The 72089-nt window shown below is 45.1% G+C and overlaps 2 protein-coding genes across 4 annotated transcripts; both read left to right on the forward strand.

Annotated features, from left to right (window-relative positions):
• The first annotated feature begins 3563 nt into the window (after positions 1–3563).
• On the forward strand, positions 3564–41443 carry znf532 (zinc finger protein 532). Of its 3 annotated transcripts, XM_090191669.1 has the most exons (15): positions 3564–4846; positions 5320–5640; positions 20216–21374; positions 21590–21985; positions 28118–28366; positions 28576–28805; positions 28949–29112; positions 29315–29643; positions 31011–31192; positions 33954–34130; positions 35213–35375; positions 35629–35892; positions 38064–38176; positions 38400–38541; positions 39410–41443. In XM_090191669.1, the coding sequence occupies exons 3-15, from the start codon at positions 20241–20243 to the stop codon at positions 39905–39907; spliced, it is 4041 nt and encodes a 1346-aa protein (XP_090047795.1). In that variant the 5' UTR covers positions 3564–4846; positions 5320–5640; positions 20216–20240; the 3' UTR covers positions 39908–41443. The 3 variants fall into 3 exon arrangements, with proteins under 3 accessions (XP_090047795.1, XP_090047794.1, XP_090047796.1); XM_090191668.1 differs by lacking the exon at positions 5320–5640 and having other exon boundaries at positions 4258–4846; XM_090191670.1 differs by lacking the exons at positions 3564–4846; positions 5320–5640 and adding an exon at positions 6675–7236.
• Positions 41444–43365: 1922 nt separating this feature from the next.
• On the forward strand, positions 43366–54737 carry oacyl (O-acyltransferase like). The gene is made up of 15 exons (XM_036936845.2): positions 43366–43635; positions 44588–44721; positions 44886–44964; positions 45089–45224; positions 47089–47370; positions 47585–47787; positions 48484–48586; positions 48914–49015; positions 49201–49366; positions 50942–51021; positions 51108–51218; positions 52800–52923; positions 53277–53463; positions 53921–54063; positions 54317–54737. The coding sequence occupies exons 1-15, from the start codon at positions 43479–43481 to the stop codon at positions 54419–54421; spliced, it is 2112 nt and encodes a 703-aa protein (XP_036792740.2). The 5' UTR covers positions 43366–43478; the 3' UTR covers positions 54422–54737.
• Positions 54738–72089: the final 17352 nt, after the last annotated feature.

Genomic DNA, 72089 nt, shown 5'->3' on the forward strand with positions numbered 1-72089 from the left:
GCAGAAATGATATTATGGAATCTGCATCAGTGAATAGGAAAGATCAACAACATGTACAAAAACATGTCCATGTTATTTAATTCAATTAAATGAGTCTATTACTGTAAGTACACATCCTTGTGAAACATTCATACTCGAATGATGACATTCATATCCTGTATTGACATACAGATCATTGCAGAGTTAAAGTAATAGAGGATTAGTGTTGACAGATCCGTTGTCCACCCGCCGGTCTTTTGAAGGTACATACAGATAACATTTGGTCTGATAAGGTTGAGTGGTGCCCAGGGGCATTGTACACATCTCAGGAAAGCCCCGCAGGAAGTTGGTGAGTTGGCCTGGTACTCAGCTCTTCCTCATTGGATGACATCAAGAGAATAACCTATAAGTGGAAACATTATGAGTCAGTTTGGGCCATAGGAAAAAGTCTGGCTCCAATGGAACTATTTTAGGTCACTATAAAGGCTCTGAATATTATGAATCAGTTTGGGCCGTATGACAAATTCAGGCACCAATGGAACTATACTGAACAAAAATATAAAAGCAACAATGCAGCAATTTTAACAATTTTACTGAGTTACAGTTCATATAGAAATCTGTCAATCTGTCAATTGAAATAAATTAATTAGGCCCTAATCTTTGGATTTCACATGATTGGGCAGGGGCACATCCATGGGTGGGGCTGGGAATGCATAGGCCCACCCACTGAGGAGCCAGGCAATCCGAATGAGTTTTTCCCCACATAAGGGCTTCATTACTGATAGAAATACTCCTCAGTTTTGTCAGCTGTCCAGGTGGCTGGTCTCAGACGATCCCGCAAGTGAAGAAGCCAGACGTGGAGGTCCTGGGCTGGCGTGGTTACACATGATCGGTGGTTGTGAGGCCAGTTAGACATACTGCCAAATTCTCTAAAACAACGTTGGTAGAGAAATTAACATGAAATTGTCTGGCAACAGCTCTGGTGGACATTCCTGCAGTCAGCATGCCAATTGCACGCTCCTTCAAAATTTAAGACATGTGTGGCAATGTGTTGTGTGACAAAACTGCACATTTTGTAGCGGCCTTTTATTGTCCCCAGCACAAGTTGCACCTGTGTAATGATCATGCTGTTTAATCAGCTTCTTTGATATGCCACACCTGTCAGGTGGATGGATTATCATGGCAAAGGAAAAATGCTCACTAACATGGATGTAAACAAATGCACAACATTTGAGAGAAATAAGGTTTTTGTGCACATAGAACGTTCCTGGGATCTTTTATATCAGTTCATGACACATGGAAACAACACTACATGTTGAGTTTAGATTTTAGTTGGGTGTATTTTAGATCACTATAAAGGCCCTGTCATTAGAAGATCATCAGTTAGTCAGATCTGAGCATATCACATCAAATCATCAAATCAAATGTTATTTGTCACATGCGCTGAAACAGGTGTAGGTTGACCTTACCGTGAAATGCTTACTTACAAGCCCTTAACCAACAATGCAGTTTGAAGATATATATATATATATATATATAAGAGTTATTTAAATAAAAAAAAACATAAAGAGCAACAATAAAATAACAATAACGAGGCTGTATATTCAGGGGGTACCGGTACCGAGTCAATGTGCGGGGTTACAGGTTAGTCGAGGTAATTGAGGTAATATGTACATGTAGGTAGTGGTAAAGTGACTATTCATAGATAATAAACAGCCAGTAGCAGCAGTGTTAAAAAAAGGAGGGGAGGGGTTGGGTGTCAATGCAAATAGTCCAGGTAGCCATTTGATTAGCTGTTCAGCAGTTTTATGGCTTGGGGGTAGAAGCTGTTAAGAAGCCTTTTGGACCAACACAGCTAGCAGAGAGAATAGTGTTTGACTTGGGTGGCTGGAGTCTTTGGCAATGTTTCACATATTGTCAGTTCTTTTTTAGTCAATTTAACAACTGTTTCCGAAGATGTTCTATGTGATGTTTTGTCTTCCTTCTCTTTTCACAATGTCCTAGAATATACCAATAGAAAAGTAGAAATATGAGTCATATTGATTATTTATTAGAACATATGTCTCACAATACAGTCAGATGTTTGTGACCAGATATTGGCATGAACACTTCTGCAGCTGTCAGCCATTCAATAGTCTGAATAATGATAAGATAATGATCACATAGAAAGTAAGACAGACAAGAGACCGGCTCATCTACTCATGCCATAGGCATCACAGTCAACTCAGGTCACACGTAATTATTAGCTGTCTTTTGAACGATCACTTGTTACGTCATCGGTATTTTATGCCGCCGTTCCAAAACAACTGGGAACTCGGATAACTCCGACTTCCGACATCAAGGCGTTCAAAGCAACTGGTAACTCGGAAAAAAACAAGCTCCGACTGAAAAAAAATCGATTTGACGGTCATCCAACTCCGGCCTCTTCCTAGAGATCCAACTTCCCGACCTGAAGATCACTTACGTCATGATTTGACCTCGTATTTTTCCGAGTCCCAGTTGTTGTGAATGCGGCATCAATGACAACCATCGATCACGACACATGTCACGACGAGTTGATTGATTTCCCACTAGCTGACCAACATATGAGATAAGTGACGTTGTAGAATGCTGTACGGACACTTTGTATCTGTTTAGCATGAACACTAGATGGCAGTGTTGAGTGAATTTAGGGGATATTAATTTCAACACACTTTAGAGGTTGAATGTAGCATTTGTGTTTTTGCAAGAGTCAAATATACTGTATTTTCACATTACATAGCGGCGCCCTCTAATCGCTTGGAGCAGGCTAGACGGGAGTCATATTACAGGATCCCATGTACATTGTTGAAAATAACTACAATTACTTGACATTTGCAAACATGACTAAAAAAGCCCCACATTTCATTCGTCCTCTTTTTGATACATGTCCACAGTGGCGTTTTAATGGGCAATACGGGTAATTTAAGGGGCAGCAAGTGTTAATTAAAACCTCTGTTGACTGTCACATCGCTGACTGGTAGGATGAGTCAAATATGAAATATGAGGTGTCCTTCCATTCAACTACCTGAAATGAAATCACACTTGTTGAAATAATGACAAAATGATAGCTACCTTGCACATGAAATAATTATATTGATACGTGTGTAAAACCTTCATTGAAGCAAGACAAGTGTTATATTCAAACACAGATATTGTTTGAATAACTTTACAAAGTAACTTTTTAAAATGGTTTACTTCCCATGTAGCCTATGTACAAGTAGTCAAAAAAAAAAAGGGAATACATTTTGTTACGTGAATTTAAATAAACTGCATTTCCTCAAAAATGAAGACCAAGATGAACAACAATAGCCAAAATGACCTGAGGAAAATATGATGAAAAGGTCACATGATGTCATAGGAAAGCCATATATCGGTTTTGACAAAATGATCTAGTGTAGTAGCCCATCAAGGAAAGACCTCCGGTTAACAAAGGTGTCACATAGGAACAGAGATCATTAAAGCCTTTTGCCACAACCATTTTTAGATTCCTTATTCCTGTAATAAAAAACACCACGTGTTTTTCCATTTGTAGCGCTTCTACAATGAAGTGCTTCAACATCTGCATCGCTTGCGGTTTGGGGTTTTAGGCTGGGTTTCTGTACACCACTTTGTGCTCTCTGCTGATATAAAAATGGCTTTCTAAATACATGTGATTGATTAATTGATCTATCAAGTCCAAAGGTGCAGCACAAAGGATGTCATTTAATTTAGAATTAAATTCTGCATTATTATGCTGCTGCATAACTCTGAAAATAAGCAAATGCTAAAAAATAATTGCCAAGCTGAAAATATGAACAATTGTAACGGTGATGATGGAGTGCTGAGATGATACATGACTGACACACATCAGGAACTGACACTCATGTCTACAGCTCTATCCAAAAATACATTTTGCCAAAAGATTCAAACAGAATACTTTCGAGTATTTACGTTTCTAATGTAGTTACACAAAGCCAGCATTCCTAATAATTCATGACCGTTTTAATCACGGAGGATGCGGGTAAGTATAGTATGACATTGAACTATGGACGAGATGATTTCTTTGCATGGATTTAGCTGATGATTAAGTGCAGCTCTTAGAAGAAACTAGCCAGTAGCTAGCGCAGTTCACTTATATCAAATATATCAGATTTTAAAAATAAAAACGAGACTCGTAACGAATGCTCCTTGAAATGTATCGGTGATGACACCGCCAACAAGACGATTAATATTTCCCCGAAGAAAGCGTTATTTATTTTTACACGTTTGAACGACCGCGAAATGCATTCTGGGTGTGAGAAAACTGTGTTCTGATTTTCAACGTCATCACATCTTGTCAAAACAAAGTATCCATAAAATAAACGTCTGATACCTACGACCTTACATACGTAACGTTCCAATATCGATTTGTCTACATTATAATAGGTACGACATGGCTGATCCGCTGACTTGAGATATCGTTATGATCAAGCGTCAAGGCAATATTTCTCATCACGTGACAATGGCAATCTTGGGGGTGGGCAGCACTGAGCAGCAACCTCTGCTCTGCTCAGCTCAGAAAAGAATAGACTTCACCGGAGAGCAGTGAGCAGGGGGGGGTATTTTATAGGCCTTTCTTCCTTATGAACATACATGTTCAACATCTGGAAACAACAGTCTGGAGCAGGGCAGTTTATATCCCCCTCTTAGATAAAATGCAGTCTGATGCCTTTGCATTTTGATGTGTTGCTGATGGAAAGGTGCTGAACCTATTACAGAAGGGGCTACCCATGACTTCATTGTCTGAGAGTGAGCTGCTGTCATATATACAAAAACATTCTGCAGAGAGACAGCTATGTGCTAATCTGTCACCATACCCACTACCCAGGTAGGTAATAATCTATTGTTCACGTGTTGGTTGATGAATTGTCTGAATCTGGGGTTTGGGTTGATGACTTTATAGGTACAGGCCCGGGCCTTGTGAGGATCTGTTATATAACATAAACAATAATGTGCTGTCTTTTTAAAGTAGTTAGCCTATAGTCTGCTATTTATCTTTGTAATTACTCAGAAAGAAAGAACATGGTTTTAAATAATTGCATTATGCAGTGCCATGTACAAAGTGAGCCTTTGTTAAATTATTAGAGTAAGTAGCTATCAGTATCAATTGATGACAATATCTCTACAATATGCAGACTGCACAGACCATACTAGGCCCTATTTTCTTCAAGTCAATATTTAGCCTGTATTTGTCATTGATCAAGAGAGACTTAGGAGATTTCTTGGTATCCTTTTCTTTGTGCCCTCTTCTCATATTTCTATATTTTCCTTTCCCCCTCTCTCCTCTCCTTCCTGCACCAGCTGCTGCTCCCTGCCGTAGCCGAGAGAGCCTGGAGAGTCCCCTCACCCCCTTACCCTGCACATACATGCATAGACAAAAGGCCTGATTCGCCTGTCGAACACTGCCCCCTTTTTCCATGCAGCGCTCGGCTTCGTCTGGAGGGAGCAGCCTGGACTGGCTGACCTACTGCAGCCACAGAGCAGAGGCACAGCACTGTTTATAGGGGGCTGCCTGGCAGGATGGGGGCTGCTAGTCTGGATTGACTCTGTGTGTATGAAGCAGGCCTCAACAGGAAGATTTCTCCTCTCTTAGTGGAAAATCAGAGTCAGGGGATCACGAGGGTATGGCACAATCTCATTTTCCTCCCCTAGTATTTGTGTGTATATATATATATATCTATCTATCTATATATAGATATATATAGAGAGATAGATCTATATATATATCTATATCTATCTATATCAGATACATATATATTATATATATATATATTGTGTGTGTCTGCATGTATTGTGCCTGTGACAGGGATAGGGTGTGTGCCATCATGATGGCCCTTTGTTTTCCTTGTCATTTATCACAGACAGACGGATGGGATGCTCAATTGCCTGAGGCTACAGGGATTATCATGACAAAGATCAGCCTCTCTAGGACAGAGATTAGGGAACCATGGGCATGGAATAGAGAGGATAGAGGTGGAGAGACCCTCACCAGCTCAGCCGAGGGCTGTACTAAAACACTGGGGCTCATGCAGACAAGCAGGCCACGTATAGACCAGGGTTTTACCACTACTGCTACTCTGTCATGGCTGCTTCAGCCTCCTCCCTCTCCATTTTCACCCAGCGTTGTGGCACGTCCTCATCCCAGACCAGGAATCGTAACTGTCATGACTCACATAATAAGCCATACGGATTCAGGCTGTATTATTGTCTGTGTTTTGAGCTGTGTCCTTTTTTTCCTGCCATCTCGTTTTGTATCTGTAACAGAGTTAGATTTTGTAACTGCGTGTGTATTTTGTCCCATTGCACAACCCAGAGGAGGATGTTATGGTTTGTACTCTCGAGGCCTAGCTGTTGTTTTGTTGCTGGGGTAATGACCTGGATTTCAGATTTGTTTTGGACAAAGATCTCTTCAAACCTTTTGTATTTTGAGCCCAGAGAACTATTACCTTTTTAGTCATCTGTTATCTTTTAACCGCATCCAGATGTTGTATTTCAGGTCAAAATGGTGCAGTATCAGTGCTCTGTGATCAGCCTGAGAAGTGGGCGCTCGCTGTGTCTCTTTCTGCCTGTCTCTGTGTGTGTGTAGCTGTACTGCAGCAGAGCAGGCTTTATGTGTGGTGACCGGAACCGGCTGAAACAGGTTTGAGCCAGCAGACAGAGGGCTGAGGAACAATGCCGGCTCTGTGCTACAGGGGGAGAGAGAGCTTCCCTGGCTGCTTAATAATGGCAGCCAAACTAGAAGGCTGTAGCCTAGCAGAGGAGGCTGCAGAAAGGCACTATCGATCCCCAGCAGTATGGTGGTGGTACAGTACACTGGGTGTGGGGTTTAGGCTATGGGATACAGGGTGTAGGCTGTGGGATGTGGGACAAGCAGGGCTGGCCACCTCGCTGAAGGCAGAGGCAGAGAGAGCAGTGCTCAGGCAGGGGAGAGGGGATGAGACTGCAACTCTGGAGGCCTGTCTCACAGCACAGGGTCATTGTCAGTCAGCTGGTGATGGTGCAGGACAGGAGGAAATGGATGACTGATCGGGATCACACCACCTCCATCTCTCTGCCTCTTTTTGGGCCCTGCCTGCTTTGGGAAATGGATTTTTTTTTCTGCAGGAAAAGGGGGGTGGTTGTTGTGCCTGACTGACTGTGTGGTAGCAGGAAGGAAGGAAGGTGGTTTTGTGACTACAGTAGTGGCTGGCTGGGGACAGGCTGGCTACAGATCACAGGGTGAGGACTGTTTCATGTTTCTTTCTACTGCTGTGTATCCTAATGCGAGTTACTCTGTAGGTAGATGTACTGTATGTGCACTTGAAAGGGGTGGTGGTGAGAACAGCATATACATGAAACTGGGGTTAATATAACTGGGCGTCAATATGTATACAGTACAGTATTCTTCATCTCTCTGCATAAAAATATCATTTTTTCTATGTCAGACAGCTTTGCTTTTATTGGCCGTATTCTTGCACTAGGCCCTGCGATTCTCTTTCCTCTGCTGCAGCTTTTCCTCAGCTCGGCAGCAGCCATTTCTCCTTTTTTTTCTGATGCAGCTTTTCCTCACCTCAGCTCGGCAGCAGCCATTCCCTTTCCCTCTTACCCCTTTTCTCCAATCTCCAAATCTGTTTCTGTCTCTCTCGCTCTCTCTCGTTCTCTACTTTTCTTGTTCTGTTCACTACTGCCTGGTTATCTCATTGTCTGCAGCTGAGGAGAGGAGGCCATTTCACTGGTGGTTTAGCAGGGAGGGAGACTGGGGAGTGCAGATGTTAATAGGTGAAATGGATGTGGCCGGGGCTGCAGTGCAGTGTGCAGACTGATCTGTCATCCATTTTAATGAAGAGGCAGCAAGCATTCAGGCAGCCCTCCTTGGCTACATGCTACGTGCAGACTGAAGAGGCAGCGCAAAGACGCACCACATGATATGATATCCGTAGCCCATTGTCTTCATCCATCACATTTCCTATGAGGATTCCTCTTGTGAAAATTCATTTCAGTACAACAACACAAAAAGCACTACTTGTTTCAGAAGCATTGTACATACATACATACAGTACATCCACCTCCGAACTGTGAAATAAACGTATTTATAATACTTCAGATACAGGCTAATGTACATGAAGCAATTTGGCTAGTTATTAGCTATTTAGAGGACAGGCATTATCTGTCTCCATCCCATTCATAAAGTAGGTCAGAATGATGAAGCTAGCTCATCTAGCGCTGAGTAGCCATGTTACTGTATACCACTCTCACGTTTCCTTCATAAACAAACCAGCATAATCACTGGAGATCACTTGGTCTGAAGTCATCTGACATACGTGAAAGGAAGAGAAAAATGCCAATTTGAATGAAGATCACCAAAAGTGTGGTCTGGTTTTTCCAACTGATGAGTATTCACAGAGTTTGATTTGGATGCTGGTTTTTATGAGGGTCCACTGCATTTTGTTAACGTTCAAATGGGCATTAGCTACTGCGATTTAGCCTAATTCCATGGATGAAGTGATTGCAGTAGGAAATGAGTGGCCGGATTTGAATGTCCTGGGTCTTAAGTGGGCCTAGTTGACTACCTACCTCTGCTTTCCTTTGTTCCTCTCTAGGAGAGCTTGATTAAAGGCAGTGGTTTTCATACCTCTCCTCAGGGACCCCCACACATTTCACAATTTTGATCTAGCCTTGAACTAGCTCACCTGATGCACCTATTCAAGGACTTGATAATTAGTTGACGAGTTAAATAAGGTGTGCCAGCTGTGGAATAGTTCAAATGCATGGAACGGCTAGGGATCCCAGAGGAGAGGTTTTTGAAAACCCCTGAATTGGGCAACTGAGAGTTGGGAGGGGAATTGGAGCAGAATGAGTTCCTACTTGTACATTAGTGGGCGATTTTTCTACAACAAAAAAGTAGTGAATTTGTGTCAATGACTGTATACATGAATGGACAAAGCCATCGATCACATGACACAATGCATTCCTAGGTGAAGACTCAATAGCGCATTGAAGCCAAATGAAGTCGGTTTAAGAGAGTGTCTCATTGGCTGCGTTTAGACAGGCAGCCCAATTCTGATTTTATGAGGATCCCCAATTACTCTTCCTGGGGTCCAAACAAAAATAAATGCATAAAATACATAGTATATATAACACTACGTAATGCAATACGTAATATAATACAAAATATATCAAAATGTTAGTCTCTTCACAGTGAAGGAGCTATTTTATCTGTTTTTAAATCTGTTTTTATTGCTAACTTGAGTTACCTGGGGTGACAGAGAGTTCCATGTACAGTACCTTCAAAAAGTATTCACACCTGTTGACTTTTTCCACATTTTGCTGTGTAACAGATTGAATTTAACATTTTATTAAATATAGATTTTTTATTTTTGTCACTGGCCTCAATGTCAAAGTGCAATTATGTTTTTCAAAAATGTTACAAATTTTACATCTGAAATGTCTTGAGTCAATAAGTATGTTATGGCAAGCCTAAATTAGTTCAGGTGTAATTATTTTTTTTTTTAAAGTCACATAATAAAATTGTATTGACAATAATAGCATTTTAACATGATTTTTGAATGACTACCTCATCTCTTGCACATTTTGGGGAATATTCATAGGTGGAAACTTTCCGTGGGAATTAACGGCAATATATGGGAATTAACGGGAATAAATGGGAATTAACGGCAATATATGGGAATTAACGGGAATATATGGGAATTAACGGCAATATATGGGAATTAACGGGAATATATGGGAATTAACGGGAATATATGGGAATTAACGGCAATAAATGGGAATTAACGGAAATATATGCAAATGAATATTAATTCCATTTAAATGTAGATGTTTTTTGCATTGGATATATTTACCATATCATATGGAGACAGAAACATAAACCTTTTACCTTAGTAGACATAATTCCAAATGATAAATCCTTCCAATAGAAATGTTTTAAAACAATTTAGTTACAAATATAACTTTAATTAAGTGAGTTGACTCTTTACATGGGATGATTTCACTGAACAACAAAAGGAAGGGAATATTGTATGATCCCCAATGATCCATCGCATCTCCCAAAAATGTTTTCAACATACATCCGTAAAATGATAGTCTAGAAACTAAAGCTTTGGTTGTCTTCCTCTCAGGCTTCCATGTCTTCTCCCTGGATCTCCTCTATGTCCACCTCTTGAACATCAGACTCTGAGGCCTCATCTTCACTGTCACTTTCCAACCTTGTTGAGGATAGCTCGTTGTCAGGCTCAAAAAGCCTAAAATTTCCCCGGATGGCCACCAATTTTTTGGCCTTTGTATTGGTCAGCCTGTTGCCTGCTTTAGTATGTGTGTTCCCAAACAAGGACCAGTTGCACTCTGAGGCGGCTGATGTTGGTGGGATTTGGAGGATGATGGAGGTAACAGGGGAAAGAGCCTCAGATCCAGAAAGTCCCTTCCACCAGGTGGCTGATGAGATATGTTGGCACAACTGCCATATTGCATCTCCATCCCAAAGCCCTTGCTTGGAAGTGTACTACGCCAGACTGCCAATAACCTTGCCCTCATCCAGGCCAAAGTGGCGAGACACGGTAGTGATGACACCATAGGCCTTGTTGATCTTTGCACCATACACGATGCTCTTGCCAGCATATTTGGGGTCCAACATGTACTCTGCGGCGTGTATGGGCTTCAGGCAGAAGTCTTCACGCTTTTTGAGGTATTTCAGAACATTCAGAAATCTCTTCCAATACACATTGCCTGTGAGCATTAGAGGTGAACCAGTTGCATACACAGCTCGAGCAAGACATTCATCAGCATTTCTCTGACTACGCTCCTCCATTGAGGAAAAAAAATCTTGAGCTGTTGCTATCGATAAGGTATCTGATTCATCCTTTTCACCTCGAAAAGAAGTAGAGGAACTTTTGTCAGAGGTGGCTTGTTGTGAGCGCTGAGGGAACTTTATGCACATGATTTGGCACAGTATTTGCAAATGTACACAACTTTTCCTTCTACATTAGCTGCAGTGAAATGTCTCCACACATTAGATAGTGCCTGTGGCATTTTACTGTAAAGATTAGAAAAAAATAAGTCAAAAACCCAAATACAATTCCATGTACAGATAAATAGTTAAGCAGTTAGATTAAACAGCTCCTTTGTAAGATATTTTTTTTTAAATGAAACATGTATGGAAACAGGTGAATTAACACTCCTCAGTTAGCAGGCTCAAGCAAGCGAAAACCCACATGGTAGCAGAAACAAACTAGTTATAAATTATTTAAACACACTTTGCTGTAAGCTACTGTTTACTAGTTAACAAAAAATAATGTATGTCGTATAAAATATATTCACCCCACCCAGTATTGTAATCAAAACTTACCAGAAAGCATGTAGTCCTTGGCTCAGAGAGTGTAATAGTATGGGCTCAATAGCATCTCATTAGTGTGCAAGATCTTAAGAATCAGCTGTACAGTGCCTTGCGAAAGTATTCGGCCCCCTTGAACTTTGCGACCTTTTGCCACATTTCAGGCTTCAAACATAAAGATATAAAACTGTATTTTTTTTGTGAAGAATCAACAACAAGTGGGACACAATCATGAAGTGGAACGACATTTATTGGATATTTCAAACTTTTTTAACAAATCAAAAACTGAAAAATTGGGCGTGCAAAATTATTCAGCCCCTTTACTTTCAGTGCAGCAAACTCTCTCCAGAAGTTCAGTGAGGATCTCTGAATGATCCAATGTTGACCAAAATGACTAATGATGATAAATACAATCCACCTGTGTGTAATCAAGTCTCTGTATAAATGCACCTGCACTGTGATAGTCTCAGAGTTCTGTTAAAAGCGCAGAGAGCATCATGAAGAACAAGGAACACACCAGGCAGGTCCGAGATACTGTTGTGAAGAAGTTTAAAGCCGGATTTGGATACAAAAATATTTCCCAAGCTTTAAACATCCCAAGGAGCACTGTGCAAGCGATAATATTGAAATGGAAGGAGTATCAGACCACTGCAAATCTACCAAGACCTGGCCGTCCCTCTAAACCTTCAGCTCATACAAGGAGAAGACTGATCAGAGATGCAGCCAAGAGGCCCATGATCACTCTGGATGAACTGCAGAGATCTACAGCTGAGGTGGGAGACTCTGTCCATAGGACAACAATCCGTCGTATATTGCACAAATCTGGCCTTTATGGAAGAGTGGCATTTCTTAAAGATATCCATAAAAAGTGTTGTTTAAAGTTTGCCACAAGCCACCTGGGAGACACACCAAACATGTGGAAGAAGGTGCTCTGGTCAGATGAAACCAAAATTGAACTTTTTGGCAACAATGCAAAACGTTATGTTTGGCGTAAAAGCAACACAGCTCATCACCCTGAACACACCATCCCCACTGTCAAACATGGTGGTGGCAGCATCATGGTTTGGGCCTGCTTTTCTTCAGCAGGGACATGGAAGATGGTTAAAATTGATGGGACGATGGATGGGGCCAAATACAGGACCATTCTGGAAGAAAACCTGATGGAGTCTGCAAAAGACCTGAGACTGGGACGGAGATTTGTCTTCCAACAAGACAATGATCCAAAACATAAAGCAAAATCTACAATGGAATGGTTCAAAAATAAACATATCCAGGTGTTAGAATGGCCAAGTCAAAGTCCAGACCTGAATCCAATCGAGAATCTGTGGAAAGAACTGAAAACTGCTGTTCACAAATGCTCTCCATCCAACCTCACTGAGCTCGAGCTGTTTTGCAAGGAGGAATGGGAAAAAATTTCAGTCTCTCGATGTGCAAAACTGATAGAGACATACCCCAAGCGACTTACAGCTGTAATCGCAGCAAAAGGTGGCGCTACAAAGTATTAACTTAAGGGGGCTGAATAATTTTGCACGCCCAATTTTTCAGTTTTTGATTTGTTAAAAAAGTTTGAAATATCCAATAAATGTCGTTCCACTTCATGATTGTGTCCCACTTGTTGTTGATTCTTCACAAAAAAATACAGTTTTATATCTTTATGTTTGAAGCCTGAAATGTGGCAAAAGGTCGCAAAGTTCAAGGGGGCCGAATACTTTCGCAAGGCACTGTACATGTGATGGAAGAGTGCACTGCACATGTGATGGAAGAATGCACTGTGCATGCAGAGGGTTACAATTCCATTGAATTGAGGATAGTTTAACCAAAATATGCCACAAGACCTAGAATTGCCTTATGTGTATCCCACAAAAACAGGTTCACTGTTATAAGCTAACTTTTTTTGATGAATTTAAGCAAAATTCCCCAAATTCCAGGGCTTAAGATGCCATGGAAATTTACCGGACTGTTTCTGCCTTTTTTCAACCCTATTTGTACCCCATATATACAATTATCCGTAAGGTCCCTCAGTCGAGCAGTGCATTTTAAACACAGATTCAACCACAAAGACCAGGGAGGTTTTCCAATGCCTCGCAAATAAGGGCACTTATTGGTAGATGAGTAAAAAAAAAAACAGACATTGAATTTCCCTTTTAGCATGGTGAAGTTATTAATTACACTTTGAATGGTGTATCAGCACCCAGTCACTACAAAGGTTCAGGCGGCCTTCCTAACTCAGTTGCCCGGAGAGAAAGGAAACCACTCAGGGATTTCACAATGAGGCCAATGGTGACTAATGGATGTGATAGGAGAAAACTGAGGAGTAACTACAATATTGTAGTTACTCCACAATACTAACCACAACCACAATACTAACCTAATTGACCGAGGGGAAAAGAAGGAAGCCTGTACAGAATAAACAAATATTCCAAAACATGCATCCTGTTTGCAACAAGGCACTAAAGTAATACTGAAAAGCAATTAACTTTTTGTCCTAAATACAAAGTGTTATGTTTGGTGGAAATACAATATAACACATTACTGAGTACCACTCTCCATATTTTCAAGCATAGTGGTGGCTGTATCATGTTAGGTGTATGTGTGTTATCAATAAAGACTGGGGAGTTTTTTTAGGATGAAAAAGAAACGGAATGGAGCGGTATCATAACCGCCATCGATAACAGACAATACTGTGCAGCTGTATTCATCGACCTGGCCAAGGCTTTCAACTCTATCAATCACCACATTCTTATCGGCAGACTCAACAGCCTTGGTTTCTCAAATAACTGCCTTGCCTGGTTCACCAACTACTTCTCAGACACAGTTCAGTGTGTCAAATCGGGGGCCTGCTGTCTGGACCTCTGGCATGCTCTATAGGGGTGCCACAGGGTTAAATTCTCAGGCCGACTCTTTTCTCTGTATACATCAATTCAATGATGTTGCTCTTGCTGCTGGTGATTCTCTGATCCACCTCAACGTAGATGACACACTTTTGTATACTTCTGGCCCTTCTTTGGACACTGTGTAAACTAACCTCCAGACGAGCTTCAATGCCATACAACTCTCCTTCCGTGGCCTCCAACTGCTCTTCCAGGATACCCGGGCCAGGGCAATTAGAAAGACCTGCTCGCTGAAGGCTTTTAGGGAGCGTTTGACAGTGATGAGTAGTGGTTGTTTGACCGCAGACCCCTTACGGATGCAGGCAATGAGGCAGTGATCGCTGAGATCCTGGTTGAAGACAGCAGAGGTATATTTGGAGGGCAGGTTGGTTAGGATGATATCTATTAGGGTACCCGTGTTTACAGATTTGGGGTTGTACCTGGTAGGTTCATTGATCATTTGTGTGAGATTGAGGGCATCAAGCTTAGATTGTAGGATGGCCGAGGTGTTAAGCATGTCCCAGTTTAGGTCACCTAACAGCATGAGCTCTGAAGATAGATAGGGGGCAATCAATTCACATATACACCATATGTGAATTGATTGCCCCCCATCTAGGGCACAGCTGGGGGCAGAAGGTGGTCTATAGCAAGCGGCAACGGTGAGAGACTTGTTTCTGGAAAGGTGGATTTTTAAAAGTAGAAGCTCAAATTGTTTGGGTACAGACCTGGATAGTAAGACAGAACTCTGCAGGCTATCTCTGCAGTATATATATCTACTCAACTTTGAGCCAGAAAAGATTGACATGCATACCACTGACATTCACCCTCCGTGTACAGCTCTGTTCTGGACCAACTGGATTTACTTATGTCCTCCTTTGCCGCACCTGACCACACAGCTGGGCAGTAGTCTAGGTGCGACAAAACTAAGGGCCTGTAGAACCTGCCTGGTTGATTTAGATGTCAAGAAAGCAGAGCAACGCCTTATCATGGACAGACCTCCTTCCATTTTAGCAACCATTGCGTCTCTATGTTTTGACCATGATGGCTTGCTATCTAGGGTTACACCCAGCAGTTTAGTCTCCTCAACTTGCTCAATAGCCACATTATTCGGTATAGATCCAGATGAGGTTTCGGGTTGAGCGAGTGATTTGTCACAAAAACAATGCTTGTAGTTTTTTATTTTATTTAGCACCAGCCTATTGCTAGTTATTCATTCTAAAACTGACTGGAGATCTATGTTGAGTGTTATTTATTTTACTGTCATAGATGACGTCTATACTGTTGAGTCGTCAGCGTGCAAAGACACACAGGCTTTATTCAAGGTCAGTGGGCCCAAGCCAGCTGTCCTGCGGTACACCACACTCAACCAAATTTGTTTGTGGTTGTAGCAGAGGCTCCCATTTCGCACCATTGGTTAGAGCCTGTAAGTAAGCATTTCACTGTAAGGGCGCCTGTTGTATTCGGCGCACGTGACAAATAAACTTTGATTTGATTTGATAAGTAACTCTGTGTTCTATTATATAGGTAACTCTCAATACATGAAAAGGCAGAGGATGTAAATCCTTAACACCTAAGTTTTTTCACCAATAGGTTATGATCAATGATATCAAAGACTGACTGAAGTCTAACAAAACAGCTCCCACAATCTTCTTATTATACATTTTTTTTAGCCAATCATCAGTCATTTGTGTCAGTGCTGAGCATGTTGAGTGCCCTTCCCTATAAGCATGCTTAAAGTATGTTGTTACTAAGTTTTCTTTAAAATAACTATTCTATTTTTGTCAAACACACCGGTAACTGGCTAATTGGTTGGCTGTTTGAACCATTAAAGGGTGCTTTGCTATTCTTCAGTAGCGGTCAGCAGAATGACCTTTGCCTCCCTCCAGGCCTGAGGACACACATCCTCTTCTAGGCTTAAATTGAAGATGTGGCATACAGGAATCGCAAAAGAGAAGGGAAAGGGGATACCTAGTCAATTGCACAACTGAATGCCTTCAACCGAAATGTGTCTTCCGCATTAACCACCAACAAAGATCTGAATTGTGCTGCCTGCCTAAATGCAGCCATAGAAACATTAACATGTGTAGTTTGAGCTAGTCCAGGAAGTGGCGTTGCAGGCTAGCTCAGTGCTGCCCCCTCTCATTGAGTATCTCAAGTTGAAGGCCGACAGGGGTACTTATAGGCTGCCATTAAATTATCCGTATAACCACAGATTATCCATTATATTGACAAGAAACTCAAGTGGCCACTCTAATAATGAAAATAAATGTCTTAAAAATTGGAAGGCAGTTGGGAAGCGAGAGCAGGTGGGACCATTCTAGCTAATGAGAGGGAAGATACGTGTGTGACCACCAAGCACAACGGTTTCCACTAGTTACCACAGCCACAAAGTCAAATTGGCTATATCTTAAAAATGAATGAACCCCAAAATTTGAATTTTGGTCTTAATTAAAGGTTAGGGTTAGGCACATGGTTAGGTTTAAAATCAAATTTGAAGAAGATAAATTGTAGAAATAGGAAGGGTTTATGACTTTGTGTTTGTGGTAACTAGTGACGACCAGGCACAACGTCAATATGACGTTTTTTTTCTTCTCAAAGTTGCCAGGATATCACGTATACTTATCAGTACACTCGGAACAACCTAATCATTAAAAAAACGTATATTCAATCAAATAAGCCACAGGTAGCAAATTAGTCATTACATTTTTGGTTAACCAAATTCTACACTCTCTCATTGACCTCCATACAAAAACTTGCTTGGTGAGCAAATAAAATAAAAGAAGGGGGTCCAGTTATCCCTCTCGCTTCGCCTCTTCCTCTTTTTTTATCATTTCTATGTGCGATTTTAAAATAAGCGGTTCAAGGACATGCATGTGGTGTATTAAAAGCAATTATTGGGACTATGATTGCCTTAAAAAATATCTATAATGTACACGCTAAAAATGCCTGCAGTACTGCGGTGGGCCTTGAAACTCTGTGGCTTCAATGAGAGGGAGCAGTCATTCTCCCCAGAGTTATACGAATGTGCCTTGTCTGAGTATGCTGAATGCTTGTCGTGACTCTGTTTAAAATGTATACAATAGCACTCCATGTGGCCTCGAAAAGCATTACTGATTTAGAGTGTGCGTTATTAGCCATAGGATGCCAACCAAATTAACTTGGGAATTTGTTGCATGTCTGAATGCTGGTTGTGACTAGATGGAGTACATTTTTTTATTTAACAAGGCAAGTCAGTTAAGACCAAATTCTTATTTTACAATGACTGCCTACACCGGTCAAACCCAGATGACGCATATTGCACTGCCCTATGGGACTCCCAATCACCGTTGTGATACAGCCTGGATTCGAACCAGGGTGTCTGCAGTGATGCCTCTAGTACTGAGATGCCGTGCCTTAGACCACTGCGCCACTCGGGAGCCCAAAGGGAATTTTTGAAGCAGGTTAGGAGAACATTTCAGCTAACCCTAACCCCTTTCCTAACCTTAACCTATTTATCGTATCCTGCTACATTTAGTTCTCCTAACCCGCTACATTTAGTTCTCCTAACCTGCTACATTAGTTATACTAACTTGCTACATTAGTTATACTAACCTGCTACATTAGTACTAACTTGCTACATTAGTTATACTAACCTGCTACATTAGGTCTAACCTGCTACATTTAGTTATACTAACCTGCTACATTAGTTCTAACCTGCTACGTTAGTTCTAACCTGCTACATTAGTTCTAACCTGCTACGTTAGTTCTAACCTGCTACATTTAGCTATACTTACCTGCTACTTTAGTTATACTTACCTTCTACTTTAGTTATACTAACCTGCTACTTTAGTTATACTAACCTGCTACGTTAGTTCTAACCTGCTATGTTAGTTCTAACCTACCTCATTTAGTTATACTTACCTGCTACTTTAGTTATACTAACCTTCTACTTTAGTTATACTGACCTGCTACGTTAGTTCTAACCTGCTACATTTAGTTATACTAACCTGCTACGTTAGTTCTAACCTGCTAGATTTAGTTATACTAACCTGCTACATTAGTTCTAACCTGCTATATTTAGTTATACTAACCTGCTACATTAGTTCTAACCTGCTACATTTAGTTATACTTACCTGCTACTTTAGTTATACTAACCTTCTACTTTAGTTATACTAACCTGCTACGTTAGTTCTAACCTGCTACATTTAGTTATACTAACCTGCTACGTTAGTTCTAACCTGCTACATTTAGTTATACTAACCTGCTATGTTAGTTCTAACCTGCTACGTTAGTTCTAACCTGCTACGTTAGTTCTAACCTGCTACATTTAGTTATACTAACCTGCTACATTAGTTCTAACCTGCTACATTTAGTTATACTAACCTGCTACATTAGTTCTAATCTGCTACATTTAGTTATCCTAACCTGCTACATTTAGTTATACTAACCTGCTACATTTAGTTATCCTAACCTGCTACATTTAGTTATACTAACCTGCTACATTTAGTTCTCCTAACCTGCTACATTAGCTATACTAACCTGCTACATTTAGTTATCCTAACCTGCTACATTTAGTTATCCTAACCTGCTACATTTAGTTATCCTAATCTGCTACATTTAGTTATACTAACCTGCTACATTTAGTTCTCCTAACCTGCTACATTAGCTATACTAACCTGCTACATTTAGTTCTCCTAACCTGCTACATTTAGTTATCCTAACCTGCTACATTTAGTTATCCTAATCTGCTACATTTAGTTATACTAACCTGCTACATTTAGTTATCCTAATCTGCTACATTTAGTTATACTAACCTGCTACATTTAGTTATCCTAACCTGCTACATTTAGTTATCCTAACCTGCTAGCGTAGCACCCTTTATTATTGGCATATTCAACAGCGTTTAAGAAATATATTACCTTCAACAGTGTTATCTCGGGATCGAGCTATCAATATTTTGTGATTATTGGTGTCGTAAAAATGTTAGCTAACGGGTTAGTAATTAGCATGTTTGACATTTCAGTGGAAATACTACTACTACTGTATCAGCTTTTTGATATGCGGTTTAGCAAAGATAAACCTCCCGTATTATCGGCATACAGTCTCCAGTTATTGGACACCTTACTATTTTGTTCAATTACAAGATATATCCATTTCATTTTGTTCAAAAAAGAGACACCAACCTCGTGTCCGAAGTGCTTACTAGATAGTTGGCTAGCCTTTCAGTAAAAAACAAAGACTTGCCTGTCAACTTTTCATTGCGTAGCCTGGTTCTTCACCAACATCTTCTTCAGTGTTGTAACCAAATAAAGTCTTGTTTATTTTACAGATTCATCTTATGTTTTGAGAAAGTAGATAACAGTTTAATACTAACATATAAATAAGTATGAATAATTTAGGTAAAAAGTTGGACATTAAATGATGTGTGGTCTGTCACGCAGTCGAATTTGACAATATACAGCGTGTCCCACAAAATGTGTGTGTGTATATATATATATATATATATATTGCAGTTTATGTAAGTTAAGTTAGGTTTTGAGAGTTTTCCACACCCGTCATCCCAAAGAGTTTTTTGAAAACTCTCAAAACCTAACTTAACTTACATAAACTGCAATGAAAATCTGTGGTCAGCTAGCTAGAAGCGTGTCTTCAGTCCCAAAATGTACCGTTGAGCTCTGTGATTTAATCATCCAACCTCTAGAGAGTGTCCGAAGTTAGGGGGTGTCCGATGTTGGAGGGAAATTAGCTACATTTAGTTCTTCTAACCTTCTACATTAGTTATCCTAACCTGCTATGAAAAAGTCACTTCCGGTCATAGCTGTATACCACCTAGTCAAAACCATGAATGCTTGTCATGACTTTGTTACATAAGCACTCCAATGGCATTATGCGTAGAATCTGGAGGCTTAATCGTTCTCCTCATCCTTCTTTTGTGTCTTGACAATATTATTCAGATTTAATGAGTTTGTGTATTCATTTGTGTACTAGCTAACTAGTTTTCTTTTTTTCGTTATATCTCTTCCAGGTTCTTGCATCATCACATCAAAAACATGGGCGATATGAAGACCCCAGACTTTGACGACCTCCTAGCAGCCTTTGACATCCCAGACATGGTGGACCCGAAGACAGCCATAGAGTCAGGCCACGAGGACCCCCACGATGGCCAGCTGAAACACCCCAGCGTCCCCCACGAGGACCCTCATGATGGCCAGCTCAAACACCCAAGCGTCCCCCACGAGGACGAGGCACACACCCCCTCTGGAGCTCCAGACGTGGGCGTCAGCGTCATCGTCAAGAATGTCCACAAAATGGACGCCGGCGGTGAAGAACACACACGACCAGAGGAGGTGGTTCAGGCTGACCCCACCACCATGGTGAACCACAATGGGCTTCATAACGGGTACCTGTCAATGTCACCTAACGACCGGTACAGTAAGAACAACGGAGCCGAAAAGACTCTGAGAGATGTGGAGGCTCATCATGGATTGGCCTCCAACTTCATCTCCCACTCTACTTTTAACCAGTTCAGTCCCATTTCCAGCGCTGAGGAGTTTGACGATGACGATAAGATTGAAGTTGATGACTCTCTGGACAGGGTCAAGCAGAGCGCCCTGCCATTTTTTAGGACAAACCCTCTGACAGAACCACCTGCCAAGAAAGAGGAGGAGCTGACCACCAAAGCCGTACTGGCAGACTCCCATAGCACGGCCAAACCTGCGAACAAGTCCAATGGAGACTGCGACAAATCAAAACCTGATAAAAACAACAACAAGACTTTGGTCACCGTTAGTCTGAACCTTTACGACTCCTCTAAATCAAGGAAACTTGAAGAAGAGAAAGCCAAAGAGACAACGGCCCCTCGCACCCAGGAGGGGTCAGGGAGGGAGGCTGGGGAGCCCTGTGTCCAGGCTGTGTCCACCAGTCTCTCGCAGGCCAAACAAGCCAATTCATCAGCCAAACTTTCCTCCTGCATTGCTGCTATTGCAGCTCTCAGTGCTAAGAAAGCCACAGAATCAGACACCACTAACTCTGAGTCCCCCCCTACCACCGAGAGAGACTCATTTACCACCATCCCTGACATCCACACCCAGAGGGAAGCACCCAAGGAGGCCAAGGAGAGGGAGAGCCCCAGGGACCTGGTCCCGGAGAAGCCCCCAGACCAGGAGTCCCCATCAGCTCTGGAGGTATGGATTGTATATAAGTCAAGTGTGTAAATGTTTTACTGTACTTGTATACGTCAGTACTATGTGTCTAAGACTAACCTCTAGGAACGGTTAGATGCTCCATTAACGACTACGGTACCATTTATGTTATGCAGTCTGTCCACAATAGATTAGTCCCAGACAAATTTCCACCCGGGACAAAAAAGTTCATCCTATCCTATTCTATCCTATCCTAGGTGGCCAGGAGGCTGCAGTCCAAACAGCCAGAGGGCCCCGGCAGCCCAACCACCAGCGAGGACAGCAGTAGAGGCTCTGGTTCCCCCTCCTCCTCCCCGTCCACACCCGTCATCCCAAAGGTCCGGATCAAAACCATTAAGACTTCCTCTGGCCAGATCAAACGCACCGTCACCAGAGTGCTGCCGTTGGCCCAGGTAGAGTCAGACCCTGAACGCCTGAAGAGAGGGTCTTCCATCATGGTCTCCTCCTTCCTGTCCTCCCCGAACTCGACGCGGACCTCCTCCCTGCCCACCACCACCCCAGGTGTTGCCATGGAGATCAACAAGCAGATGACCATCAAACCTGTGGCCACTGCTTTCCTCCCTGTGTCTGCAGTCAAGACGGCGGGTTCCCAGGTAACCAACCTTTTCCTTTGTACAGTGCCCTCTGTAAGTATTGGGACAGTGACTATTTTGTTTAGTTTTGGCTCTGCACTCCAGCAGTTTGGATTTGAAATCAAACAATGACTAAGAGGTTAAAGTGCAGACTGTCAGGGTATTTTCATCCATATCGGGTGAACAGTTTAGAAATTACAGTGCCTTGCGAAAGTATTCGCCCCCCTTGAACTTTGCGACCTTTTGCCACATTTCAGGCTTCAAACATAAAGATATAAAACTGTATTTTTTTGTGAAGAATCAACAACAAGTGGGACACAATCATGAAGTGGAACAACATTTTTTTTCCCATTCCTCCTTGCAAAACAGCTCGAGCTCAGTGAGGTTGGATGGAGAGCATTTGTGAACAGCAGTTTTCAGTTCTTTCCACAGATTCTCGATTGGATTCAGGTCTGGACTTTGACTTGGCCATTCTAACACCTGGATATGTTTATTTTTGAACCATTCCATTGTAGATTTTGCTTTATGTTTTGGATCATTGTCTTGTTGGAAGACAAATCTTCGTCCCAGTCTCAGGTCTTTTGCAGACTCCATCAGGTTTTCTTCCAGAATGGTCCTGTATTTGGCTTCATCCATCTTCCCATCAATTTTAACCATCTTCCCTGTCCCTGCTGAAGAAAAGCAGGCCCAAACCATGATGCTGCCACCACCATGTTTGACAGTGGGGATGGTGTGTTCAGCTGTGTTGCTTTTACGCCAAACATAACGTTTTGCATTGTTGCCAAAAAGTTCAATTTTGGTTTCATCTGACCAGAGCACCTTCTTCCACATGTTTGGTGTGTCTCCCAGGTGGCTTGTGGCAAACTTTAAACAACACTTTTTATGGATATCTTTAAGAAATGGCTTTCTTCTTGCCACTCTTCCATAAAGGCCAGATTTGTGCAATATACGACTGATTGTTGTCCTATGGACAGAGTCTCCCACCTCAGCTGTAGATCTCTGCAGTTCATCCAGAGTGATCATGGGCCTCTTGGCTGCATCTCTGATCAGTCTTCTCCTTGTATGAGCTGAAAGTTTAGAGGGACGGCCAGGTCTTGGTAGATTTGCAGTGGTCTGATACTCCTTCCATTTCAATATTATCGCTTGCACAGTGCTCCTTGGGATGTTTAAAGCTTGGGAAATCTTTTTGTATCCAAATCCGGCTTTAAACTTCTTCACAACAGTATCTCGGACCTGCCTGGTGTGTTCCTTGTTCTTCATGATGCTCTCTGCGCTTTTGACGGACCTCTGAGACTATCACAGTGCAGGTGCATTTATACGGAGACTTGATTACACACAGGTGGATTGTGTTTATCATCATTAGTCATTTAGGTCAACATTGGATCATTCAGAGATCCTCACTGAACTTCTGGAGAGAGTTTGCTGCACTGAAAGTAAAGGGGCTGAATAATTTTGCACGCCCAATTTTTTAGTTTTTGATTTGTTAAAAAAGTTTGAAATATCTAATAAATGTCGTTCCACTTCATGATTGTGTCCCACTTGTTGTTGATTCTTCACAAAAAAATACAGTTTTATATCTTTATGTTTGAAGCCTGAAATGTGGCAAAAGGTCGCAAAGTTCAAGGGGGCCGAATACTTTCGCAAGGCACTGTATATCACTTTTTGTACATACAGTAGTCCCCCTATTTTAGGGGAGCAAAATTATTGGGACAAATTCACTTAAATGTTTATTAAAGTAGTAAAAAGTGAAGTATTTGGTCCCGTATGTATAGCACAATAATGACTACATCAAGCTTGTGACTACAAATTTGTTGGATGTATGTGCTCTTTGTTTTGGTTGTCACATGAACCTTTTAGCCCAATAGAAATGAATGGTAAATAATGTACTGTGTCATTTTGGAGTCATTTCTATTCTAAACACTTCTACATTAATGTGGATGCTACCATGATTACGGATAATCCTGAATGAATAGTTAAAAATGATGTGTGAGAAGTTATAGATGGACCAATATCATAACCCTCGCCATTACAATAACAGGGGAGGTTTGCAATTTTGGGGGGTATGACATTTGTGCGTCTGTAACTTTCTGACGAAGAGGAGTAGTAGGAAGGATCGGAGAACCAATGCGCAGCGTGGTACGTGTTAATATTGCTTACTTTTAATAGAACACTGAAAAGTACAAAATAACAACGTGAATAAATTAAACAAACGAAACAGTCCCGTGTGGAACAAACACTGACACGTAAAATAATCACCCACAACTCAAAAGTGAAACCAGGCTACCTAAGTATGGTTCTCAATCAGAGACAACAAATGACAGCTGCCTCTGATTGAGAACCATACCAGGCCAAACACAGAAATCCCAAATCATAGAAAAAGGAACATAGACAACGCACCCAACTCACGCCCTGACCATACTAAAACAAAGACATAATAAAAGAACTAAGGTCAGAACGTGGCAGTATCCTGCCCAAAAGTGCGGACTCCGGCCGCAAAACCTGAACTTATAGGGGAGGGTCTGGGTGGGTGTCTGTCCGCGGTGAGGGCTCTGGCGCGGGACGTGGACCTACTCCACCATAGTCTTTCTCCGCCTCTTTAACCGCCTCCGTGGCCTCTTTAGAGCGGCGACCCTCACCGCCAACCTCGGACTGGGGACCCTAGCCACGGGTCCCGAATGGACGTGAGATTTCGGCAGCACCGGACGGACGGGAGATTCCGGCAGCTCCGGAGTGAAGGGCGATTCCGGCAGCTCCTGGCTGACGGACGGCTCTGGCAGCTCCTGGCTGACGGGCGGCTCTGGCAGCTCCTGGCTGACGGGCGGCTCTGGTAGCTCCTGGCTGACGGGCGGCTCTGGCAGCTCCTGACTGACGGGCGGCTCTGGCAGCTCAGGACAGACGGGTGGCTCTGTCAGCTCAGGACAGACGGGTGGCTCTGGCAGCTCAGGAGAGACGGGCGGCTCTGGCAGCTCAGGACAGACGGGCGGCTCTGGCAGCTCAGGACAGACGGGCGGCTCTGGCAGCACAGGACAGACGGGCGGCTCTGGCAGCTCAGGACAGACGGGAGACTCTGGAAGCTCAGGACAGACGGGAGCACCTGTAGGGAGGAGATGGAGAGACAGCTTGCCCAACCCTACCTGGCTGGATGCTCCCCGTAGCCAGGCCAGTGCGGCGAGGTGGAATAGCCCGCACTGGACTGTGCTGGCGAACCCGGGGACACCATGCGTAGGGCTGGTGCCATGTACCCCGGCCCGAGGAGACGCACTGGAGCTGAGCTGGCTTCATGGCACCTGGCTCGATGCCCACTCTAGCCCGGTCGATACGAGTGGATGTGGATATGTTGAAGCAACATCTCAAGACATCAGTCAGGAAGTTAAAGCTTGGACGCAAATTGGTCTTCCAAATGGACAATGACCTCCAAGCATACTTCCAAAGTGGCAAAATGGCTTAAGGACAACAAAGTCAAGGTATTGGAGTGGCCGTCACAAAGCCCTGACCTCAATCCTATAGAAAATTTGTGGGCAGAACTGAAAAGCGTGTGCGAGCACGGAGGCCTACAAACCTGACTCCGTTACACCAGCTCTGTCAGGAGGAATGGGCCAAAATTCACCCAACTTATTGTGTGAAGCTTGTGGAAGGCTACCCGAAATGAAAGAAATAAAAGCTGAAATAAATCAATCTCTCTACTCTTATTCTGACATTTCACATTCTTAAAATAAATTGGTGATACTAACTGACCTAAGACAGGGAATTTTTACTAGGATTGTCAGGAATGGTAAAAAACTGAGTTTAAATTTATTTGGCTAAGGTGTATGTAAACTTCCGACTTCAACTGTAAGTGTTCAAACCCTTTGCTATGAGACTCGAAATTGAGCTCAGGTGCATCCTGTTTCCATTGATCATCCTTGAGATGTTTCTACAATTTGATTGGAGTCCACCTGTGGTAAATTCCATTGATTTGACATGATTTGGAAAGGCACACACCTGCCTATATAAGGTCCCACAGTTGGCAGTGCATGTCAGAGCAAAAACCAAGCAATGAGGTCGAAGGAATTGTCCTTAGAGCTCCGAGACAGGATTGTGTCGAGGTGCAGATCAGGGAAAGGGTACCAAAACATGTCTGTAGCATTGAAGGTCCCCAAGAACACAGTGGCCTCCATCATTCTTAAGTGGAGGAAGTTTGGAATTACCAAGACTCTTCCTAGATCTGGTCGCCCGGCCAAACTGAGCAATGGAGGAGAAAGGCCTTGATTAGGGAGGTTACCAAGAATGGTCACTCCAATGGTCACTCTGACAGAGCTCCAGAGTTTCTATGTGGATATGGGAGAACCTTCCAGAAGGACAACCATCTCTGCAACATTCCACCAATCAGGACTTTATGGTGGAGTGGCAAGACGGAAGCCATTCCTCAGTGAAAGGCACATGATTGGGGTGGCAGGTAGCGTAGTGGTTAGAGCGTTGGGCCAGTAACCGCAAGGTTGCTAGATTGAATCCCAGACTTGACAAGATAAAAATCTGTCGTTCTTCCCCTGAACAAGGCAGGTAACCCACTGTTCCTAGGCCGTCATTGTAAATAAGAATTTGTTCTTAACTGACTTGCCTAGTTAACTAAATAAATTGTTTTTTGACAAAAGGCACCTAAAGACTCTTAGGACATGAGAAACAAGATTTTCTGGTCTGATGAAACCAAGATTGAACTCATTGGCTATGTTAGCACAGCTGAAAACTGTTGTTCTAATTAAAGAAGCAATAAAACTGGCCTTCTTTAGACTAGTTTATTTTTCTGGAGCATCAGCATTTGTGGGTTTGATTACAGGCTCAAATTGTCAGAAACAAATAACTTTCTTCGGATACTGGTCAGTCTATTCTTGTACTGAGAAATGAAGGCTATTCCATGCGAGAAATTGCCAAGAAACTGAAGATCTCATACAACGCTGTGTACTACTCCCTTCACAGAACAGCAAAAACTGTCTCTAACCAGAATAGAAAGAGGAGTGGGCGGCCCCGGTGCACAACTGAGCAAGAGGACAAGTACATTAGAGTGTCTAGTTTGAGAAACAGACGCCTTACAAGACCACAACTGGCAGCTTCATTAAATAGTACCCGCGAAACACCAGTCGTGGTGGTCTTCTAGACAGAGTTGCAAAGAAAAAGCCATATCTCAGACTGGCCAATAAAAGATTACGATGGGCAAAAGAACAGAGACACTGGGCAGAGGAAGATTGGAAAAAAGTGTTATGGTCAGGCGAATCTAAGTTTGAGGAGTTTGGATCACAAAGAATAACATTCGTGAGACACAGAAAAAAATGAAAAGATGCTGGAAGAGTGCTTGATGCCATCTGTAAAGCATGGTGGAGGCAATGTGATGGTCTGGGGGTGCTTTGGTGGTGGTAAAGTGGGAGATTTGTATGGGGTAAAAAGGGATCTTTAAGAAGGAAGGCTATCACTCCATTTTGCAACGCCATGCCATACCCTATGGACGGCGCTTATTTGGAGCCAATTTCCTCCTACAACAGGACAATGACCCAAAGCACAGCTCCAAACTATGCAATAACTATTTAGGGAAGAAACAGTCAGCTGGTATTCTGTCTATAATGGAGTGGCCAGCACAGTCACCGGATCTCAACCCTATTGAGTTGTTGTGGGAGCAGCTTGACCTACAAATGGAGGATTCTTTGACGAAAGCAAAGTTTGAAGGACACAATTATTATTTCAATTAAAAGGCATTATTTATAACCTTGTCAACATTTTGACTATATTTCCTATTCATTTTGCAACTCATTTCATGTATGTTTTCATGGAAAACAAGGACATTTCTAAGTTTGAACGGTAGTGTACCACTCGGTACTGGTACTCCCTGTATATAGCCATGTTATTTGATTTTTTTACCCCGTTTTATCCCCAATTTCGTGGTATCCAATTGTTTTTAGTAGCTACTATCTTGTCTCATCGCTACAACTCCCGTACGGGCTCGGGAGAGACGACCTCCGATACACAACCACACTGCTTCTTAACACAGCGAGCATCCAACCCGGAAGCCAGCCGCACCAATGTGTCGGAGGAGCCATGTTATTTTTATGTTATTGTTATGCGTTATTCACTGTATTCACTGTGTGAATACAATTGTATTTCCCATCCTCTCCTCCCCCTATTCAGGTCATTAACCTAAAGTTGGCCAACAACACCATGGTCAAAGCCACAGTGATCCCCGCTGCGTCGGTACAGAGTGCCAGCAGCGCCATCCTCAAAGCTGCCAACGCCATCCATCAACAACAACAGCAGACCGTCATGGTGCCCGCATCCAGCCTGGCAAACGCCAAACTCACCGTGCCAAAGACTGTCCACCTCACCAACCTCAACCTACTCCCCCTGACCAAGACCACCTCTGTGTCTGAGCTCCACCAGGTTTGGTTTCTTATGATACCTCATTCTGTACATCAGAACTAATCTTCTATGCTAACACGCTATAGACAACAAAATATAACGTCATACAGTAATAATGAAATAAACATGAGGAATAATTCTAATAAATAAATAACTCAATAGATTAATAACAACAATAAATCCCTAACATTTCATTCAGTAACTCCTTGAATGTCTGTTCGTTTCACCAGGTGCTGTCCAGCTCCAAGCCCCAGGGGCAGCAGCCGGTGAAGCAAGCCCTGCTGGCTGCCCAGGCCCAGAAGAAGGGTGTCTCTAGAGTCCAGGTGTTAGCCAGCTCTCAGAGTTCTGTAGTGGAGGCCTTCAATAAGGTCCTGAGCAGCATCAACCCCGTCCCAGTCTACGTCCCCAACCTCAGCCCCCCCTCGGCCGCCTGTATCTCCCTACCCTCCCGCGGCTATAGGTAAAACGCTAGCTAGCTATATAGCATTTTAATTGTTTCTTCCTAAAAAAAAATTTATACAGTGTCCTTGGGCTTCTTGAAATGCAGTGTATATAATATACATGTTCGAATGAATGTATATTCATTTATATTATTATTTACAGGTGCCTGGAGTGCGGTGACTCGTTTGCCCTGGAGAGAAGCCTGAGTCAGCATTACGACCGCCGCAGTGTCCGCATCGAGGTCACCTGCAACCACTGTGTCAAGAACCTGGTCTTCTACAACAAGTGCAGTCTGCTCTCCCACGCCCGAGGACACAAAGACAAAGGTGACTTTTCTTCATACATGAAATGCCTAAAGCGTTCAGTGCCGTTGATACTCTGCAATGCTTCTAAATTGAGACCTCTTATCTCTTAAAAATCTCTTATCTCCTCTTGTCCTTTCCTATTTTCTTCTCCTCTTGTCTTCTCTCCTCTCCTTTTGTCTCCTCTCCTCTTCTAACCTCGTCTTCTCTTCTCTTCTCCTCAAAGGGGTGGTTATGCAGTGTTCCCACCTCATCCTCAAGCCCATCCCTACAGACCAGATGATCACTACATCACCTCCGCTATCCTCCACCACCACCGCTGGATCTACCTACAGCTCCACCGGCCACTTCCTAGGGAAGGGTGCTGGTACTCAGGCCCAGGCAGCGGTGATCTGTGCCCCCTCCAACGCCCCTCCGGTTGCTGCCATGCCCCTGGATGAGGATGTGTCCCGGCTCTGCAGAACCAGTCTGAAGTGTTTAGAGTGCAGTGAGGTGTTCCTGGATGAGAACTCTCTAGCGATGCACTATCAGCAGGCGCCAGAGTCCAGCGGACAGGTGTGTATGTGTGGTTACTGTGTGTATGTGTGGTTACTGTGTGTATGTGTGGTTACTTTGTGTATGTGTGGTTACTGTGTGTATGTGTGGTTACTGTGTGTATGTGTGGTTACTGTGTGTATGTGTGGTTACTGTGTGTATGTGTGGTTACTGTGTGTATGTGTGGTTACTGTGTGTATGTGTGGTTACTGTGTGTATGTGTGGTTACTGTGTGTAGATGTGGTTACTGTGTGTATGTGTGGTTACTGTGTGTAGGTGTGGTTACTGTGTGTATGTGTGGTTACTGTGTGTAGGTGTGGTTACTGTGTGTATGTGTGGTTACTGTGTGTATGTGTGGCTACTGTGTGTAGGTGTGGTTATTTTCTTGCTCTTTTTAAACTTCCCTTGTCTATTGTGTATTTCTGCGAGTCACACCCACTGTGTCACCACTTCTAATCAACACTCCCTTTTACACTGCCTCCAACACTCACTTTTACACTGCCTCCAACACTCCCTTTTACACTGCCTCCAACACTCCCTTTTACACTGCCTCCAACACTCCCTTTTACACTGCCTCCAACACTCCCTTTTACACTGCCTCCAACACTCCCTTTTACACTGCCTCCAACACTCCCTTTTACACTGCCTCCAACACTCCCTTTTACACTGCCTCCAACACTCCCTTTTACACTGCCTCCAACACTCCCTTTTACACTGCCTCCAACACTCCCTTTTACACTGCCTCCAACACTCCCTTTTACACTGCCTCCAACACTCCCTTTTACACTGCCTCCAACACTCCCTTTTACACTGCCTCCAACACTCCCTTTTACACTGCCTCCAACACTCCCTTTTACACTGCCTCCAACACTCCCTTTTACACTGCCTCCAACACTCCCTTTTGATTAATATATAATAAAAAAATATATGTATATATTAAAGCTGGAATCCTTCATGGTAAATGAACCTCGTCCATCTGGGATATTATATATTACAACAAAGAAGTTACTGCAAACAGAGAAGGCTGTGTGTCGTCGTCGCCCCCCCCCCCCCCCCCGACATCATTGAACGCCTCAACAGAAGAGCTTAATATGTACTGCCACGTTCTCACCATGCTGCACGACGCTCCTCAGCTCAGCAACAACAACAACAATAACAACGGTGGTGGGGCGGCCAGTGGCGCTGTTTCCCTGTACTGCAGATGCCATCTTTAATGCCATTGTGTTTTTTCATCATATCATCCCTTTATAGCGCCAGCTAATGATATAAATTGTCAAATGTTTTTTGTTAATTTAACTCCATTATTAAACCAACTCTCAAAGATTGCATTCCTCCTAGAGAATTATAATACCGTTTTGTGAAATTTCTGTCTCTGTTTACGTCTGTAGAAAACCTGCACAATCTGCCAAATGCTACTACCTAACGTGTGCAGCTTTGCGTCGCACCAACGGATCCACCAGCACAAGTCTCCCTACATCTGCCCTGAGTGTGGGGCTATCTGCCGCTCAATCCACTTCCAGTCCCATGTGACCAGGAACTGTCTGCACTACACCCGCAGGGTGGGCTACCGGTCAGTCTGACATTGCTTCCTGCCTGAACAGGAAACACTTCTGTCTAGCTTGTTAACATGGTTCCCCTTCTTCTCTAGAGATTTTCTTTAGGAGCAGTCAGATGACTTTTGTTTAAAAGGTCCACTCACTCAGGTAGACGTAGCAATATGACGCCATACAGAAAGGCAACTTTCTTCCTACAGAAATCAACAGCAACGAGACCCCCAATATCGGCTCTTCCCAATGTGGAGGGTGCACACTTGGAAGAGGCAATACTGTAGTTCTTTGATAATGTCACCTTTTAAGTCTCCACACTGAAAATGATTTATTTCACCTATCAATGTGCCGCTTGCTAATCACAGTAATTACAATGTCAGTTGATTTTGTAACTTGCATTGAGTATCAAAATCATCCAAAGTGTTGAGTTAAAAGGTCCTGTATATTTTTGTTTTATATATATACAGTGAGCACCATACTTGTTTTGTTATTTTGGTTCTGTACTCTAGCACTTTGAGTTTGAAAGGATACAATGAGGGTGATGCAGACTGTCAGCTATAATTTGAGGGTATTTTCATACATATCGGATGAACCATTTACAAATGACAGCACCTTTTGTACATAGTCTCCCCCAGTTTAAGGTACTACAAGTATTTGTTGAATTGGCTTCACACATGTGTATCGTTAGGCAGGTGTATTCATTTGTGTCGTTAGTGAATGCAGGAGAGCTGTTGATGAATAGTATTGATTCTAGACTTTGCTGTTGCCTTTGGAGGTTGTTGTTGGGGTGTTGTCACACATGAGGAAGACAGCAGTGTCGATGCAAATGAAGCTGGCCGTCATAAGGCTCAGAAATGAACATCAATCAATCAGGAACATTGCAAAACAAGTCAACAGTTTGGTTCATCATTAACAAGAAAAAACAACAACCGGTGAACTCAATTATGTCAAAAGACCCGGTAGACTGAGGAAGACCACTGTAGTGGATGACCGGAGAATACTCTCTATGGTGAAGAAAACCCCCCTGACAACAGCCCAACAGATCAAAAACACTCTCCTGGATGCAGGTGTAGATGTGTCAGTCTACCATACGTAGACTACACCACCAAGACTACAGAGGGTACACTACAAGATACAAACCACTGATAAGCCTGAAGAATAGAAAGGCCAGATTACAGTTTGCTAAAAAAGCACCTAAAAGAGCCCCAAGAGTTTTGGAAACAAGTATTATGGACAGATGAGACAAAGATTAACATGTACCAGAGTGATGGAAAGTGTGGAGAGAAAAAAAGACATGCCCATGATCCAAAGCATATCACCTCATCCATGAAACATGGTGGAGGTGGTGTTATGGCTTGGGCCTGTATGGCTGTCAGGGAAACAGGCTATGGCTGCCAGGGAAACAGGCTATGGCTGCTAGGGAAACAGGCTATGGCTGCTAGAGAAACAGGCTATGGCTGCCAGGGAAACAGGCTATGGCTGCCAGGGAAACAGGCTATGGCTGCTAGGGAAACAGGCTATGGCTGCTAGGGAAACAGGCTATGGCTGCTAGGGAAACAGGCTATGGCTGCTAGGGAAACAGGCTATGGCTGTCAGGGAAACAGGCTATGGCTGCCAGGGAAACAGGCTATGGCTGCTAGGGAAACAGGCTATGGCTGCTAGGGAAACAGGCTATGGCTGCTAGGGAAACAGGCTATGGCTGTCAGGGAAACAGGCTATGGCTGCCAGGGAAACAGGCTATGGCTGCTAGGGAAACAGGCTATGGCTGCTAGGGAAACAGGCTATGGCTGCCAGGGAAACAGGCTATGGCTGCTAGGGAAACAGGCTATGGCTGCTAGGGAAACAGGCTATGGCTGCTAGGGAAACAGGCTATGGCTGCCAGGGAAACAGGCTATGGCTGCTAGGGAAACAGGCTATGGCTGCTAGGGAAACAGGCTATGGCTGCTAGGGAAACAGGCTATGGCTGCCAGGGAAACAGGCTATGGCTGCCAGGGAAACAGGCTATGGCTGCCAGGGAAACAGGCTATGGCTGCTAGGGAAACAGGCTATGGCTGCTAGGGAAACAGGCTATGGCTGCTAGGGAAACAGGCTATGGCTGCCAGGGAAACAGGCTCACTTGTCTTCATCGATGATGTGACTGTAGACAGAAGTAGAACAATTAATTCTGAAGTCTATTTTATCTGCTCAGATAAAACCAAATGCCTCCAAACTCATTGGACAGCACTTCATCACGCAACAAGACAATGACCCTTAACATACTGCTAGAACAACGAAGGGGTTTTTGATGGCCAAAAAGTGGAAAATCCTTGACTGGCCGAGTCAATCACCGGATCTGAATCCAATTGAACATGCATTGTACATGCTGAAGAGGAGACTGAAGGCAATAAGTCCCCGAAACAAGTAGGAACTGAAGATGGCTGCAGTACAGGCCTGGCAGAGCATCACCAGGGAAGATACCCAGCGTCTGGTGATGTGCGACCAAATATTTACAATGATTACTTTATTCTGCATTATGTTAAACTGTCCAATGTTTTTTGATGCTCGAAAATGGGGGGGACCATGTACAAAAGCTTCTATAAATCCTAAACGTTTCACCCGATATGTATGAAAATACCCTCAAATTAAAGCTGACAGTCTGCACTTCACTCTCATTGTCATTGTATCCTTTCAAACTCAAAGTACAGAACCAAAATAACAGAAAAATGGTCACTGTCCAATTCATTCTGGTGCTCACTGTATGTATGTACTGTTTGTATGTTTTTCTTCCCCCCTCTCTCTCTCCAGCTGTGTGCACTGTAGCGTCATCTACTCTGACGTGGCTGCTCTGAAGACTCACATCCAGAGCTCTCACTGTGAGATCTTTTACAAGTGTCCCATCTGCCCCATGGCCTTCAAGTCTGCTCCTGGCACACACTCACACGCACGCACACAGCACCCTGGGGTCAAGATAGGAGAGCCCAAGTAAGTCTCTTCAGATTCTCACAACCCATTATTCATGTGATCTAGTATAGTATAGTCTAGTCTAGTCTAGTCTAGTCTAGTCTAGTAAAGTATTTATCTAAACTTAATATTATCCTAGAAAGTTTTTGTTCTATGTTGAAGACCTTTGTCTTCTATTTAATAGAATATACGATCTTATTGTTCTATTCTACTGTATGCTGTTCTATCACTGATTGGAAAGGTGACACCAACATCCTCAGTTGTTAACACAAATTAATTCTGCTTTAATGAGGGAAAGTTATCCGATATCCATATCCAAGTCATGTTCCTGTCAGAACCGTCTTCATTTTCAACGTTGAATGGGTTTGCGTTTAATGTTATTAGACACAGTAGCTTTAACTGAGTGTTTTTCCAGCACCCTGACCTTTTCCTAACACCGTCAACACACTCTAATGAACACACACACACACACTGATGACTGAACCTGTTCAGGAGCAGGTGCCAGGTGGTCTCTCAGACAAACAGACAGACAGACAGGCAGGCAGGCAGGCAGGCAGGCAGGCAGGCAGGCAGGCAGACAGACAGACAGACAGACAGACAGACAGACAGACAGACAGACAGACAGACAGACAGACAGACAGACAGGCAGGCAGGCAGGCAGGCAGGCAGGCAGGCAGGCAGACAGACAGACAGACAGGCAGGCAGGCAGGCAGGCAGGCAGACAGACAGACAGACAGACAGACAGACAGAGACAGACAGACAGACAGACAGACAGACAGACAGACAGACAGACAGACAGACAGGACAGGACAGGACAGGACACAGGTTCTGTGATATACCTTTTGAACTGACAAATTGTTTTTAAATAAATCATTAACTCCTATTATGGACATTAACATTAGTAAGTGTATTCATGGCCATGAATAGGTACTGTTGTCGTATACAATGCATTAGTACAATTGAAAAAAATAATTGTTATTAGATAACATTGATTTTATTCCTTTTCTGTACACAGGGTTTAATGAAACTCATTCATTTTTATAAAGCCACATGTCTCTCAAAGTGGAATATGTTGTTAAAACATTCTTTGTGTTGTCTTTCAGGTTGATCTACAAGTGTTCCATGTGTGACACAGTGTTTACCCAGCAGACACTGCTTCAGTCACACTTCGATCAACACATAGCCAATCAGAAGGTGTCTGTCTTCAAATGCCCAGACTGTTCCATGCACTACGCCCAGAAACAGCTCATGTTGGACCACATCAGGGTACTGTATGAAGGGGGAAATATCTTCTTCTCTTGTGGTCGATGTGAACAAATAACTTATTTAACTTATAAAAACTTATAACAGGCACTTCTATTTTTCAGAAAAGTATTCAAAATCTACTACAATGTAATGACAAGCACTTGAAATATATTTGTGTATAATCCTAATCAGTCATTCTAAGTCATTGTCCTTGTGCAGTCTGTATGAGTAGTTAATATGCCTGTTACTGGAGCTGTTTGTCATCCCTGTGTAGACGATGCATGGCACCTTAAAGACCATCGAGGGTCCCCCCAACCTGGGTATCAACCTGCCCCTCAGTTCCAGCCCCAACACCAACACCAACGGTCTGGACAGGGTGGACAAGAATGCCCCAACTACACCCCTGAAAAAGGCCCAGATCACCCCTACCTCAGCCCCCCAGAAGCCACCTGCTCCTGGCTGGACATGTGGAGACTGTGACCGTCTCTTCATCCAGAGAGAGGTGTTCGTAGCCCACGTCAGGCAGGAGCATGGCAAGGTAGCGTGTAGTCCTAGTTTGAATCCCAAATCAACCCTGAGCCAATACCCCGTAGTACGTGTGTACAGTTGAAGTCGGAAGTTTACATACACCTTAGCCAAATACATTTAAACTCAGTTTTTCCACAAATTCTGACATTTAATCCTAGTAAAAATTCCCTGTCTTAGGTCAGTTAGGATCACCACTTTATTTTAAGAATGTGAAATGTCAGAATAATAGTAGAGAGATTGATTTATTTCAGCTTTTATTTCTTTCATCACATTCCCAGTGGGTCAGAAGTTTACATACACTCAATTAGTATTTGTTAGCATTGCCTTTAAATTGTTTAACTTGGGTCAAACGTTTCGGGTAGCCTTCCACAAGCTTCACACAATAAGTTGGGTGAATTTTGGCCCATTCCTCCTGACAGAGCTGGTGTAACTGAGGCAGGTTTGTAGGCCTCCTTGCTCACACACACTTTTTCAGTTCTGCCCACAAATTTTCTATAGGATTGAGGTCAGGGCTTTGTGATGGCCACTCCAATACCTGGACTTTGTTGTCCTTAAGCCATTTTGCAACAACTTTGGAAGTATGCTTGGAGGTCATAGTCCATTTGAAAGAATAATTTGCGTCCAAGCTTTAACTTCCTGACTGATGTCTTGAGATGTTGCTTCAATATATCCACGTAATTTTCCTACCTCATGATGCCATCTATTTTGTGAAGTGCACCAGTCCCTCCTGCAGCAAAGCACCCCCACAACATGGTGCTGCCACCCCGTGCTTCACGGATGGGATGGTGTTCTTCGGCTTGCAAGCTTCCCCCTTTTTCCCCCAAACATAACGATGGTCATTATGGTCAAACAGTTACATTTTTGTTTCATCAGACCAGAGGACATTTCTCCAAAAAGTACGATCTTTGTCCCCATGTGCAGTTGCAAACCATAGTCTGGCTTTTTTATGCCGGTTTTGGAGCAGTGGCTTCTTCCTTGCTGAGCGGCCTTTCAGGTGATGTCAATATAGGACTTGTTTTACTGTGGATATAGATACATTTGTACCTGTTTCCTCCAGCATCTTCACAAGGTCCTTTGCTGTTGTTCTGGGATTGATTTGCACTTTTCGCACCAAAGTACGTTCATCTCTAGGAGACAGAACATGTCTCCTTCCTGAGCGGTATGATGGCTGCGTGGTCCCATGGTGTTTATACTTGTGTATTATTGTTTGTAAAGATGAACATGGCACCTTCATGTGTTTGAAAATTGCTCCCAAGGATGAACCAGACTTGTGGAGGTGTATAATTGTTATAATTGAGGTATTGGCTGATTTATTTAGATTTTCCCATGATGTCAAGCAAAGAGACACTGGGTTTGAAGGTAGGCCTTGAAATACATCCACAGGTACACCTCCAATTGATTCAAATGATGTCAATTAGCCTATTAGAAGTTTTTAAAGCCATGACATTTTCTGGAATTTTCCAAGCTGGCACAGTCAACTTAGTGTATGTAAACTTCTGACCCACTGGAATTGTGATACGGTGAATTGGACTCCCAATCATGGCCGGCTGTGATACAGTCTGGAGTGATGCCTCTAGCACTGAGATGCAGAGCCTCAGACTGCTGTGATACAGTCTGGAGTGATGCCTCTAGCACTGAGATGCAGAGCCTCAGACTGCTGTGATACAGTCTGGAGTGATGCCTCTAGCACTGAGATGCAGAGACTCAGACTGCTGTGATACAGTCTGGAGTGGAACCAGGGTGTCTGTAGTGACAGAGCCTCAGACTGCTGTGATACAGTCTGGAGTGATGCCTCTAGCACTGAGATGCAGAGCCTCAGACTGCTGTGATACAGTCTGGAGTGATGCCTCTAGCACTGAGATGCAGAGCCTCAGACTGCTGTGATACAGTCTGGAGTGATGCCTCTAGCACTGAGATGCAGAGCCTCAGACTGCTGTGATACAGTCTGGAGTGATGCCTCTAGCACTGAGATGCAGAGACTCAGACTGCTGTGATACAGTCTGGAGTGGAACCAGGGTGTCTGTAGTGACAGAGCCTCAGACTGCTGTGATACAGTCTGGAGTGGAACCAGGGTGTCTGTAGTGACAGAGCCTCAGACTGCTGTGATACAGTCTATCGCCGTGGTGACCGTAATAAAACCATAACTGTTCAATTCTATTTGTTCTCCCACTATGAATGCAGCAACTGAAGAAGCACCCGTGCCGACAGTGTGACAAGTCGTTCAGCTCCTCCCACAGCTTGTGTCGACACAACAGGATCAAGCACAAGGGGCTACGTAAGGTCTACTCCTGTCCGTGAGTAATGCTGGATTGGATCACATTTTTGGGTTCGGTTATTGTGGCGTTTGCTACTAGAATATATGAGTTTAACCTACATTGTAGATGCACAACTATTCAGTCTACACAGATTCAACAGGGCAACAAATTCCTGTGATGACCATGTTAGCATTTAATGTGTCAAATGTGAATGGCCTCTTCTTTAAGAACTCTCTCTCTCTCTGTCTGTATGACTCCACAGTCACTGTCCAGACCCCAACCGTACGTTCACTAAGCGTGTGATGCTGGACAAACACATCCAGCTGATGCATGGTGGCATTAAAGATGCTGAGGGGAAGATGGCGCCAGACCCAGCTCACACAGAGGACAGCCCTCCTGACAAGGTACAGTAACTGACCAATCAGCTGCACCCACCCACCCTCCTGACAAGGTACAGTAACTGACCAATCAGCTGCACCCACCCTCCTGACAAGGTACAATAACTGACCAATGAGCTGCACCCGCCCTGCTGACAAGGTACAGTAACTGACCAATCAGCTGCACCCACCCACCCTCCTGACAAGGTACAGTAACTGACCAATCAGCTGCACCCACCCTCCTGACAAGGTACAATAACTAACCAATGAGCTGCACCCGCCCTCCTGACAAGGTACAGTAACTGACCAATCAGCTGCACCCACCCTCCTGACAAGGTACAATAACTGACCAATGAGCTGCACCCGCCCTCCTGACAAGGCACAGTAACTGACCAATCAGCTGCACCCACCCTCCTGACGAGGTACAATAACTGACCAATGAGCTGCACCCGCCCTCCTGACAAGGCACAGTAACTGACCAATGAGCTGCACCCACCCTCCTGACAAGGCACAGTAACTGACCAATCAGCTGCACCCACCCTCCTGACAAGGCACAGTAACTGACCAATCAGCTGCACCCGCCCTTCTGACAAGGTACAGTAACTGACCAATCAGCTGCACCCACTGATCCATAGTTTGTGCTGTTCCTCTCCCTGATACTGTGACCAGGATTCAAAGAAACCCAGATTAACTGCTTGTGCACTGCCATTGATTTTTAAAGGTGATTTGTGCTTGAGCCAACATCTATGGCATTTAAAACAAACGTGATCTCTGTGAACATGAGGGAATTTGCCTCTAAAAATCACGGCAATGCAAAGATTGTTTATCTGTGTTGGATTGAATGGAAATCTGTACATGCAGCAACCCTCATGTCCCTATTTCGCCCCCCCTGCAGGCCCTCAGCCCCAAGAGGAAGCAGCAGGATGACGAGGGGCCTCCCGGTTCTCGCTCCAGGGGCTCCACACCCACCCAGCCCCTAAAGAAGCTCAAGGTTAACGTGTTCAAGGTCCACAAGTGTGCCGTGTGCAGCTTCACCACCGAGGACCTCGTCACCTTCCACGACCACATTCCGCAGCACAAGTCTGACAGATCCTCCTTCCAGTGCAGGGAGTGTGGTCTGTGCTACACTTCTCCCCGCTCCCTGGCCCGACATCTTTTCATTATCCACAAGCAGAAGGAGCCGCGGGAGCTGGCCAGACGGAATGGAACCGTCGCTGCCGATGAGAACCAGAGAGAGAACCAGTTGGGTTCCGGCCTGGACGACGGGACCCCTGAAACCAAATGTAAAGTGTGTGACAAGATGTTTGAGACAGAGGGGAGTTTGAACACACACATGAGGACACATGGCATGGCCTTTATCAGGTCTAAGAGATTGAACGCAACAGAGAAATAGAGATGGAGCGGCCTCGTCGGGACACTATTGTTGAAGCATAGTGGCATCTACCAGAATGTTGTCTCTGACCAAATTTGCCTCAGAATATTGCGTTGTAAATGCTAGAGTAGGAATAAGACATTCTCCATTGACTCGTCTACCCACATATATTAAATATACAGTATATACACAATATATATGCACATTTCTAATGTGTTTTAAAATATGTAATATATTTAAAGTATGTGTATTTAAATCAATCTATGAGAACATTTTGTACACTTTACGATATAGATGTTTCTATGGATGTTGGATAGATCTTTTGTAGGAAAATGTTTATTTTGAAAAGGTTTCAATTGTTGTCTTCTCACTAGTATGGGAAAGTGTTAGGTACTGTATACATGTTTATGTTATGGGAGATGACTTCTCAACTATTGGCAGTGTTACGTTTTATAACTGCTGCTAATGTCCATGGAATGTCTGAAGAAACTAGCCTGGTCCCAGATCTGTTTGTGCTGTCCCGTCAACTCCTATGGCTATTGCCTAGGCAGTACAAACAGATCTGGGGTCAGCTTATAAAGAAACACTTTTATCTCTGCATGACTTTGTCATCCTCACAGGGTTTGGGTCAATTCTGTTTCAATTCTGTCAATTCAAGTCAGTTCTAGAATTGACTGATATAGAATGGATTTGACCCTAACTCTGCTCTTATTGTCAGGACAATCAGTCCAGACTCCAGACTAGACCACATGAGAGTAGCCTGTCTATTTCACACCTCTATTCCGTCAGTCTATGGGCCAATTCGTTCTGTTCTTTGTTTAAAGAAACCGGAGACATTTTGTTTCAGAATGTCTCGGAATGTTTGTCTTTTCAATTTCCTTATTCTCTGGCAGCTCAGTTTTGATATTAATTGAGTTATGATGATAGCAACGTGTCTTTCTTTGCATGTACACACAGATACAGTATATAGCCTTCTGCCTTTCAATTGACCATACTGTATATCAGCCTTTTCATTTGGCCAAATTAACAAGATTACACTGGCTAATAGTTATGATTCTGGATTTCCTGAACACCAAGTGTACCATTTGGAAGGTTGTAGGATGCCAATGCATTTCTCTGATCATAGTTCAGAGTGTAAATGAACCAATTAAATAGAAAAAAACTTGCCTTCGCATTAAACAATGTCAATGTGAATGTGAGACTGGAATTGAAACCCATTTCCTCATTTCAGTGTCTTTACATTTCAAGATGTGTTTTACATTTGAAAAGAGAAAATTAATTGTACTATAAAACGATCACGATTCTGTACATTTTTATTTCCATGTTTTTTTTTTGTCATGTATGTATTTCATAAAAGGACACATTGTTTTTGGAAGTAACTTTTTTATTCTCTGAAAATGACATATGAATCTATTTGTGTAGAGCTCAACGTGCATGAGAGAAGCTGTCAATGGTTCTTATTTGTTTCTTAGAATGTGTCTTGCTGCTTGTTCGCTAGAGATGTCGGATGTTTGTGTAGAAGCAGTTCTTGATGTCAATAATAAATTCTGAATTCTGCCCCTGATGTCTACTGCACATGATCAGGCATCAGTCCCTCCTTGGGAAATACTCTCTCTACTGCCATCTAATCTCAATGCTGAGATAAACCACTATATGATACAGTGATGAGCTTTCTTCCACCATATAGTATTTTACCCATCAAGTCTGTTGCTGTCAGTGCAGATGAAGGGGAGGGGAGGACGGATGTTTAAGCAATTAGAACAGCCGACTGAGTCTTCTCTTCCCTGCTACAGACTCTCTCCTTTCTCTTCCCTGCTACAGACTGTCTTTCCTTTCTCTTCTCTACTACAGACTGTCTCTCCTTTCTCTTCCCTGCTACAGACTGTCTCTCCTTTCTCTTCCCTACTACAGACTGTCTCTCCTTTCTCTTCCCTGCTACAGACTGTCTCTCCTTTCTCTTCCCTACTACAGACTCTCTCCTTTCTCTTCCCTGCTACAGACTGTCTCTCCTTTCTCTTCCCTGCTACATACTGTCTCTCCTTTCTCTTCCCTACTACAGACTGTCTCTCCTTTCTCTTCCCTGCTACAGACTGTCTCTCCTTTCTCTTCCCTGCTACTGTCTCTCCTTTCTCTTCCCTGCTAGACTGTCTCTCCTTTCTCTTCCCTACTACAGATTATCTCTCCTTTCTCTTCCCTGCGACACACTGTCTCTCCTTTCTCTTCCCTGCTACTGTCTCTCCTTTCTCTTCCCTGCTACAAACTCTCTCCTTTCTCTTCTCTGCTACAGACTGTCTCTCCTTTCTCTTCCCTGCTACAAACTCTCTCCTTTCTCTTCCCTGCTACAGACTGTCTCTCCTTTCTCTTCCCTGCTACAGACTGTCTCTCCTTTCTCTTCCCTGCTACAGACTGTCTCTCCTTTCTCTTCCCTGCTACAGACGGTCTCTCCTTTCTCTTCCCTGCTACAGACTCTCTACTTTCTCTTCCCTGCTACAGACTCTCTCCTTTCTCTTCCCTGCTAGACTGTCTCTCCTTTCTCTTCCCTGGTACAGACTGTCTCTCCTTTCTCTTCCCTGCTACAAACTCTCTCCTTTCTCTTCCCTGCTACAGACTGTCTCTCCTTTCTCTTCCCTGCTACAGACTGTCTCTCCTTTCTCTTCCCTGCTACAGACTGTCTCTCCTTTCTCTTCCCTGCTACAGACTCTCTACTTTCTCTTCCCTGCTACAGACTGTCTCTCCTTTCTCTTCCCTGCTACAGACTCTCTACTTTCTCTTCCCTGCTACAGACTGTCTCTCCTTTCTCTTCCCTGATACAGACTGTCTCTCCTTTCTCTTCCCTGCTACAGACTGTCTCTCCTTTCTCTTCCCTGCTACAGATTGTCTCTCCTTTCTCTTCCCTGCTACAGACTCTCTCCTTTCTCTTCCCTGCTACAGACTGTCTCTCCTTTCTCTTCCCTGCTACAGACTGTCTCTCCCTTGTCTTCTCTGCTATGGTCTCTTTCTCTCCTCTCTCTTTGCTTCAAGGCTGTATGGTGTACGTTAATCCCATCCAAGGGTGTCATTAGGACACGCAGCGATACATGTGTTGACGTCAAGCAAGCAGTTTACAGACTTCTTAACTGCCAATTACATCCATGTTATGAGTCACATTTGACCTTCAACACACATGATGTACTAATTTCCTGTCCAAAATGCATAGTTGGTCTTCATGGGATTTGAATTTCAATTAGATTGGATTAGACTGACAACTTAGTGACACCGTAACATTTGAATTCAAGCCTGTATGGCCTCACTAATCAATCAATATTATGAGAGAAGATCGTTATTGCTACATGAATGAACGTTTGAATGAATGATAATTGTGATGAAAGAACCATTACATGTACCTGTTGGATCAAAAGCCATTGACAGCTGGTTTAGAGTGCCAGGGGACTGGTCACTCACATCCATGTGTGAAGCCACCAATTACCACACTGATTGGTCAAGCTACAGATTACCTAACAGGAAGTCATCATCACTTCCACTGTGACCATGTGACTCTTAACATTATTTAAAGGTCCTAGTCACGAAATGGAAGGATGCTATCCTCCCCAAGATGGTGCTACTGTGGAGGGCTTGTTGTTTGGTCCACTGCTTAACGTTGTGTTCTTTAGCAGTATATTCCATGAATGTCTCTGAGAAATGCACGCAGGATACCAGGACTTTTCTCTCAGAGCTAAACAAGGACCTGCCCAGTGAATATGCTGCTTTAAGTGAGTACTTGACCTCTATTTAAAAAAAATATATATGTTTAAATTAAATTCTTATTGTTGACATGTGGGGCGGCAGGAAGCCTAGTGGTTCGAGTGTAGAGACGGCAGGTAGCCTAGTGGTTAGAGTGTAGAGGTGGCAGGTAGCCTAGTGGTTAGAGTGTAGAGGGGGCAGGAAGCCTAGTGGTTAGAGTGTAGAGCCGGCAGGAAGCCTAGTGGTTAGAGTGTTGGGCCAGTAACCGAAAGGTTGCTGGATCAAATTCTGAGCTGACAAGGTAAAAATCTGTTGTTCTTCCCCTGAACAAGGCAGTTAACCCACTATTCCCTGGTAGGCCGTCATTGTAAATAACAATTTGTTCTTAACTGACATAAATAAAGGTTACATTTCAAATAAAATGTGATTGAAGAAAGATAGGACTGACTATTTTCTATGTTTTCACTTGTCTGAAGTTTAACAGGGGGCTTAATAGGATCCTTCTCAGATTTCTCTGTAATTCTCAGGGTCTGGTTACTTACAACAAATATTTTTGGGGCAAACCTTTTTTAATGTTAATTAAATTAATAGTTATTTATTTCTATAACAACATGTATTCTCAGAGACATGACTGCATTAGTTTTAAAACAACATGTATTCTCAGAGACATGACTGCATTAGTTTTAAAACAACATGTATTCTCAGAGACATGACTGCATTAGTTTTAAAACAACATGTATTCTCAGAGACATGACTGCATTAGTTTTAAAACAACATGTATTCTCAGAGACATGACTGCATTAGTTTTAAAACAACATGTATTCTCAGAGACATGACTGCATTAGTTTTAAAACAACATGTATTCTCAGAGACATGACTGCATTAGTTTTAAAACAACATTTCCAAAACATTTTAAAAGATATCTCATAGCTTAGCGTAGCAATCACTCATTGATTATGTGTATGTTTTGTGTCCATCTAGTGTATGATGCCTTTGGGAAGATGGGTAGTGATGTGTTGGGGGGCAACGTGAACAGGCCTGGGTCTCTCCAGGAGTGTCTGTCTGTCCAGGGACCCTCCTTTACTGGACAGTACTGCCAGGTCTTCCTCAAACAAGTGAGGAAATAAACCCTTCTTTTTATATATATATAGTCACACTGCTACAACTCTCTACTGTAGTATTTCATTATATCATATGTTATTGTATTCTATTTGATTCTAACTACAGTATGTACATTCAGATAAATGAATTACGGTACTATAATGTTGTTCTGACACAGGACCCAATCCAGTACTTTGTTGGAATATGTGTTCCTGATTCCTGTGTGGAAGAAGAGGTTCAGACACTAGTTGTTTACGGTCAGTAGCTTTGTCTGCAATAGCATGAATAAAATTTATAATTGTCCATAAAGCATTTATAAACAGTTATAAGGATGCATTATGTTGTTATTATGACTGGCACCCATTGTGTCTGTGTCCCCAGAGACCTTCCAGCAGGCCAGGACCTCCCTGATCCCTCCAGTACCGTCCACCCTACTGGCCCAGTCCACTCAGGGCCTGTTCATGACCCAGTGTCTGTCTCGTACTGGTGCTCCAGACCTGTCTGCTGTCACCTGCCTGTGAGTACAGTTCACCCTAACCACTGACCCCTAACCCTGCCACTGACCCCTGTGTCCAACTCATACTGGTGCTCCAGACCTGTCTGTTGTGAGTACAGTTCACCCTAACCACTGACCCCTAACCCTGCCACTGACCCCTGTGTCTAACTCATACTGGGGCTCCAGACCTGTCTGTTGTGAGTACAGTTCACCCTAACCACTGACCCCTAACCCTGCCACTGACCCCTGTGTCTAACTCATACTGGGGCTCCAGACCTGTCTGTTGTCGTGACTTTACTTTCATTAATCTGATGACTGTTATTTATTCAATCCACTAACTATGTTTAATTGTTACCCGATTAAATTAATAATGTAACAACTCATTAGGATTTGGGGCACCACGGAATAAGCTGTTTAACGAGTTACCATCTCTCAAATTAAACTCCAGAAGATCTATAAATTACATATTGATAACAGTCATTTATTAATCATTACCTCATATCGGTCTCATAATCTGAACGATCGCAAACTTCTTGGATCTGCAAAAACCCCAGCTTTACTGATCATTCTGTACCACACAAATTGGTTTAACTATTTATTTACTAGCTAACTAAATAATAATACAGAATAAACATACACACTTACATGAGACAAAGGTCCCTAGTGGACTGACAAGATATGACAGCTTGTTAAAACATAGATGGAGGGAGGGAGGGAGGGAGGGAGAGAGAGAGAGAGAGAGGGAGGGAGGGAGGGAGGGAGAGAGAGAGGGGGAGAGGGAGAGAGGGAGAGAGGGAGAGAGGGAGAGAGAGGTATTTGGAAACTACCCTCAAAGTAATCCTAATACCTTGCACACCTTGAACCACCGCCTGTTTGCAGTAAGAAATCATTAATGTATTTATGTGTGAATGCCGTCGTTTGTCGTCTTGCTCTGGTGAAACCAACCTTTCTTGAAAAGGGTTATTTGTCTCTGTATTCACTCAGCTCACTTATAAGGCTCTGATTGTCCACCAGAGGTCACAATGTCCTTAATTTTAGTTGTCCGGTCACCAGTGGTGTCTTTGTTCAGAACTTGTTCTTAGCTGATGTGAATAGTCAGAAGTTAACCACTTTACATACGCAGCTGCAGACCGGCAGTGTCCTGTGTGTTTATCTCCTTCATCTCGTGTTGAGGTTAATTTCTAACCATTTCAAACGTGTGGACCGCGGTCTCACGTCTTTCTGGTCTGATGTTAATTTCTCTTCCAAGCCTTTATGCACTCTGGTAAAAGGGAAATTCCATCATCCTGACACAATCTCTGAGCTCCCTTGGTGGCTAGGCTACTTACTGGTGCAAAGTATCATCAAAACTATGATCTCGTTAGAAAACGAAAACTGCATTCCTATCTTAACAAAATTATTTTCATCATTGTTCATGTCTCACCACCACAACATTTAAGATGAAAACCTGACATATACAACGTGTATACATTTCAGGTTACAGTATTTTCATTATACCATATGTATTAAAAAAAAATGACATCACAAAATAGATGTTACTTTTCTGGGTACAGAGAGAGTTCTGCTGCTTAAAATGTGAGGTGTCACAAAAGCGGCACATCCCCCCCCCTCCCCTCTTCTGTGGGTGAGAGAGGGCCTGGTTATTTGTCAACCATGCCAAGCTGATCTGAGCCTTTGGATCCTCGTGTAGTCATGACACTGTTGTCACCTGCCTGTACGTCATAACTCTAACCCCAACCATATCGAATCTGCGTAGATGGAATACTTACAAAAATGATTTAATTCTGAGGATCTAACTAACATCCCCAGATAGTTAAAAAAAACTCAATCCAAAGTCCAAGAAAGTGATTTGGGATGTCTGACTCTGTCCCCATCTGTCCGTCAGGTTTGTGTGTTGTGCGTTGGTGGCCGTCCCCTTGACTGCAACCCTGTTCGTGGCCATAGTGAGATGGCAGAGAAACAGAGAGGTCGGCCCTGGAGTGGAGTCTTCTTCTCTGAAAACCAGGGACCCAAACCTCTACGGGACGCTGATGTCTAACGGCACGTCCAGTGTTAGAGCCAGTAACAACAGCTGCTCTGGACAACTGGACAGCCAGATGGAGCACTACACAGAGGAGGAAGTAGAGGAGGAGGAAGTGGAGGAGGAGGGGGGCAGTAAGAAGAGCAAGTACATGTTTTAGAATAGTCTGCACCGCAAACCTACAAACACACTGGACTACTGATGCTTTGTCTGGGATATATTATTCACATTTATTCATTACTGGAGCTCTTTATAGTTTCCTGAACTTTGATCTCAGAAAAAAATATGTTTTATTGCAGGTGAAAAAGTGTAATTGCATACATCAACAAAAAACACTTGATTTGGTGCATCATTCCTAACTAACTAACCCACACTCCTGCTGTCTGCCAACAGGTTGTATGTACTCGTGGCTCCAGACCTTCTCCTTCCAGGCCTGCAGCCAGGAGGTCCTCTCTACAGCTAGCCCAGGTGGAGGCTACTCCTCCCTGAATGGAATCCGCATCTTTAGCCTTCTATGGATAATCTGTGGACACACTGTCCAGCTCAGCGCCTGGAACAACCTAGGTATGTCTCAGAGGAAATTCTCATTCTCTGTACTGTAGCGAATTCTTGTGAATGGCCACAGTGTAAAACGCCCCTTGCAGATCTCAAACCCACGTCTCCCAGTTTGTAGGCAGACCTGCCAACCACTGTTCCGATAAGGGTTAGCCCCTTTGGGATGGATGGTAACAGGCTTACCTAGGCAAGGTTCATTACACTGCTGTCTACCTTAGAACTTCAATTAACAGCCCGGACTTTTATTTGCTTCAATCAATGAACACAACTGCCGTTTATTAGAGACAGGCTTCAATTTGAACCCATTGTGCTTAAGGAAAAGCGCTCTAGGAATTTGTCATGCCAGCCTGCACTAGCAGCGGTCAGAGGCCCCACTGTCACTCACGGTGGCGTAGATCTAATTTGCTTTCACCCTGATCATCTTGCAGGACACCCGGAGTCGGCTTTTGCGGGAATATCAGAGTGGTGTCCATGGTAACCTCATAAACCATTTATTTAGATCCTCCGTGTATTTGAAACAGGCGTTTATTTACTGAAATATGTGCCGATGCCCAGCTTTTAAAAGGGACAGGCGGCTATTTCAGACTCAGCGTTTGATAGGATAGTATACCGTAAAAAATTATATCTATCTACAATACTTGATGAATGAATTGGATATTAATATCAGCTATTTACAGATACAGATATGCAATGAACTGATTACAGATAATGAAAAGAGATGGAAAGGGACAGTGGAGAAAAACCCTCTGCATGTGTTTGCCTTCAGTGGACCTGTTTATCTGGCTGTGGATACCTTTCTGCTCCTAGGGTGAGAACACAACCCAGTTCAACTCCACCCTTAGCACATTTTTTTTCTATCTAGAACCTTAAAGGTTCTTCGGCTGTCCCCATAGGAGAACATTTTGAAGAACACTTTTTGGTTCCAGGTGGAACCCTTTTGTGTTCCATGTAGAACCTTTTCTAAAGAGGGTTCTACATGGAAACCAAAATGGTTCTACCTGGAACCAAAAAGGATTCTCCTATGGGGAAAGATGAAGAACCCTTTTTTCTAAGAGTGTACTGCATATATGCATCCTTCCTTCCACATCTTCCTTGAAGTAATCACTGATCTGCACCTGTCTGGTCCGTGTCCCAGAGGTCTTTTGAGTGCAAGGTCCCTGCTGGGGTCCATTCAGAGAGCGGAGGACAAACTGAGTCCAGGTCTGGTGGCCAACTTCCTCTTCAAAAGGTTTAAAAGGTAACTCCATCAGTCATCAACTTTTATTTAACCAGGAGAGACCCTGAATGCTATGTGTAAGGGTGACCTGGATCACTGAAATCATTACAGTCTGTTTATAGAACCACAACACCAATCTGCTGTATGTTTTGTGCTCTTCTTTGCTGATCATTGTTGATTTGTTATTGTCCTGCCCTCCCTCCCAGAGTCCAGCCGCTGCACCTCTTCATCGTGTGTCTCGCTATCGGCCTCTTCTCCGTGGTCCAGAGAGGTGCATTCTGGTTCATCGCCGAGGATGAGATCATCAACTGTAAAAAGTACTGGTGGTCCAACCTGCTACTGGTCAACAACCTCTTCACCATCACTGACATAGTGAGAATGACCCCGACCCCTGACCCTAACCACTACACTAAACCTAACCCCTAACCTAACCACTACTCTAACACCTAACCTAACCTTAATCCTAACCCTAGTTTACTACTGGTCAACAACCTCTTCACCATCACTGACATAGTGAGAATGACCCTGACCCTAACCACTACACTAACCCTAACCCCTAACCTAACCACTACTCTAACACCTAACCTAACCTTAACCCTAACCCTAGCTTACTACTGGTCAACAACCTCTTCACCATCACTGACATAGTGAGAATGACCCCAACCCCTGACCCTAACCACTACACTAAACCTAACCCCTAACCTAACCACTACTCTAACACCTAACCTAACCTTAACCCTAACCCTAGCTTACCACTGGTCAACATCCTCTTCACCACCATTTGACATAGTGAGCCTTTTAGGTAACCTGTAACTGTCATTGCTTTAGCAGTAGTAGTACTACACTGAAATGTTTGGACTGGTAGTAGCCACTACAATACAATGCAACTTTATTAATCCCAGAGAGGCAATTCGTTCAAGGCTGACAGGGTGCTTCAGACAGGACAAATACACACAGACAGTGTAAAAACAATATGTAAAACAATATATTTTTTTAAAGATGACTGTTGGTTTTGACTGAGATAATGTAGAGGTAATCTGTCATTATCTATGACTGTTGGGTTTGGCTGAGATACTGTACAGGTCATCTGTCATTATCTATGACTGTTGGTTATGACTGAGATAATGCAGAGGTCATCTGTCATTATCTATGACTGTTGGGTTTGGCTGAGATACTGTACAGGTCATCTGTCATTATCTATGACTGTTGGTTATGACTGAGATAATGCAGAGGTCATCGGTCATTATTTATGACTGTTGGTTATGACTGAGATAATGCAGAGGTCATCTGTCATTATCTATGACTGTTGGTTAGGACTGAGATAATGCAGAGGTCATCTGTCATTATCTATGACTGTTGGTTATGACTGAGATAATGCAGAGGTCATCTGTCATTATCTGACTGTTGGGTTTGGCTGAGATACTGTACAGGTCATCTGTCATTATCTATGACTGTTGGTTATGACTGAGATAATTTAGAGGTCATCTGTCATTATTTATGACTGTTGGTTATGACTGAGATAATGCAGAGGTCATCTGTCATTATCTATGAGTGTTGGTTATGACTGAGATAATGCAGAGGTCATCTGTCATTATCTATGACTGTTGGTTATGACTGAGATAATGTAGAGGTCATCTGTCATTATTTATGACTGTTGGTTATGACTAAGATAATGCAGAGGTCATCTGTCATTATCTATGACTGTTGGTTATGACTGAGATAATGCAGAGGTCATCTGTCATTATTTATAACTGTTGGTTATGACTGAGATAATGCAGGGGTCATCTGTCATTATTTATGACTGTAGGTTATGACTGAGATAATGCAGAGGTCATCTGTCATTATCTATGACTGTTGGTTATGACTGAGATAATGCAGAGGTCATCTGTCAGTATCTATGACTGTTGGTTATGACTGAGATAATGTAGAGGTCATCTGTCTCTACAGTGTGCTCCATGGACCTGGTATCTGTCCCTGGATTTCCAGTTCTATGCAACAACCCCCCTGCTCATCTACCTCTATAGGCTGTAAGTCATTCACAATGCAAAATGGCTATTCTAATGATCATTCTATTTCTTTCTCAATAAATGTTCTTCTCTCTGTTGTCTTTCAGGAACAAAGGAGTTCTGGTTGGTGTGGCTTCAGCTCTGCTGTTTCTGTCCAGTCTGACTAGCGCTGTTCTCACTGCCCTACTGCACCTCCCAGTTCACCAGCCTACCACACTGTAAGTTCACCAGACTACCACACTGTAAATTCACCAGACTACCACACTGTAGATTACCCAGTCTACCATACTGTACGTTCACCAGCCTACCACACTGTACGTTCACCAGCCTACCACACTGTACGTTCACCAGCCTACCACACTGTAAGTTCACCAGACTACCACACTGTAAGTTACCCAGACTACCACACTGTAAGTTACCCAGCCTACCACACTGTATATTACCCAGTCTACCACACTGTAAATTACCCAGACTACCACACTGTAAATTACCCTGCCTACCACACTGTACGTTCACCAGACTACCACACTGTAAATTACCCAGACTACCACACTGTAAATTACCTTGCCTACCACACTGTAAGTTACCCTGCCTACCACACTGTACGTTCACCAGCCTACCACACTGTAAATTCACCAGACTACCACACTGTAAATTCACCAGACTACCACACTGTAAGTTCACCAGACTACCACACTGTAAATTACCCAGCCTACCACACTGTAAATTACCCAGCCTACCACACTGTAAATTACCCTGCCTACCACACTGTAAGTTCACCAGACTACCACACTGTAGATTACCCAGTCTACCATACTGTACGTTCACCAGCCTACCACACTGTACGTTCACCAGCCTACCACACTGTACGTTCACCAGCCTACCACACTGTAAGTTCACCAGACTACCACACTGTAAGTTACCCAGACTACCACATTGTAAGTTACCCAGCCTACCACACTGTATATTACCCAGTCTACCACACTGTAAATTACCCAGACTACCACACTGTAAATTACCCTGCCTACCACACTGTACGTTCACCAGACTACCACACTGTAAATTACCCAGACTACCACACTGTAAATTACCTTGCCTACCACACTGTAAGTTACCCTGCCTACCACACTGTACGTTCACCAGCCTACCACACTGTAAATTCACCAGACTACCACATTGTAAGTTCACCAGAATACCACACTGTAAGTTCACCAGACTACCACACTGTAAATTACCCAGACTACCACACTGTAAATTACCCAGACTACCACACTGTAAATTACCCTGCCTACCACACTGTAAGTTACCCAGACTACCACACTGTACGTTCAATCAGCCTACCACACTGTAAATTACCCAGAATACCACACTGTAAGTTACCCAGAATACCACACTGTAAATTACCCAGAATACCACACTGTAAATTACCCAGAATACCACACTGTAAGTTACCCAGAATACCACATTGTAAGTTCACCAGAATACCACACTGTAAATTACCCAGAATACCACACTGTAAATTACCCAGAATACCACACTGTAAATTACCCAGAATACCACACTGTAAGATCAAGTGGTAACACTTTAACAATAATTAATCATTATAAAAGCACAATGAAGCTTTCATTGACCCATTACAAGACCTACATAAATCATTAAAAAATGATTTGTAAGAAAATGTCATATTACATAAACTCAAACCAGATCAACTGTTACAGATATGAATCACCCACAATGTCCAGTATAATATGTATTCTGTTCCAACACTGCCATTATCGTTTATGTTGTATATGGTCCAGAAAATATGAAAACTACTTCCAGTATTACTACAATAAACCCTACACCAGATACGGGCCCTACCTGATCGGGATCCTGGCAGGGATAAGCATGACAACTAAGAAAGGCCACATTTTAAAACATCAGGTAATAATTTGAATTAACTGAATAATCTTTAACTGCTTAACACTCAGTTTAACTGCTTATAACACCCAGTTACCTACCTTTAAAATTTTGTGAACAGGGTTTACCCACCTTTTAATGCTATATAAGTGGTTTTTTTTTGCAGTAAGGTTTACCTACCTGTGTTATTTTTAACACTACAGCCCTGTTTCGTTTCAATAACATCCCTCTCTCTCTCTCTCTCTCTCTCCTCTCCTCTCCTCTCCTCTCCTCTCCTCTCCTCTCCTCTCCTCTCCTCTCCTCTCCTCCTCTCCTCTCCTCTCCTCTCCTCTCCTCTCCTCTCCTCTCCCCTCTCCTGTGTCTGTGTAACAACTCAGTGGCAGGCTGCAGTAGGTTGGTTCTGCTGCCTGTCAGTCATGGCGATATTGGTAGGATTGGCCTATGTCCTCCGGGATGTCCCACCCCAGCCGTCCGCGCCTCACGCCCTCTACCAGGGGATCCATCGCTCCCTCTGGGCCCTGGCCGTGGCCTGGATCATACTGGCCTGTGAGGAGGGATATGGAGGTGAGACCTGAGCACTGACAACCCACCTACCACAAGTCCCAGACATACTATTCTGAACAGATCTAGGGCCAGGAGTCTTTGCTGACCATTTCATCTGACCGGTAACAATGATGGTCCCTAGTCGTTTTCTATGTAAGAGTCTTAGTTACATCCTTTAGCAAAGGATCAGAGTTTTTCCTCATGTGGTCAGGTAACATTCCTGCCCCTAAAAAAAACCCTGTCTTCAGTAACTACCCAGTCTCCAGTAACTACCCAGTCTCCAGTAACTACCCAGTCTCCAGTAACTACCCAGTCTCCAGTAACTACCCAGTCTCCAGTAACTACCCAGTCTCCAGTAACTACCCAGTCTCCAGTAACTACCCAGTCTCCAGTAACTACCCAGTCTCCAGTAACTACCCAGTCTCCAGTAACTACCCAGTCTCCAGTAACTACCCAGTGTCTCTCTCTCTCTCTCCAGGATTTGTTGATAACCTCCTGTCACTAAATCTGTGGGTTCCTCTGTCCAACATCAGCTTTGCCTGTTACCTGATCCATCCTGTTCTTATTATACTATACAACGGCAAACAGGAGACTCCTATACACTACACAGACATGAACTTTGTAAGTATTTCACACAGCAGTAACCTAGACCCAGATAAGTGTCTGCTGCGTAGCCAACTTCTTCCATGGTTGTTATCATGCCAAACATTTCTGGTATGGCAATGACTTGAGTTGGCAAGAAAGCACAAACAGATCTAGGACAGGCCTACTACTGTAGATCATAATAGCACATTATGCTTGAAGGAGATGCATCTTCCTGCTCTTCTGGAGATGATCACACTGTGTTATTTTCCTTTGTTTTCTTCCTCCTCAGTTCTATCTGTTCCTGGGTCACATGATTCTGACGGTGGTGATTGGCTATGTGCTGACCGTGTTGGTGGAAAAGCCCTACCTCTTCCTCAGGGGCAGTAAGACTTAAGGACATGACCCCCTCGACCCTCCTCCTTTAGGACATGACCCCCTCGACCCTCCTCCTTTAGGACATGACCCCTACACCCTCCTCCCTACGACATGACCCCTCCTCCCTACGACAGGACCCCTAGACCCTCCTCCTCTACAACACTCCTGTAGATCTGAAAGGATTGGATAGCTGTGAGCAGTATGGCCATAAATGAAAGGAATGATGTATGGGCTGATTTATAAAGATGACTGTATTCATTGTAAGATGGAAGATGTGCGGTGTAAATGATTGTATAATTTGCCATGTATAAAAACTGAAACATAAAGTCTGAACAGAGTGGTATGTTAGAATGTAATACTTTCTGTGGTTAGAATGTTTAACGCTGACTGTAGTATTGAGGTACAATGTTACTTGTGAAGCCAAGCAGTGTAAGAAGAGCTCTTCACTAGATACATAAACATACAAAGGCCATTTCCTCAAAAGTGAGTTTACAACTTGATCAACTTTCAAAGCAGAATTACTTTTCCATTGTTCCTCAAATGCTGTGTATGATAAACCATTTTGCTGATAACCCAGTCTCTACTTTTATCCAATGTAAAAAAACACAATTTCAAATGTTGCTACATAGACTAAATCCAGGTGGTGGGTCACATATGTCACAGCAGTGGGTTATTAAGCAAGTGTTTGTGGGTCTCTCGTACACCATGGTCTTTACCACTGCATGACCACAACATCTAGCTTAGCCTTAGCCCAGTAACCCAAACATGTCACTGCCAATCGTTCAAAACACCCGCATCTAGTTAGGTATCAATGCACTCAAATAGTAAATATATTCCCTTGGTTTTGAAACTGGAGCCTCCTGATCCTGAATCCATCACTAAATAAACAAATATGATCCTAAAGCCACAGGGGCCAACAGGGACCAACAGGGACCAACAGGGACCAACAGGGACCAACAGGGAGAAACAGGAACCAACAGGGAGAAATGGGAACCAACAGGGAGAAACAGGAACCAACAGGGAGAAACAGGAACAATCAGGGAGAAACAGGAACCAACAGGGAGAAACAGGAACCAACAGGGAGAAACAGGGAGACACAGGAACCAACAGGGAGAAACAGGGACCAACAGGGAGAAACAGGGAGAAACAGGAACCAACAGGGAGAAACAGAGACCAACAGGGACCAACGGGGACAAACAGGAACCAACAGGGAGAAACAGGAACCAACAGGGAGAAACAGGGACCAACAGGGAGAAACAGGGACCAACAGGGAGAAACAGGAACCAACAGGGAGAAACAGGAACCAACAGGGAGAAACAGGGGCCAGCAGCGAGAAACAGGAACCAACAGGGAGAAATGGGAACCAACAGGGAGAAACGGGAACCAACAGGGAGAAACAGGGAGAAACAGGAATCAAGAGGGAGAAACGGGAACCAACAGGGAGAAACAGAAACCAACAGGGAGAAACAGAGACCAACAGGGAGAAACAGAGAACAACAGGGAGAAACAGGAACCAACAGGGAGGAACAGGAACCAACAGGGAGAAACAGAGACCAACAGGGAGAAACAGAGACCGACAGGGAGAAACAGGAACCAACAGGGAGAAACAGGAACCAACAGGGAGAAACAGAGACCAACATGGAGAAACAGAGACCAAGAGGGAGAAACAGGAACCAACAGGGAGAAACAGAGACCAACAGGGAGAAACAGGAACCAACAGGGAGGAACAGGAACCAACGGAAGGCAAAAAGGGCCCAGGTGGGTCCAACAGAGGCCAACAGGGGGAAACAGAGACCAACAGGGAGAAACAGGAACCAACAGGGAGAAACAGGAACCAGCAGGGAGGAACAGGAACCAACAGGGAGGAACAGGAACCAACAGGGAGGAACAGGAACCAACGCGAGGCAAAAAGGGCCCAGGTGGGTCCAACAGAGGCCAACAGGGGGAAACAGGGTACAACAGTAACCAACAGGGAGAAACAGGAACCAACAGGGAGAAACAGGGACCAACAGGGAGAAACAGGAACCAACAGGGAGAAACAGAGACCAACAGGGAGAAACAGGAACCAACAGGGAGGAACATGAACCAACGGGAGGCAAAAAGGGCCCAGGTGGGTCCAACAGAGGCCAACAGGGGGAAACAGGGTACAACAGGAGGAAACAGGGTGCCAACAGGAGGAAACAGGGGCCAACAGGGACCAACAATGGGAAACATGGGCCCATGTGGGGCCAACAGGAGCCAACAGGGACCAACATGGGCCAAGGCAGTGGATGCACTGATTGGTCATCTGATGGAGTGGGCCAGGAAAGGTGATAGCGGTGGTGATAGGAGGCTTTGCACCAAGGGCAAACTACCTGCCCTCCAGGACACCTACACCACCCAATGTCATAGGAAGGCCATAAAGATCATCAAGGACAACAACCACCCGAGCCACTGCCTGTTCACCCCGCTATCATCCAGAAGGCGAGGTCAGTACAGGTGCATCAAAGCAGGGACCGAGAGACTGAAAAACAGCGTCTATCTCAAGGCCATCAGACTGTTAAACAGCCACCACTAACATTGAGTGGCTGCTGCCAACACACTGACTCAACTCCAGCCACTTTAATGATGGGAATTGATGTCAAATATATCACTAGCCACTTTAAACAATGCTACTTAATATAATGTTTACATACCCTACATTACTCATCTCATATGTATATACTGTACTCGATACCATCTACTGCATCTTGCCTATGCCGTTCTGTACCATCACTCATTCATATCTTTATGTACATATTCTTTATCCCTTTACACTTGTGTGTATAAGGTAGTAGTTTTGGAATTGTTAGGTTAAATTACTCGTTGGTTATTACTGCATTGTCGGAACTAGAAGCACAAGCGTTTCGCTACACTCGCATTAACATCTGCTAACCATGTGTATGTGACAAATACATTTGATTTGATTTGATTTGACTAGTCAGCTACGTGTGTCTCATGGAAACCAAGTCACCGTAATCAACCGCTTGCTGACATTAATCATTTTCACACTTATGATTAATTTCACCTGATTAAAGCGGTCAGATTCTTAAGTATAATTACTATATAATTATCTCCATCCAATTTTAGAATTTAACTCTTTGAAAAGGTTAACGTCAGTGGCACACAGTAGGACCTAACCTACTGTAGTTCCAACTGAGGACCAAGACATGTTAAAGTGAAGAATGGGTCCCTCTAGTGGTCAGTTTGAGGAATGACAGGCAACTCTATGAAGTCTGTGTGTCAGTAGGCTACTTGAGTATGTGAAGATCCAGACCACTAGACATGGCAGAGAGAGAGAGAGAGAGAGAGAGAGAGAGAGAGAGAGAGAGAGAGAGAGAGAGAGAGAGAGAGTGGCAAAGAGAGAGAGAGTGGCAGAGAAAGAGAGGTAGAGAGAGAGAGTGGCAGAGAGAGAGAGTGGCAGAGGGAGAAGTAAAGAGAGAATGAGGTAATATAGATGGAGAGGTAAAGAGAGAGAGAGAGAGAGAGAGAGAGAGAGAGAGAGAGGTAAAAAGAGAGAGAGAGAGAGAGAGAGAGAGAGAGAGAGGGGTAAAGAGAGAGAGAGAGAGAGAGGTAGAGAGAGAGAGAGAGGTAAAGAGAGAGAGAGAGGTAAAGAGAGAGAGAGAGAGGTAAACAGAGAGAGAGAGGTAGAGAGAGAGAGATAAAGAGAGAGAGAGAGAGAGGGGTAAAAAGAGAGAGAGAGAGGTAAAGAGAGAGAGGTAAAGAGAGATAAAGAGAGAGAGAGAGAGGTAAACAGAGAGAGAGAGGTAGAGAGAGAGAGATAAAGAGAGAGAGAGAGAGAGGGGTAAAAAGAGAGAGAGAGAGGTAAAGAGAGAGAGGTAAAGAGAGATAAAGAGAGAGAGAGAGAGGTAAAGAGAGAGAGGTAAAGAGAGAGAGAGAGGTAAAAAGAGAGAGAGAGAGGGGTAAATAGAGAGAGAGAGAGAAAGGGGTAAATAGAGAGAGAGAGAGAGGGGGGTAAAAAGAGAGAGGTAAAGAGAGAGGTAAAAAGAGAGAGAGATAGAGAGAGAGGGGTAAAGAGAGAGAGAGAGAGGTAAAGAGAGAGAGAGAGGTAAAGAGAGAGAGAGAGAGAGAGAGAGGGGTAAAGAGAGAGAGAGAGAGAGGTAAACAGAGAGAGAGAGAGGTAGAGAGAGAGAGATAAAGAGAGAGAGAGAGAGAGAGAGAGAGAGAGAGGGGGGTAAAAAGAGAGAGGGAGAGGTAAAGAGAGAGAGGTAAAGAGAGAGAGAGAGAGGTAAAGAGAGAGAGGTAAAGAGAGAGAGAGAGGTAAAAAGAGAGAGAGGGGTAAATAGAGAGAGAGAGAGAGGTAAAGAGAGAGAGAGAGAGGTAAAGAGAGAGAGAGAGAGAGGTAAAGAGAGAAGGGTAAAGAGAGAGAGAGGGGTAGAGAGAGAGAGAGGTAAAGAGAGAGAGAGAGGTAAAGAGAGAGAGAGTGAGAGAGAGAGAGAGAGAGAGGTAAAGAGAGAAAGAGAGGTAAAGAGAGAGAGACATGGTAAAGAGAGAGAGAGGTAAGAGAGAGACATGGTAAAGAGAGAGAGAGGTAAAGAGAACGAGGTAAAGAGAGAGAGAGAGGTAGAGAGAGAGACATGGTAAAGAGAGAGAGAGGTAAAGAGAGAGAGAGGGGTAAGAGAGAGACATGGTAAAGAGAGAGAGTGAGAGAGGTAATAGAGAGAGAGAGGTAATAGAGAGAGGGGTAAAGAGAGAGAGACATGGTAAAGAGAGAGAGAGGTAAAGAGAGAGTGGTATAGAGAGAGAGGTAGAGAGAGCGTGAGAGGTAAAGAGGAGAGAGGTAGAGAGAGAGCGTGGTAGAGAGAGAGTGGTAGAGAGAGTGGTAGAGAGAGTGGTAGAGAGAGAGGTAGAGAGAGAGAGAGTGGTAGAGAGAGAGAGTGATAGAGAGAGAGGTAGAGAGAGAGTGGTAGAGAGAGAGAGTGGTAGAGAGAGAGGTAGAGAGAGAGTGGTAGAGAGAGAGGTAGAGAGGTTGAGAGAGAGTGAAAGAAGGCAAGAAGGCCTGCACAATCTCTATGCTCCCAATTCATCGCTTTATTGACAACGTTTCCATCCAAAACAGATCTTTGTCAGGACAAACAGACTGAGTGCTCACATCTCGAAAGAGAGCGACTAATCAGGGTGGCTTACATCATTAGGCACTCAGTTGGTCATCATGACGCAACCATGCAAGGCAGAGATCTTCTAGCTCCGAACTGACGACTGATGCTCTTTCTTTGGGGGGATTGATGTCTCACATTTTAGGCTACTTGCTGGAAAATGGGCGTTAGTGCTTCGTGGTGTCCCATTTAAGATCCCCTCCTACCCATCACAGAAAGTCAGCCAGTGTGTGTATCAATATGGTGATTCATTGCGAGTAATATTCTGTAAATTCTGTCTGTTGTTATTTGAGGTACCGGTATATGGCTCCTATTAGCTTGTTACCCTCAGGTAAAACAGAAGTTGATGTGTTCATTTAACCTAAATTAAGGTTAGTCAATTAAGAATACATTGTAAATGACATTGTCAGCCTGACGTCTCTCCTGTCTGCTTCTCTAGTTTTGTTTCGTTTCCTTGGACGGTTTGACAAAGGTTCCAAGATTAATTTATGTAATTCAGTGTGATTATGACGTCAACAGTCTGTCTGTCACAAGACACTATGTTACCGTAGACCCTATAATTCTCTGATTCCAGAGTTACGCCACACATCTCAACTCTGGCGCAGTGGCAAAGGGAAAATACTCACGTGTCAGACCCCCCCCCCCCCCCCTACGCATCTGACTGCATCGGTACCGGGAAGTCAGTCAGGAGTCAAGAACTGAGCCGCCTGTTCTACTTACGTGTGTATCACCATTATCCACTTGGCCTACCCTAGGAGGCAACACAGGCTAGAAGGCCAGCAGGATGGTGGGAGGGATGGGCCGTCCAGGCGACAACACGTTTTAAATATAACTGCCTTTGGAAAGCTGACACCAACCCACTGCATGTCTCTGACACCGACTCCTATGGATGTTAAGAACGAGGCTGGGACTGAAGGAGAATATCCTTCACAGGCTAGGAGCTCAACAACAACAAATTATCTGGTGTGGGCAGAGCCTTGTAGCTTGGTTGTCTAATGTTGTTACAAAGTCGCTATTGCACTTACAGGGCTGTCAAAGTGCTGGTACTAAGTAGCCATGACACGTTGAGGCCAAGAACATGGAGACAACGTTGTGTGATGGTTGTGTGTTTGCTGGGTCTTTCATGGGTCTAAAGCACAGTTATATTCCATAGATAAAGCCTCTAACAAGAACAAAAACAGCCTTTTCCCTCCTGTAGACAGGAACAAACACAGCCTCCTCCCTCCTGTAGACAGGAACACACACAGCCTCCGCCCTCCTGTAGACAGGAACACACACAGCCTCCTCCCTCCTGTAGACAGGAACACACACAGCCTCCCCCCTCCTGTAGACAGGAAGTATTTACACACCAATGAAAGACTTGCAGGTGATAAACTGGTATTTGTTGACTCAGTGAAGTCACTGAGAGGCACTGGACAGGGCACATCCCAAAAGTAGGAGGGTTTGTCTTACTCACAGGATGTCCTGAGCTCTGTGTACCATGGTCCGAGGGGCCCGGAAGAGGCTGAGGAGTTGGACTGGACAAACAGTATCGTACTGCATACTCACTAGAGCACCAGATTCAGAGTGTTTAATAGTCACATGTGCAGGGTTGCAGGTGCGATTGCAGGGTACAGTGAAAATCTTAGCCTTCAAGCTCCAACTAAGTGAAATAAACAAATGAAAATGGTCATATAAAAATAGCACTATATACATAATAACAACTGTGGCAGTTTAGAATAAATACATGTCCATTGGGGCAGAATAAAGACTGTTGAAGGGGTGGGGTGGAATGACTACTGGGGGAGCAGCAGAATGACCATTGAAGGGGTGGGGTGGAATGACTACTGGGGGAGCAGCAGAATGACCATTGAAGGGGTGGGGTGGAATGACTACTGGGGGAGCAGCAGAATGACCATTGAAGGGGTGAGGTGGAATGACTACTGGGGGAGCAGCAGAATGACCATTGAAGGGTTGGGGTGGAATGACTACTGGGGGAGCAGCAGAATGACCATTGAAGGGGTGGGGTGGAATGACTACTGGGGGAGCAGCAGAATGACCATTGAAGGGGTGGAATGACTACTGGGGGAGCAGCAGAATGACCATTGAAGGGGTGGAATGACTACTGGGGGAGCAGCAGAATGACCATTGAAGGGGTGGGGTGGAATGACTACTGGGGGAGCAGCAGAATGACCATTGAAGGGGTGGGGTGGAATGACTACTGGGGGAGCAGCAGAATGACCATTGAAGGGGTGGAATGACTACTGGGGGAGCAGCAGAATGACCATTGAAGGGTTGGGGTGGAATGACTACTGGGGGAGCAGCAGCATGACCATTGAAGGGGTGGGGTGGAATGACTACTGGGGGAGCAGCAGAATGACCATTGAAGGGGTGGAATGACTACTGGGGGAGCAGCAGAATGACCATTGAAGGGGTGGGGTGGAATGACTACTGGGGGAGCAGCAGAATGACCATTGAAGGGGTGAGGTGGAATGACTACTGGGGGAGCAGCAGAATGACCATTGACGGGGTGAGGTGGAATGACTACTGGGGGAGCAGCAGAATGACCATTGAAGGGGTGAGGTGGAATGACTACTGGGGGAGCAGCAGAATGACCATTGAAGGGGTGAGGTGGAATGACTACTGGGGGAGCAGCAGAATGACCATTGAAGGGGTGAGGTGGAATGACTACTGGTGGAGCAGCAGAATGACCATTGAAGGGGTGGGGTGGAATGACTACTGGGGGAGCAGCAGAATGACCATTGAAGGGGTGAGGTGGAATGACTACTGGGGGAGCAGCAGAATGACAATTGAAGGGGTGGGGTGGAATGACTACTGGGGGAGCAGCAGAATGACCATTGAAGGGGTGGAATGACTACTGGGGGAGCAGCAGAATGACCATTGAAGGGGTGGGGTGGAATGACTACTGGGGGAGCAGCAGCATGACCATTGAAGGGGTGGGGTGGAATGACTACTGGGGGAGCAGCAGAATGACCATTGAAGGGGTGGGGTGGAATGACTACTGGGGGAGCAGCAGCATGACCATTGAAGGGGTGGGGTGGAATGACTACTGGGGGAGCAGCAGAATGACCATTGACGGGGTGAGGTGGAATGACTACTGGGGGAGCAGCAGAATGACCATTGAAGGGGTGAGGTGGAATGACTACTGGGGGAGCAGCAGAATGACCATTGAAGGGGTGGGGTGGAATGACTACTGGGGGAGCAGCAGAATGACCATTGAAGGGGTGAGGTGGAATGACTACTGGGGGAGCAGCAGAATGACCATTGACGGGGTGAGGTGGAATGACTACTGGGGGAGCAGCAGAATGACCATTGAAGGGGTGAGGTGGAATGACTACTGGGGGAGCAGCAGAATGACCATTGAAGGGGTGAGGTGGAATGACTACTGGGGGAGAAGCAGAATGACCATTGAAGGGGTGAGGTGGAATGACTACTGGTGGAGCAGCAGAATGACCATTGAAGGGGTGGGGTGGAATGACTACTGGGGGAGCAGCAGAATGACCATTGAAGGGGTGAGGTGGAATGACTACTGGGGGAGCAGCAGAATGACCATTGAAGGGTTGGGGTGGAATGACTACTGGGGGAGCAGCAGAATGACCATTGAAGGGGTGGGGTGGAATGACTACTGGGGGAGCAGCAGAATGACCATTGAAGGGGTGGAATGACTACTGGGGGAGCAGCCGAATGACCATTGAAGGGGTGGGGTGGAATGACTACTGGGGGAGCAGCAGAATGACCATTGAAGGTGTGGGGTGGAATGACTACTGGGGGAGCAGCAGAATGACCATTGAAGGGGTGAGGTGGAATGACTACTGGGGGAGCAGCAGAATGACCATTGACGGGGTGAGGTGGAATGACTACTGGGGGAGCAGCAGAATGACCATTGAAGGGGTGAGGTGGAATGACTACTGGGGGAGCAGCAGAATGACCATTGAAGGGGTGAGGTGGAATGACTACTGGGGGAGCAGCCGAATGACCATTGAAGGGGTGAGGTGGAATGACTACTGGTGGAGCAGCAGAATGACCATTGAAGGGGTGGGGTGGAATGACTACTGGGGGAGCAGCAGAATGACCATTGAAGGGGTGAGGTGGAATGACTACTGGGGGAGCAGCAGAATGACAATTGAAGGGGTGGGGTGGAATGACTACTGGGGGAGCAGCAGAATGACCATTGAAGGGGTGGAATGACTACTGGGGGAGCAGCAGAATGACCATTGGAGGGGTGGGGTGGAATGACTACTGGGGGAGCAGCAGCATGACCATTGAAGGGGTGGGGTGGAATGACTACTGGGGGAGCAGCAGAATGACCATTGAAGGGGTGGAATGACTACTGGGGGAGCAGCAGAATGACCATTGAAGGGGTGAGGTGGAATGACTACTGGTGGAGCAGCAGAATGACCATTGACGGGGTGAGGTGGAATGACTACTGGGGGAGCAGCAGAATGACCATTGAAGGGGTGAGGTGGAATGACTACTGGGGGAGCAGCAGAATGACCATTGAAGGGGTGAGGTGGAATGACTACTGGGGGAGCAGCAGAATGACCATTGAAGGGGTGAGGTGGAATGACTACTGGTGGAGCAGCAGAATGACCATTGAAGGGGTGGAATGACTACTGGGGGAGCAGCAGAATGACCATTGAAGGGGTGGGGTGGAATGACTACTGGGGGAGCAGCAGAATGACCATTGAAGGGGTGAGGTGGAATGACTACTGGGGGAGCAGCAGAATGACCATTGACGGGGTGAGGTGGAATGACTACTGGGGGAGCAGCAGAATGACCATTGAAGGGGTGAGGTGGAATGACTACTGGGGGAGCAGCAGAATGACCATTGAAGGGGTGAGGTGGAATGACTACTGGGGGAGCAGCAGAATGACCATTGAAGGGGTGAGGTGGAATGACTACTGGTGGAGCAGCAGAATGACCATTGAAGGGGTGGGGTGGAATGACTACTGGGGGAGCAGCAGAATGACCATTGAAGGGGTGAGGTGGAATGACTACTGGGGGAGCAGCAGAATGACAATTGAAGGGGTGGGGTGGAATGACTACTGGGGGAGCAGCAGAATGACCATTGAAGGGGTGGAATGACTACTGGGGGAGCAGCAGAATGACCATTGAAGGGGTGGGGTGGAATGACTACTGGGGGAGCAGCAGCATGACCATTGAAGGGGTGGGGTGGAATGACTACTGGGGGAGCAGCAGAATGACCATTGAAGGGGTGGGGTGGAATGACTACTGGGGGAGCAGCAGCATGACCATTGAAGGGGTGGGGTGGAATGACTACTGGGGGAGCAGCAGAATGACCATTGACGGGGTGAGGTGGAATGACTACTGGGGGAGCAGCAGAATGACCATTGAAGGGGTGAGGTGGAATGACTACTGGGGGAGCAGCAGAATGACCATTGAAGGGGTGGGGTGGAATGACTACTGGGGGAGCAGCAGAATGACCATTGAAGGGGTGAGGTGGAATGACTACTGGGGGAGAAGCAGAATGACCATTGAAGGGGTGAGGTGGAATGACTACTGGTGGAGCAGCAGAATGACCATTGAAGGGGTGGGGTGGAATGACTACTGGGGGAGCAGCAGAATGACCATTGAAGGGGTGAGGTGGAATGACTACTGGGGGAGCAGCAGAATGACCATTGAAGGGTTGGGGTGGAATGACTACTGGGGGAGCAGCAGAATGACCATTGAAGGGGTGGGGTGGAATGACTACTGGGGGAGCAGCAGAATGACCATTGAAGGGGTGGAATGACTACTGGGGGAGCAGCCGAATGACCATTGAAGGGGTGGGGTGGAATGACTACTGGGGGAGCAGCAGAATGACCATTGAAGGTGTGGGGTGGAATGACTACTGGGGGAGCAGCAGAATGACCATTGAAGGGGTGAGGTGGAATGACTACTGGGGGAGCAGCAGAATGACCATTGACAGGGTGAGGTGGAATGACTACTGGGGGAGCAGCAGAATGACCATTGAAGGGGTGAGGTGGAATGACTACTGGGGGAGCATCAGAATGACCATTGAAGGGGTGAGGTGGAATGACTACTGGGGGAGCAGCCGAATGACCATTGAAGGGGTGAGGTGGAATGACTACTGGTGGAGCAGCAGAATGACCATTGAAGGGGTGGGGTGGAATGACTACTGGGGGAGCAGCAGAATGACCATTGAAGGGGTGAGGTGGAATGACTACTGGGGGAGCAGCAGAATGACAATTGAAGGGGTGGGGTGGAATGACTACTGGGGGAGCAGCAGAATGACCATTGAAGGGGTGGAATGACTACTGGGGGAGCAGCAGAATGACCATTGAAGGGGTGGGGTGGAATGACTACTGGGGGAGCAGCAGCATGACCATTGAAGGGGTGGGGTGGAATGACTACTGGGGGAGCAGCAGAATGACCATTGAAGGGGTGGAATGACTACTGGGGGAGCAGCAGAATGACCATTGAAGGGGTGAGGTGGAATGACTACTGGTGGAGCAGCAGAATGACCATTGACGGGGTGAGGTGGAATGACTACTGGGGGAGCAGCAGAATGACCATTGAAGGGGTGAGGTGGAATGACTACTGGGGGAGCAGCAGAATGACCATTGAAGGGGTGAGGTGGAATGACTACTGGGGGAGCAGCAGAATGACCATTGAAGGGGTGAGGTGGAATGACTACTGGTGGAGCAGCAGAATGACCATTGAAGGGGTGGAATGACTACTGGGGGAGCAGCAGAATGACCATTGAAGGGGTGGGGTGGAATGACTACTGGGGGAGCAGCAGAATGACCATTGAAGGGGTGAGGTGGAATGACTACTGGGGGAGCAGCAGAATGACCATTGACGGGGTGAGGTGGAATGACTACTGGGGGAGCAGCAGAATGACCATTGAAGGGGTGAGGTGGAATGACTACTGGGGGAGCAGCAGAATGACCATTGAAGGGGTGAGGTGGAATGACTACTGGGGGAGCAGCAGAATGACCATTGAAGGGGTGAGGTGGAATGACTACTGGCGGAGCAGCAGAATGACCATTGAAGGGGTGGGGTGGAATGACTACTGGGGGAGCAGCAGAATGACCATTGAAGGGGTGAGGTGGAATGACTACTGGCGGAGCAGCAGAATGACCATTGAAGGGGTGAGGTGGAATGACTACTGGGGGAGCAGCAGAATGACCATTGAAGGGGTGGGGTGGAATGACTACTGGTTGAGCAGCAGAATGACCATTGAAGGGGTGAGGTGGAATGACTACTGGGGGAGCAGCAGAATGACCATTGAAGGGGTGGGGTGGAATGACTACTGGGGGAGCAGCAGCATGACCATTGAAGGGGTGAGGTGGAATGACTACTGGGGGAGCAGCAGAATGACCATTGAAGGGGTGAGGTGGAATGACTACTGGGGGAGCAGCAGCATGACCATTGAAGGGTTGGGGTGGAATGACTACTGGGGGAGCAGCAGAATGACCATTGAAGGGGTGAGGTGGAATGACTACTGGGGTAGCAGCAGAATGACCATTGAAGGGGTGAGGTGGAATGACTACTGGGGGAGCAGCAGAATGACCATTGAAGGGGTGAGGTGGAATGAATACTGGGGGAGCAGCAGAATGACCATTGAAGGGGTGAGGTGGAATGACTACTGGGGGAGCAGCAGAATGACCATTGAAGGGGTGAGGTGGAATGACTACTGGGGGAGCAGCAGAATGACCATTGAAGGGGTGAGGTGGAATGACTACTGGGGGAGCAGCAGAATGACCATTGAAGGGGTGGGGTGGAATGACTACTGGGGGAGCAGCAGAATGACCATTGAAGGGGTGAGGTGGAATGACTACTGGGGGAGCAGCAGAATGACCATTGAAGGGGTGGGGTGGAATGACTACTGGGGGAGCAGCAGAATGACCATTGAAGGGGTGAGGTGGAATGACTACTGGGGGAGCAGCAGAATGACCATTGAAGGGGTGGGGTGGAATGACTACTGGGGGAGCAGCAGAATGACCATTGAAGGGGTGAGGTGGAATGACTACTGGGGGAGCAGCAGAATGACCATTGAAGGGGTGGGGTGGAATGACTACTGGGGGAGCAGCAGAATGACCATTGAAGGGGTGGGGTGGAATGACTACTGGGGGAGCAGCAGAATGACCATTGAAGGGGTGAGGTGGAATGACTACTGGGGGAGCAGCAGAATGACCATTGAAGGGGTGAGGTGGAATGACTACTGGGGGAGCAGCAGAATGACCATTGAAGGGGTGAGGTGGAATGACTACTGGGGGAGCAGCAGAATGACCATTGAAGGGGTGGGGTGGAATGACTTCTGGGGGAGCAGCAGAATGACCATTGAAGGGGTGAGGTGGAATGACTACTGGGGGAGCAGCAGAATGACCATTGAAGGGGTGAGGTGGAATGACTACTGGGGGAGCAGCAGAATGACCATTGAAGGGGTGAGGTGGAATGACTACTGGGGGAGCAGCAGAATGACCATTGAAGGGGTGAGGTGGAATGACTACTGGGGGAGCAGCAGAATGACCATTGAAGGGGTGAGGTGGAATGACTACTGGGGGAGCAGCAGAATGACCATTGAAGGGGTGAGGTGGAATGACTACTGGGGGAGCAGCAGAATGACCATTGAAGGGGTGGGGTGGAATGACTACTGGGGGAGCAGCAGAATGACCATTGAAGGGGTGAGATGGAATGACTACTGGGGGAGCAGCAGAATGACCATTGAAGGGGTGGGGTGGAATGACTACTGGGGGAGCAGCAGAATGACCATTGAAGGGGTGAGGTGGAATGACTACTGGGGGAGCAGCAGAATGACCATTGAAGGGGTGAGGTGGAATGACTACTGGTGGAGCAGCAGAATGACCATTGAAGGGGTGGGGTGGAATGACTACTGGGGGAGCAGCAGCATGACCATTGAAGGGGTGGGGTGGAATGACTACTGGGGGAGCAGCAGCATGACCATTGAAGGGGTGGGGTGGAATGACTACTGGGGGAGCAGCAGAATGACCATTGAAGGGGTGAGGTGGAATGACTACTGGGGGAGCAGCAGAATGACCATTGAAGGGGTGAGATGGAATGACTACTGGGGGAGCAGCAGAATGACCATTGAAGGGGTGAGGTGGAATGACTACTGGGGGAGCAGCAGAATGACCATTGAAGGGGTGAGGTGGAATGACTACTGGGGGAGCAGCAGAATGACCATTGAAGGGGTGAGGTGGAATGACTACTGGGGGAGCAGCAGAATGACCATTGAAGGGGTGAGGTGGAATGACTACTGGGGGAGCAGCAGAATGACCATTGAAGGGTTGGGGTGGAATGACTACTGGGGGAGCAGCAGAATGACCATTGAAGGGGTGAGATGGAATGACTACTGGTGGAGCAGCAGAATGACCATTGAAGGGGTGAGGTGGAATGACTACTGGGGGAGCAGCAGAATGACCATTGAAGGGGTGAGGTGGAATGACTACTGGGGGAGCAGCAGAATGACAATTGAAGGGGTGGGGTGGAATGACTACTGGGGGAGCAGCAGAATGACCATTGAAGGGGTGGAATGACTACTGGGGGAGCAGCAGAATGACCATTGAAGGGGTGGGGTGGAATGACTACTGGGGGAGCAGCAGCATGACCATTGAAGGGGTGAGGTGGAATGACTACTGGGGGAGCAGCAGCATGACCATTGAAGGGGTGAGGTGGAATGACTACTGGGGGAGCAGCAGAATGACCATTGAAGGGGTGGGGTGGAATGACTACTGGGGGAGCAGCAGAATGACCATTGAAGGGGTGAGGTGGAATGACTACTGGGGGAGCAGCAGAATGACCATTGAAGGGGTGAGGTGGAATGACTACTGGGGGAGCAGCAGAATGACCATTGAAGGGGTGAGGTGGAATGACTAATGGGGGAGCAGCAGAATGACCATTGAAGGGGTGAGGTGGAATGACTACTGGGGGAGCAGCAGCATGACCATTGAAGGGGTGGGGTGGAATGACTACTGGGGGAGCAGCAGAATGACCATTGAAGGGGTGAGGTGGAATGACTACTGGGGGAGCAGCAGCATGACCATTGAAGGGGTGGGGTGGAATGACTACTGGGGGAGCAGCAGAATGACCATTGAAGGGGTGAGGTGGAATGACTACTGGTGGAGCAGCAGAATGACCATTGAAGGGGTGAGGTGGAATGACTACTGGGGGAGCAGCAGAATGACCATTGAAGGGGTGAGGTGGAATGACTACTGGGGGAGCAGCAGAATGACCATTGAAGGGGTGAGGTGGAATGACTACTGGGGGAGCAGCAGAATGACCATTGAAGGGGTGAGGTGGAATGACTACTGGGGGAGCAGCAGAATGACCATTGAAGGGGTGAGGTGGAATGACTACTGGGGGAGCAGCAGAATGACCATTGAGTGAAATAAAAACAAAAAAGTAATAATATACATCTTAACAACTGCAACAGTGATGAATGTCGTTGGGGTGGGGGCAGAGTACATTTTTTGGGGGGTCCCTGATGATCTTCTTGGCTCCATCTCGTCGTTGTTGGTGATCATGCCTCCTACTGTCGTGTCGTCAGTGATCTTGATGATGGAGTTGGAACTGTGTGAAGCCACACAGTCGTGGGTATACAGGGAGTACAGGAGGGGACTGAGGACGTACCCTTGTGGGGCCCACGTGTTGAGGATCAGTGTCGAGGAGGTAATGTTGCCTACCTTCACCTACTGGGGGGCGGCCCGTCAGGAAGTCCAGGACCCAGTTGCATAGGGAGGAGTTCAGACCCAGGGCCGTGAACTTTGTAATAAGCTTAGAGGGCACTATGGTACTGAAGGGCGAGCTGTAGTCAATGAACAGCATCCTCAAATATGTATTCCTTTTGTCTAGGTGGGTGAGGGCAGTGTACACTGCAATGGCGATTGGGTCATTTGTAGATCTGTGAGGGAGGTAGGTGAATTGGAGAAGGTCGAGTGTGTTGAAGAGTTGATATGGTCTTTGACTAGCCTCTAGAAGCACATCATGATGGCGGAAGTGAGTGCTACTGGTCGGTAGTCATTCAGTTCAGTTACTTTCCCTTTCTAGAGAGAGATTGAAAATGTCAGCGAACACAACAGCCAGCTGGTCTGCACATGCTATGAGGGCGCGGCTAGAGATGCCGTCTGGGCCGGCAGCCTTGCGAGGGTTAACACGTTTGAATGACTAACTTACGTCCTCAGTGGAGACTGTCAGTGTGTAGCACACATTGTCATCGGGGGCTCTCCTCGGCAGCTCAGCTTGGTGACCGTGATGTGGTTGGCTTTCTTTTTGTAACCCGTGATTGTTAGGAGCCCCTGCCACAGACGCCTTATCAGCCACTTTGTCTATTGATATGGCAATATGGGCAACACATGTACTGCTCTGAAGACCATGTTCACTCACTGAAATACAAAACCACTTGATGTCCTGACACTGTACCCTACTGTTGTCGTTTGATGAGTGATCATTTCTGCAACCAAATGAGAGACTAGAATAGTAATGTATCTGGGTGGAACAATAACGTTATGAACACACATTATACAATAACCAGTCGACGTACATGAATATGTACATAAACACTATCTGATGACCTTTAACCTCATCATTTGAAAGCTCAATTCAAAGGGGAAACTTCATTCATAGAGTATGTTTTGGCTGTCGTCCAGTTAGGAACATGGTTGTTGTCCAGTTAGGAACATGGTTGTTGTCCAGTTAGGAACATGGTTGTCGTCCAGTTAGGAACATGGTTGTTGTCCAGTTAGGAACATGGCTGTTGTCCAGTTAGGAACATGGTTGTTGTCCAGTTAGGAACATGGTTGTTGTCCAGTTAGGAACATGGCTGTTGTCAAGTTAGGAACAGGGTTGTCGTCCAGTTAGGAACATGGTTGTTGTCCAGTTAGGAACATGGTTGTTGTCCAGTTAGGAACAGGGTTGTCGTCCAGTTAGGAACATGGTTGTTGTCCAGTTAGGAACATGGCTGTTGTCCAGTTAGGAACATGGTTGTTGTCCAGTTAGGAACATGGTTGTTGTCCAGTTAGGAACATGGTTGTCGTCCAGTTAGGAACATGGTTGTCGTCCAGTTAGGAACATGGTTGTCGTCCAGTTAGGAACATGGTTGTTGTCCAGTTAGGAACATGGTTGTTGTCCAGTTAGGAACATGGTTGTTGTCCAGTTAGGAACATGGCTGTTGTCCAGTTAGGAACATGGTTGTTGTCCAGTTAGGAACATGGCTGTTGTCCAGTTAGGAACATGGTTGTTGTCCAGTTAGGAACATGGTTGTCGTCCAGTTAGGAACATGGCTGTTGTCCAGTTAGGAACATGGTTGTCGTCCAGTTAGGAACATGGTTGTTGTCCAGTTAGGAACATGGTTGTTGTCCAGTTAGGAACATGGTTGTCGTCCAGTTAGGAACATGGCTGTTGTCCAGTTAGGAACATGGTTGTCGTCCAGTTAGGAACATGGTTGTTGTCCAGTTAGGAACATGGTTGTTGTCCAGTTAGGAACATGGTTGTTGTCCAGTTAGGAACATGGTTGTTGTCCAGTTAGGAACATGGCTGTTGTCCAGTTAGGAACATGGTTGTCATCCA

The sequence above is a fragment of the Oncorhynchus mykiss genome, chromosome 12 (genome assembly GCF_057628025.1).
Source record: "Oncorhynchus mykiss isolate SJ-2025 chromosome 12, ASM5762802v1, whole genome shotgun sequence".
Classification (NCBI taxonomy): domain Eukaryota; kingdom Metazoa; phylum Chordata; class Actinopteri; order Salmoniformes; family Salmonidae; genus Oncorhynchus; species Oncorhynchus mykiss.

Coding starts and splice junctions, on each gene's coding strand:
- znf532 (XM_090191668.1), top strand. CDS start 4,749: ATGACTTCATTGTCTGAGAGTGAGCTGCTGTCATATATACAAAAACAT. Junction 29,113..29,314: donor CCGAGGACACAAAGACAAAG/GTGACTTTTCTT, acceptor TTCTCCTCAAAG/GGGTGGTTATGCAGTGTTCC. Junction 38,542..39,409: donor AGGACAGCCCTCCTGACAAG/GTACAGTAACTG, acceptor CCCCCCCTGCAG/GCCCTCAGCCCCAAGAGGAA.
- oacyl (XM_036936845.2), top strand. CDS start 43,479: ATGGTGCTACTGTGGAGGGCTTGTTGTTTGGTCCACTGCTTAACGTTG. Junction 43,636..44,587: donor CAGTGAATATGCTGCTTTAA/GTGAGTACTTGA, acceptor GTGTCCATCTAG/TGTATGATGCCTTTGGGAAG. Junction 45,225..47,088: donor CTGTCTGCTGTCACCTGCCT/GTGAGTACAGTT, acceptor TCTGTCCGTCAG/GTTTGTGTGTTGTGCGTTGG.